General features: G+C 49.1%; 1 protein-coding gene and 1 pseudogene across 1 annotated transcript; one reads left to right on the top strand and one right to left on the bottom strand.

Annotated features, from left to right (window-relative positions):
* Window positions 1–14021: 14021 nt before the first annotated feature.
* Crygn (crystallin, gamma N) lies at window positions 14022–21551 on the bottom strand. Its single transcript, NM_001106573.2, has 4 exons — window positions 21526–21551; window positions 19657–19905; window positions 17096–17241; window positions 14022–14209 (listed from the first exon to the last, which is right to left on the bottom strand). Exons 1-4 carry the CDS (start codon window positions 21544–21546, stop codon window positions 14074–14076), a joined length of 552 nt encoding a protein of 183 aa, NP_001100043.2. The 5' UTR covers window positions 21547–21551; the 3' UTR covers window positions 14022–14073.
* A 20645-nt stretch (window positions 21552–42196) lies between these two features.
* Window positions 42197–42297, top strand: LOC120102594 (U6 spliceosomal RNA; annotated as a pseudogene).
* The last annotated feature ends 16522 nt before the right edge of the window (window positions 42298–58819 follow it).

Raw genomic sequence — 58819 nt, 5'->3', positions numbered from 1 at the left:
CCGAGAAAACAACAACAACAACAACAACGAAGTCCAGTCTCCTTCATATGGCCACTGGTGGCCCCCCTGGGCACAGGGGTCTAGTCTGCACATGCGCAGGACTCTCTGTGGTGACCCACATCCAGCCCTGGAGTGTCAGCTCTTTCTGGTCTCTGACCAGGGTTGTGTTCTGTGGAAGCAAGCCAGCTGGCGAGCCTCCCACTGACCGCCTACCCCAGATTCCCCCTTTATCTCCTGCAGCCTCTTCCCAGGAACTTCCGAGAATGCAGAGCTAACTCTGCAGAAGGCTGCAAAGCTTCCAACACAGAGCTCCCCGTTTTCGGCCAAGAGGTGGTCCTGCTTGCCCTCCCGCTTCTCAAAGCAACCAAAAGCAGACATACAGAACACTCAGAGCAGTCGTTTTCAAGACATCAGGCAATGGGGGAGAGTAATCCCGAGGATGGGGGAAATGAGGTCCAGACCACCGCTGGCCTGAGAGTCTTCCAGACCACAGAGCAGGAAGGGGACGCTGCCCCTGCAGAGTCCAGTGGACTTCCTGAGTGTAGGAAACAGAGTATTTGGGGCAGTGAGGTGGCTGCTGTCGGTAGGACAGAGTGGTAAAGAGAGATCCCCCAAGTGCGTGTTCCGTGCAGGAGGGTCCCTGCTCCAGCAGTCATTATTATTATTACATCCCACACGTTGAAGGGGGCAGTGTGTGCTCAGTGACAGAGGATGTATCCATGGGAGGCTCTGGGGTCAAAGCTCAGACCCCATCCTCCCTCCCTCCCAAAAGATTGAGCCAGAGATAAGAACGATGTCTGAAGTTAAGCAACAGCTCTGGGTGGGATTGACAGCGTTACAGAAGAACACATTCTCAAAAACAGCGCAGTGCAAACCTCAGGGAGTGAAGCAGAAGGAAAAAGATTGGGGTGTGGAGAAGACCATTAAAAATACAGTAAACGCAAAGAAAGCCATTGACCCAGAGCGACTTCAACCAGTGTGAACAGTGTTACTAGGAGCTTTGGGAAAGAGAACAGAGCGGGGAGAACCATTAGAGGATTTGTGGTAGAAAGTTACCGCATTGGATGATAAAAGTTAAACTCCAGAGCTCCAAAGATTTCTTTGAACTTCCAGCACAAGAAGCCAGAAAACCGGGCCAGCAAAGACTGACCGCCACACTTGATGACAAGAGTCTAGTCGCCGGGACTCACACACTAAGAGGGATCTGACTGGCATTCACTCACACACACATACACATAAGTAATAAGAATAAGACTGTGTGGGGGCTGGAGAAATGAATTAGCCGTTAAGAGCGCCGACTGCGGGGCTGGAGAGATGGCTCAGCCGTTCAGAGCGCCGACTGCTCTTGTGGAGGGCCTGGGTTTGGCTCCAGCCTCCATCTGATGGCTCCCAACCGTCTACAGATCTAGTCATATACAGAGGATCTGATGTCCTCTCCTGACCCCCATGGGCACCAGGCATGCACACAGCACACACATGCATGCAAGTATGACACTCGTGAACAAACATGGGTGTATAAATGCATACGTGTGTGAATAATATTAATAGTAATAATATTAGGCCTGCAAGGTGATTCATCAGGTAAAGGCATTTGCTACTAAGCTTGAAGACCTTAGTGCAGTCTCTAGACTCAGGTAGCGTCTCCCACAAGCTGTCCTCTGACCTCTAACACACACTTTGACTTGCATTTACCCAACTCCAAGTAAATAAGTGGTTTTTGGTTTGTTGGTTTGGTTGGTTGATTGGTTGATTGGTTGGTTGGTTGGTTGGTTGGTTTTGCTTTTGCTTTTGCTTTGTTTTTCCATGACAGGGTTCTATGTAGCTCTGGCTGCCCTAGAACTCTCTCTGTAGACCAGGCCAGCCTCTGACTAACAAGATCCATCCGCCTCTGTCTCCCAAGAGCTGGGACCATGTGTCACTGCTTACTTAGCCCAAATAAATAGTGTAAACAATTTTTAAAGAAACGACCCAGTCCAGGTTTGTGATGCACACCTGTCACCCTAGCACTGGAGAGACAGGGTTTAAGCAGCTTGATCTAGATCCTGAGTTCCAGGCCTGCTGAGGTTCCATACTGAGATCCTGTCTCAAAAGAAAGGGAAAAAAAAACAAACAAAAACTCAGAAGAAACAACTCGGAAGTCACTAGTTCACTATCTGGACAGTGGTGATTGTTTCCCAAGTGTGTGCATCTGTCAAAACACATCCACATTCCATCCCAGACACAGTGTCTCCCACTCTTCATACGACCAGGCAGACACAGGATGGCTTCTGGTTAGAAAGACTATGTGCAAGAGACCGTGTGCCAGCATGTAGGACAGAAGCTGTTAGCGTGAGAGTGTCCATGTGTGTTCACACAAAGTGAGAATGTGCTTGCATGTCTGAATGCATGCATGCTCGAGGGCTTCTGTGAGAGTGTGCATAATACATGTGTGCACATGTGCATGTTTGTGCGCATGTGCATGAGAGTATGAAAGCATGTTTGTATGCACACGTGCATCTGAAGATCCGTGTGCGTTTATGTGAGTGGGTGAGCACATGTGTGTAAAGTCCTATGTGTCCGAGTGGGAGGGTCTAGGAAGGAGCCTGAGAACAGCTTCTGCTTTTACTCATTCCAGAAGCCCTCACAGCCCACAGAACAATGCTGTGGCTTGCTCTCTGTGGAGGTTCTGAGCACAGCTTCATGCTGCTAGGTGCTCAGAGTTTTCTCTCTGTGCTCAGTGTCCTCTGCTGAGAGCCAGGGCAGCAGAGGCACCATCGTCACCATGCCTGCCTTTGCAGCAGAAGGCATGACAGGAATCTTGAGTGGTTGCGGCAGAAAGCTGAGCTCAGTGAGCACGAGGCAGAAAGGGGCTTTGCTAACAGGATACTGAGGGCAAGCAAGGAGAGTGTCTGGTGACCCAGAGGACAAGGGAAGGAAACCATCACAGCCCAACATGGGCACTTGGAACCAAATTCAGAGCTTCTGTAAGAGCAGTATGTGCTCTAAATCGCTGAGCTATCTCTCCAGCTCTGGTAACATTCATCTTTGACAGAAGACTTTAAGGATTCTGTGATCCACAGCAGCTTGTTGTGTTTTGTTTTTAATGTGTGTGTGTGTGTGTGTGTGTGTGTGTGTGTGCACACATTTATGCATGCACATGTTTATGCATGATAGGGGCAAGTTTATATGTGTGCATGTTTGTGTGTGCACATGCCAGTGTACACATGCCACAGCACATGTGGCCAGGGCAGAGGGCATCCCAAATGCTGGTCCTCACCTTCTACCTTGTTTGAAGCAGTCTCCTTCAGTGCTACTTAAGCCAGATCTCTTGGCTTTGGGAGATTTTCGGGTTTCTGCCTCCCATCTTGTGAGAGGAAGTTCTAGGATTGCATCTGCAATGAGTCTAGCTTTTGCACAGGTTCTGGGGACTTGAGCTCAAGCCCTCGTGCAGGCCACAGCAAGCACTTTACTCACCCAGTTTTACTGGGACTCAGTTTTGTTGTAATGGTGCACACAGGAAGGGGCAGCAGCTGGCCAAGCAGAAGATCGAAGGATTAGCACACACCACCATTGCTGCAGATCACAGGGTCCCAGAGCATGGGGGGCAGCTTGAGCTCCTTGGGGCAGTGAGTGTGCGTCGGGGCACCTTGTCAATGACCAGAGATTGGAGTTCAATGATGTTTTAACATGCTAGTAGTTTCATGGAGTTCCTATTAGTAACTGAACCAAGAAAGTCATAGATGAAGACGCCCTTCAAACACATCAGGCATGTGGGCGTGTGGCTGTTAGTCTTGGAGTTGAAAGGTTTAGAATCAGCATGGAAGCTACCTTCTGAGCGTGGTGTGAGGGAGTTTATAGACTCCGTTAAGGGAGGTGGGAAGGCAGAGCCACTGTGGGTGGCACCAGGCCCTGGCTGGGGTCCTGGGCTAAGTAAAGAAGAGAAAGGAACTTAAATACCAGCATTCATGTCTGCTGTACTCACGTCATTTCTTCCAAGAAGATGGGCTCTAGAGCGAGGCTAGCTTAAGGGCCTAAGGAAGGATCTCACCTCGTCTCTGCCACATAGGCAATGTAGAGGTCACTCGGGTCACTAGCCACCTCTGGTCTGTGTTGTGGGAGCTTGGGGAGCCTCTGACTATCCAGACAATGTAAGGGTCATCTGGGGGAGCTCCTGACTGTGGGGTCGTTTAGGTGGTGCCAGCCACCTCTGGTCCTGGTTCTAGAAGCTCAATAAGGCCTGGTCCAACAGATAATGCAGGTCGCCAGGCCATTAATCACCTCCAAACCCCAGCTCTCTGGATGGAAAGAATGGGTTTTACATCCATTCCTTTGTGAAGACAGTCCTTTTGGTTTTCTTGGACATCTATGCACACAGGGACCCTCATGCTGTGCTCCTAACAACCCTCTGCTTCATTTTTGGAACAAGATCTCCTGGTGAACCTAACACTTAGCACTTTGGTAAGACTGGCTGGTCAGCAAGCTTTGGGGAACCCCCTGTCTCCACCTCCCCAGTGCTGAGAATACAGGCATGCACCATCACACCCGGCTGGTGAGACCAGTGGTTCTGCTCTCGCACAGGACTTGAGTTCAGTTCCCAACATCCACACTGGGTGGCTCACAGCTATCTACAACCACAGCTCCAATGAGACTGAGGGCTCTGGGATCCATAGGCATTTTCACTCGATGAGCATAAACTCACACATGAATGAATACACACACGCGTGCACACACACACACACACACACGCACGCACGCACACACAAGCACACACACGCATGCATGCATGCATGCACATGCACACACACATGCGTAATTAAAAACAAGTCTTTATAAAGCCAGGCAATGGTGGCAGAGGCAGGCAGATCCTGGAACGGAGTGAGTTCCAGGACAGCCTCAGTTGAGTTTGGTGTAATTATGCTTCCATGTGCACCGGGGGTTGTACTACACCAGGAAACTGTTGTCTAAATTATACTGTGTTTAAATCTGTTGGGAACAAACTGCCAGCCGTCAGACTCCTTAGCAGGTTTGAAAGATACAGAAGACAGAGCCGATGTGCCGTCATCCTCCGAACATCACTTTCTTCACTGGAGGAACATGGCCACGGCGCTCGTGACCATCAGCCTGGATCCAGATGCTCCCAGGAGAAGCTTCTCTCTGGCCCGCATCCCAGGAATCACTGTGTGTGGAGAAACCTCATGCTTTTATTATTCAGACTCAGAGAGCCATGGAGCCCATGTTACTTACTGCATTGGCTGATTTCCCCGCAAAGAACTCGACTCTGTGATGAACTGCTCACCTAGCCTTTTCCTGCTACTCTTTTGAGCTTCTCTGCTCCAGAGATCTCTTTAAAGACTATTTTATTTTACACTGTTTTTTAGATAGGGATTCAGCATTGCATTCCAAGCTGACCTCAAACTCATGATCTTCCTGCCTCGGTCTCCCGAGTCCTTGAATTATTGATGTCCGTCAAGCCAGACTCTTACTCTTGTTTTGTTTTGAGACAGATTTTTATCTCTGTAGTCCTGGCTGTCCTGGAACTCACTCTGTAGAGCAGGCTGGCCTTGAACTCAGAACTTGCCTCTGTCGTCCAAGTGCTAGCATTAAAGGCGTGCGCCACCACACTTAGCTTCCATACAACGGTGTTGATAATATTATTTCCCTTCCCTCAACTCAATTTTATAGAGGAATAATGAGTCACATTGTATTTCACCACCACCACTAAGTGTCTGCTTCTGTATAGGAAAGGGCCCAGAGGCAAGGCAAAGCAGCCTTCTTCAACTGCGAGATTCTCCACTCTGGAAGCTGGGACTTCGGTGGGATGGATAGGAAGGGTCTTCCTGGCACTCACTAAAACTACTTTAGGCCTAAACCTGTGTCCCATCCAATCTTAAACCTGTTCACCACCCAGGGAGTGTAGCCATGTTGTCTCACAGATTAGAACACTTAGCCACAGCTGACGTAGAGTCACCAACCCACAATTCAATTGTTGAGCCACACTTTTAACAAAGGGCTGCACACCTGCAGGCTGCACACCTGCAGGCTACATACCTGGTTCTACCCCATACCAGCCAAACACTGCACTTCTGTCAGCTGGCTCCAGGGGAAATTCCACACCACATACTAGGAAAGGAGCTGCACACTTGCAGGTTGTGACCCTGATCACAACACACACACACACACACACACACACACACACACACACACACACACACACACACACAGAGGTCAGAAGGAAAAGTTGCAGCTGGTCTCCACAGGATTGTTTTCTCTTTTCTTTTCTTTTTTTTTTTTTTTTTCGGAGCTGGGGACCGAACCTTGCGCTTGCTAGCCAAGCGCTCTACCACTGAGCTAAATCCCCAACCCCCACAGAATTGTTTTATACCACAGACTCCATAGCTGGTTCGAAGGCAGCAGGGAAGCCAACAGCCTTTTTGTAAAAACATTCATTGTACAGGACAGGCTTAGCAAGGATAGAAAGTCACTCTTTCTGTTTCCCTACTGACACCAGACCATGACGTGTTGCCTGAACAGGGCTTGAGAAGGTTGGGTTAGGCTGAGGTAGCCCTGCCTTGCTCTGCAGTGACCTTACTGTATGGATCCTACTCAATGGGTCTTTCCTTGAGGTTCCCCAGCAGTCAGGGCACCCCTCCCCACACTGCAATAAACGGGGATCACAGGACCAACAAAAGGTGACCAATGGGATAAGAACTATGTGAGGCGGGGTTGGGGATTTAGCTCAGTGGTAGAGCGCTTGCCTAGCAAATGCAAGGCCCTGGCTTCGGTCCCCAGCTCCGAAAAAAAGAAAAAGGGAAAAAAAAAAAAAGAACTAAGTGAGGCACAGTTGGAACAAGTAAGGCCCAGTATGTCGCCAGGGTCAGGAAGGGTCAGTACCTTGAGTACATGCCAATGGCTCTGAGACTCTGAGTATCTCAGCAAGAAGAGAGAAACTTTTATTCTGTGCAAAATCCATGGAGTATCCAATCCACCACAGACACTGGCAGAGGAAGCATTCACACTGCTGTATACATTCAAACTCCTGTGCCATTCGCACTGCTGTGTCCACATTCACACTGCTGTGTCCACATTCACACTGCTATGTACACATTCATGCTGCCATGTACAATTCACACTGCTGTTACACATTCACACTGCTGTTACACATTCACACTGCTGTTACACATTCACACTGCTGTTACACATTCACACTACTATGCACATTCACACTGCCGTGCACACATTCACACTGCCATGCACACATTCACACTGCTATGTACACATTCACACTGCTGTGTGTACATTCGCACTGCTGTGTCCACATTCACACTGCTGTGTCCACATTCACACTGCTGTGTACACATTCATGCTGCCATGTACAATTCACACTGCTGTTACACATTCACACTGCTGTTACACATTCACACTGCTGTTACACATTCACACTGCTGTTACACATTCACACTGCTGTTACACATTCACACTGCTGTTACACATTCACACTGCTGTTACACATTCACACTGCTGTTACACATTCACACTGCCATGCACACATTCACACTGCTGTTACACATTCACACTGCCGTGCACACATTCACACTGCTGTTACACATTCACACTGCTGTGCACACATTCACACTGCTGTTACACATTCACACTACTGTTACACATTCACACTGCTGTGCACACATTCACACTGCTGTTACACATTCACACTGCCATGCACACATTCACACTGCTGTTACACATTCACACTGCTATGTACACATTCACACTGCTGTTACACATTCACACTGCTGTGCACACATTCACACTGCTGTTACACATTCACACTGCTGTGCACACATTCACACTGCCATGCACACATTCACACTGCCGTGCACACATTCACACTGCTGTTACACATTCACACTGCTGTGCACACATTCACACTGCTGCGCGCACACTTACACTGCCATGTGCACACTCATTCTGCTCTGCACATCCACACTGGTGTGTGCACATTCACACTGCCGTGCCCACATTCACACTGCCATGTACAATTCACACTGCTGTGTACACATTGTCGCCACCTCACCCCAGCACTGTATGTTCTCCAGCTGGTATGATTTGAATGTAAAATGTCCCCTAATAGTGTCCTGTGCTTGTACACTTGGTCTCCAGCTGGTGACACTGTTTTGGGAAGATTATAGGATCTTTTGGACATATAGGACATATAGCCCAGCTCTCAGATATCGGTCTCTGGAGCAAGCCTTGAAGAATATGAATCTCTGATCCTGGCTGGGGCTCCCAGCTGCCTTCCCCATCAACAGACACTACGTAAAAAGCCACCACAGTCTGGCTACCATGGTGGCCAATACCCTCTAAAGCCATGAGCCCAGATAGACCTTCTAAAAATATTCTGATGCTGGGGTCCAGCTTCGACACAGAATCGGAGTTCTCAACTGGAAGCAGGGATATCTGGAAGGCGTGTAATAAATAAACACAGACTACTCTTTGGGAACAAACTGACAGGCAATTTCAAGGCTTAAAGTCTCTCTCTCTGTCTGTCTGTCAGCTCGAGGCTGCACACACTCTGCATTCTCTTGCTCACTCTGCCTTTTTTATTGTGCTTTTCTTTTCTCAAACTCCCACACTCATGCACACCTCTGTTCATTACCCTTTCATTCTACACACACTCTTCATACACACCTCGCACATATTTCACACACACCACATGCACTCTCCTTTTACTCACACACACAATCTTCATACACACCTCACAGTCTCTCTTCACTCACTCTTCACATGCTCTTCTCATGCTCTCTCTCTCTCTCTCTCTCTCTCTCTCTCTCTCTCTCTCTCTCTCTCACACACACACACACACACACACACACACTCATGGACACCTCACTCTCTCTCTACTCGCTCTCCATTTGTTCCTTACACGCTCACACATGCTCACACATGCTCAAACATGCTCTCTCACTCGCTCCCTCATTGACTCCCTCATTCGCTCTCTAGCCTTACTCTTGCCCCAGTCTTTTATTGATAATCCAAAAGCTGGTAGAAAAAAGACATTGTATAATCATTGCCAAATCAAATTCAAAAGAATAACCACATCCCACAAAGAACTAAGAATTACAACTGTTCCCCAAAGTTTCAAGCTTCCCCTATTCCCAGGCCTGTGGCCAAAATAATAATCGCAAACTTATCATTATTTAAACTTTAACTTTTGACTTATACTGCAGAGCTCAGAGCTCCAAGGTCAGCTACTTACATTTTCCTGTGAAGCTCTAATGATAAATGACATCAGCAAAGCTACCAGGCAGTGGCCAGAAAGAATCGTTAACCCTTAACTCAGTGGTTCTGCTAGATTTCTGTTCCTTGCACACAATGACTCTCATAAGAGTCCCAGTGCTTTGACTTAGTTTTACTAGTATATAATTTTATATATTCTATACTTCCTTATCCAGGAACTAGTCTCCTAACTTCAATAGCTTTTTCCTTTCTTGAGGTCCCAATATTGGCTCTAATTCATTTTCTAATAATTTCTTTCAAGCTTCTTTGCAAGTCAAGCATTAATCTGGAACTACCATTGTGCAGTTATTACATTGTTTCCAAGATGAGAACACATAGCACGCACCTGGGCCGTTAGGGCTGTGCTGCGCTCTGTCCCTGTGCCTCGATTTCCAATTGTTTAAGAATCATTACATCAAGGAACATCTAGTTTCACAGAATCCACCAGAGCAGAAGGAGAAAGAAGTAGGAAGGTCAGACATAATAGAATAATTATGCACACCAAGGCCAACCGAAAGGCAGTCACGCACAAATGAAATCTATACAGCCGTTGTCCAGGGCTAAGGTTAGGAGAAATGGGAACCACCAGTTTTTACAAAGAGCTGCTGTGGGCTTCTGAGATGTCTCCATCCCAGCCTACTGCTGGCTGTCCCTGTCATCGTATGTCCCCAGCATTCTAACAGTGAGAATAACACACTAAAGGCTCTGTGGTGGTTTATTTGTTAGTTATTATTATCATTATTGTTGGTTTTGTTTTGGGATACAGCATTTTTCGGTGTGTAGCTCTGGCTGTCCTAGAATTCACTCTGTAGACCAGGCTTTGAACTCACAGAGCTTCCCCTGCCTCTGCCTCTGTCTCTGCCTGAGTGCTAGGATTAAAGGCCTTCGCTACCACATTCTGCAGTGGTTTATTTTTGGTGGGGCTCACAGTGGTGGGGCTCGAGTTCAGAGCCTCACACGTGGAAGGCAAGCGCTCTGCCTCTAGCTACACCCTCAGCCATGAAGCTGGATAGTAAAAATTGCCTTGTCACGCAGGTTATGGTTGAAAACGTTACTGAAGTTTCTAGAGGAAAAGGACACTTAGGGTCTAGCTCTGCTCTGAAGGTTGACTGGAAACCTTCAAGGAGTGGCCAAGTAGGACACAGCTGGAGATGGGGCAGAGGGAAGTCAGGGAAGGGAGAGGACAGAGACCTAGCATCGTCCTTGTATGGGCTGAGGAGTAGGGAGAGGCATCAGTTTGGGCTTCAAAGGGGAAGTTTTTCCCTGTGGTCCAACTAGGCCTGATAAACAGTGCCTGCAGATCCCTGATCAGCAAGGGGTCTGAGGGATGGCTCTAAAAAGCCCCAGGTTTCCAAACTGCAGAGCGGAGACAGAAATAGGAGAAGCGTGCAGCACACTGAAGGCTCTCTCATTCTCAGACCATCGACCCCCTGGATGGACTTCAGATAAACTGCACACCGCCCACAAGCTCTGCCCTGGGAAGCTTGGTTTTCCTCTGACCAAAAGCAGATTTTACTGACAGATTAGCCAGCAGGGACCTGGGGTGACAGAGAGGTCAACCAGGAGTGCAAAGCTATGTGGAGCACTGAATCACCCTAATGAGGCACCTCAGTTCCTGGGAGCTGGAGAGAGGCAAATTCAAGATGAGGCCCTGCAACAGCTTCCACAGGCAGTGCAGTGCGTCCCATCTGGCTCCCAGGAGGAAGCCCTTTCCCTACAAGGGCTATTATCCCCCTGTGCGCCTGTAGACACTGAGGCACAGGACATTGAAGTGGAAATGTCTAGCTCTTTAGAAAGTTAGTTACGCCAAATGACGTTTTGCTGGGGCACACAGGTGAAAGGGTGTCTTGCTAAGGCAAACACGCGAGAGACTGTTTTCCTGAAGCAGACCCCAGTGAAAGGATGTGTGATGGAGGAGTACAAACATGGTCCCACAGACAGTGGGAGACGAGCACTGAGCTGGGTTTGGTTTGCTCCACCTCACTAGTCTTCCACGAAAGACAGGCATGTATCGGTTCACCTTACATTGTGTCGCTGAGCTCAACCTGTGCTAACACTGCCACGGAGAGCAACTCGCCCAGGAACTGCTTGTGCAGTTCCTGCAGCTGCTCTCGGCTGATTGAACCACGACTGCCCGGTGTCTGCTTGCTCAAAGGACTAGACTGTAGCTGCTGGTTCGTGCCTGGTGTCTGCCTGCCGAGAGGACTGCTCTGCAGATGCTGAGTTGTATTTGGTGTCTGCAGTGGGACTCAAGTGCTGTCCAAGAACTATTGCTGAATAGGTCTTCTCCCCTCATCTTAATGATGTTTCTACTACCTCTGCTGGGTGGTGGGCTAGAGGAGAGGTTAAACCCTTAATAAAAGTAGGTTGCAGGGGTTGGGGATTTAGCTCAGCGGTAGAGCGCTTGCCTAGCAAGTGCAAGGCCCTGGGTTCGGTCCCCAGCTCCAAAAAAAAACAAAAAACAAAACAAAAAAAAAAAACCAAAACAGTAGGTTGTAAAAAATGTATACCTGCAGGGCATGTCTGAGTGAGAGCCCAGCACTTCTCCCTGCCTCCCTCAAGTACATGGCCACTGACACACACACACACACACACACACACACACACACACACACACACACCATAAAACACATCATTTCCCTTTGGGCACACGCAAACTGCTGTGCTGCAGTCGTCCTCTCTCTTAGGTCATTTGGCTTTTTCAGTTGTGTTCGGCATTTGCTTTTTTTGGAAAGGGTCTCACTTCAAGCTGGCCTGGAACTTGCTATGTAGATCAAGTTGGCCTTGAACTTGACATGATCTACCTGCCTCTGCTTAGGGTTGCGAGCCTGCATTTTCAGAGTTGGCTTGTGCTTTTATGTACGTAGGGTGCATGTAACAGATAGGATTGCGTTTATGTTGTAGAGTAAGCACAAGGCCTTTGGTTTTCTCCCAAGTTCAAGTCAAATATCCAATATATTCAAATGTGCAGTTCAGTCTGAATCCTGCTCACTGCGTAATGAATGCTAAGCAAGTTACTTAACTGTCTGAGTCTAACCACCTCCTTTGTCCAGGGGTGATAAGAAGCACTGGTGTACTATATATATCTAGTCATATATATATATATATATATATATATATGTATGTATGTATGTGTGTGTGTATCACATGCAGGTGTTACTGTATATATCAAGCAATATATACTGTATATATTCATAATTCTATGAATTATATCTGCTTGCTGCAAAGCTCGGTATAAATCAGCACTCGATAAACACCCAAAATAATGTTACTCACAATAAGCAAAAGGGTATGAGACCCTTAGCCAGGGCCAGCGGGGTTCTGCCCTCCTCTGACTTGCTGGGAGGGCTGGGGGTAGGTGGTTGTGGAGGGGAAGGGAGGACAGGGCCCGACCTCCTCCAAGAAGGCCTTACTGGCAGATGTACTCACTGTGGAGGCAAGCTGGCTGCAACTCGCCCACAGAGAGGTTTGCTACTATTCCAGAGAAGTGGAACACTGGCTCAGGGTTGACTATAAACAAACTCCCTTCCCGAGGGAAGCAGTGGAGAAGGCATTTGTCTTGTTACTTGCTTTCTAGTGGTTTCTTTGGGTGCTTGGCCTGAACCTCCTGAGGATGGGGGCCCACTTGGGGGAGGTCTCAGTTCACTGAGCTTTAGTGCCCTTCGGCGGGATGGAGTTAGAGTCAGCAGGCCCTGGGGACTCCTAGGGTAGAAGATGTACCTGTGTTCTCTACCCAGAGACAGCTTAATGACGTTCCACCTAGAACAACCCTCTACTGTCCTGGGGTGACTCGGGGCCCCCAACATTTCTTAGAATCGCTCATCTTTGCCCCCTGTCCGGCTCCTGGTGATAGCACCCCCTGCATGGACCGAGTGAGCTTTAATGGTATTCTTCCTCTCATTCCTTTCAGTGTAGGGAGGGTAGAGATGGGAATGAGGCAGGAGAGGTGGGAACTGGTCAGGGAGGGCCTGGGCCTGCAGAGAGGGGCAGGGAAATACCCGGGTCTCCATCTCATCTGGAATACCCCCCTCAAGGAGACTTTCCTCTCTCACTGGGGAACTAGGTTGAACAGCATGGGCATTCGAGGAAATGGACCCTCTTATCAGAAACCCCACTGCAGGAGTCACCTCCTTGGGCAGGCTCCTCTCCTCTTCCATTCCTGGGAACAGGTTCTCCAGATTTACGCCCAGCCCCAAGGCAGAACTGATGTCTTGGAGAGGACCTGACCACAGGGAAGCTCTGTATATTGGCACCTGGAGCCATGCGAAGGCGGAGGCTGAGTGACATCCTGCAGAGACAGTCGTTGTCTAGTGCCTCTGGACCCTGACAGCTTCTTCCAGGTCTCCATTCCTCGTGGGGCCTGACTCCGCCCTCCTTTTCCCTGTCCCTCCTCTTTCCCCGCCCCCACAGCCCAGCCCTCTTTTCTCCGGCCCCGCCCTCCTCTTCTCCCTGCCCCCACCTCTTCCCCGCAACCCCCGGCCCTGTCCTTCCTCTTCTCCCCCACCCTGCCCTTCACGGTTTTTCATCTCCCCCGCAACCCCAGCATCTCTCCCCTCCTCTCGGGCGTGGCCCCGAGGCTTGAGAAAACACGCTGCCTGCGGTCCGCTCGCGGGCGCCCTCGTGTGGCCCTGGACCCCGAGGCGGCGGCCGCTCTGGCTTAGCTTTGGGAGCGGAGGGAGTTGGCTTCCTTGCACAGCCAGGCTTCCCCGGCCCGGTTGGGGTCCCCAACCGGTGAGGGGTCTAGAAAGCACTCCGATGCCCGCCAGCACTCCGCTTTCTGGATCTTTATTGCCTCCGTGTGTCGCACATACCCAGTTGGGACTAGAAAAAGTTGAGCACCCGGCGGAGCGACTGCACGCGTGCGCTGTGGGCCTCCCAGTCTGAGAAGCTGCGGAAGTCGCCTCTCTCCACCACGTACATGCGACCGCGGTAGTTGGGCTCCTCGTAGAGGACCCACCTGGAGGCCAGAGGAAGGGCGGGTCACCGGGCGGGAACCACACCAGTCGCCTCCCCTGCCCCGCCCCTCCGTCCTAGGTCCTCACTGCCTTGAGTGACTGCCTGATTCTGGCTTGGTCCTGGGGTTCGACAAGATGGGGACTGCACAGTAATTGACCATCCTATGACAAGGGCGAGAGCGACTCAGGGATGCACTCTGCCCAGTCACCCACCAAACGGCCGTTTGCATAGAGTACTCAGTTCTTGATCGGACGCCTGATACAAACTGGGGAGCATTCCCACTCAGCCAACAGCCCTGGCATCCATCGCTTGTGCTTCCGTGCAAGTGGGCTGTGCTGCCTGCGTTGTACGGAGGACCTGGAGCCAGGTGGACAGGAGGTCTGGCAAGGGCACCTCCTGTTGGGGATGTGGGGGAAGGTGTGCACCAGGCCTTGATGGGGAAGATTAGGTAGGTGGGTGGTCTCTTCCTGGGAACAAGCTAAGGAAGAGATTCTCAACAAATATAGGGATGTAAATGTGGAACCGGGAAAAGTCGTTAGTGGACCCTCTCGCTTGGGTGTCGTTTGGAGACTGGCCTAAAGGAGCTATAGAAAGTTGGGGGAGGGAGCCTCCAGGCCTACTTGCACCAGAGAAATGGAACCACCGTGGTCAAGGGCTGTCTCTGCACTTTAGTCTTTAGCTTGGGCTCTCCCCTCCCCCTCCTTAACCACAGTAGAACACAGCCTTCCTCTGGGGCACAGCGGTCTTAGGAAGCAGGACTCCCTCAGGCGTGCTCAGCATGCTCAGATGTCTGAGATTCTTGAGATCCAGGTCACAGAGCTACTCTGACCTCCCTCCCACAATGTGCCTTGGCAGTTCTTGCTCTCTGGTCTCAGAGCACTCAAGTTCTCTTTCCAGGGAATGTACGGAGCCTTTATGCTTGCAGATGAACTCAGAGAAGAGAGACCAGTAAAGGCCACATAGCCCACTTCCCTAGCTCTCCACTCCAAGTCATCATAGGCTCCTCCCTTCCTCATCCTGACCCCTCACCTGGTAAATGGCACAGTCAGACAGTAGGAGGATCGGGGATTGGAAACTAAGGAGTGGGGGTGTCAGGCTGGAGAGGGGAGCAGATCACTTGAGCTTCCTTCCAACCACAGCCTTCTACCACTAAGCGGGAGTGTCCAAGAGAGTGAGCCAGTCCCACCCTGTTCTGTAATGTCCCGAGCCACCTTGGAGCTCTCATGGACATTCCAAAAGGAAGAGGGACCTGGCTGGCATGACAGCTAGTCCTCTGGCTCCTCGCTTACCTAGCTGCCACTCCTAGAGGAAAGCACCAGAGAAAGGGGTGTGTGGAGAGGCGACTCAGCAGATCAGAGCACAGCTGCTCTTCCAGAGGACCCAGGTTCGATTCCCAGCACCCACACTGCAGCTGGCAACTGTCTGTAACTCCAGGTCCAGGAAACTCAATGGCCCCTCTGACCTCTGTGGTCACTACGCACGCATGTGATGCAAAGGCAGGCAGGCAGGCAAAGCAGATGTATGAAAATGATAATCATTTTCAAAACTTAGAAAGGGGGAGCGCTCAGTCTGTTGGGGTGTTGGGGAATGTCTGCTGTTGCTGACATGCCTCCTAGGATACAGGTCTGAGGGACCGCTCACTCCTGAGCTGGCATGGAGCCCACAAGGAACGCTCTTGGCACGGGGAGGTGGTTAAGGAGCCCTCCTTTACTGCCTGCCAGGTAGATCCCAGAAAGGGCTCCAGGGACCCAGGACCTCACCATCTGTGAAGCCACTTCTGGACAAGTTTTATATCATGTAATAGTTAAGGTCATCAAAGATAAAAACACTCTGGATCCAACACAGAGGCCCACCGTCTTAGCCTCTACTACTGACCACTGAGCCCGGCTCCTCCCAGGAAAGTGGAGGTTAAAGGTCATTTGCTCCTCAGTGTGCACTCCCACCTTCCTTCCCTCAGGCTCCTCCGGGTTGGGAGGAGGATTATATCTTAGGTCTTACGATATCTGGCATACAGAAGTGTGCCTCTGGCCTCATGAGACACAATTTAGCCTGTGACTTTCTCAAGGCAAATTGTTTTGGACTCCTACCCCATGACTCTCAAATACCTTCTGCTTTGGGGGTGGGGTTGGGAGGTCAGGTAAGAGGGTAACTAGAGCTCTGTCTTGAGCACACTTTGTCTCCCTCTGTCCTTCCCTTGATGCCCTCCCGGAAGGGTCCTGATCCTAAACCTCAGAAATATAGAGGTACACTTCCTCAGGAGCCAAATCCCTACACCAACCCCGTGGGGCTCTTCTGCTGGGGGAGAGGTTGAAGGGTCCCCAGCTCTAGAGTGGAAGGGGCTCCCCTAGGCTGCAATCCTATCAGGGCCTCTGTTGTGGGAAGAAAGGCTCTCCAGTTAACTGCAATCTCAGACTGTGCTTCTGCAAAACCGTGATGGCATCTCCAGAATGGGCGGGGCTGATGGGAAGAGAGTATGCAACCCCATCTGTGTGTGCACGGGCAGATTGCTCAGGCGAGGGCAGGAGGAAACCCAGGTGGGGTGCACCTGCGTGTTTACAATGACCAGGTGCCAGGAAGCTGCCCTGCAAGGCAAGCACTGGGTCTGACAGCTGTTTTGGAACAGAGAAGACAGGCAAAATTCCCAGACATTCTGTTCATCCTATGAGAGCCCCTTGAAGCCCATCTCTCCAAAAGTTGGTGTGGACTGTAAGCCATCAGGCAGAGAGGTCCAGGGTCGTCTGGACTGGGAACGTGGACCCTCTCTGAGTAGGTGAAGCTGCTGTTTAAGTTTATTCCACAGGAAGCAGGGTTCTCTTGAGTCACCCCCAGGGTCTGATACCCACCCACCCACCCTACCAAGCCTGTCTGGCAACCCGGCTGTACTCACGCTCCATCCCCATACACCTTGATGGCGTTGACACAGCTCTTGGCCCAGCCCCGGCTCTGTAGGAAGGGGCAATCCTCCACGAACTCCAGACACTGGCCTGTGAAGTTGCAGCCCTCGAAGATGTCTATGCGGAAATGCTCTCCATGCTCCATGATGGGGGGAGGAGAGAAAGGAATACTCCAAGTCTCTCCTCCCCATGCAAGGGTGGAAAGGAATATGGAATACTCCCGGCCCTGGGCTGGACTAGGGAGAAACAGTGAGTTCTCCCCATCCCAACACGCACACACATGCACACACATACACACACACGCACACACATGCACACGCACACACACACTCACTCACACACATGCACACTCACACACGCGCGCGCACACACACTCACACACACATGCACATACACACACATGCACACATGCACACGCACATACACTCACACACACTCACACACACGCACACACATGCACACACATACACACACGCACACACACGCACACACACTCACACACACGCACTCACATGCACACACATGCACACTCACACACGCACACACACTCACGCACGCACACTGGTTTTCTTCCATGAGATGTGATGGGAGAAAGGGTTCTATTACTCTAGTAACCTTCTAAGCCACTGAACTGCTCAAATCTCCACCTTGTACAACTAAGGACCAGGGAGGGCAAGGCTGCCTAGAGACCAGCACACTGACCAGAGCTGGGGGTCACTGGCTCTGCTCAGACATTCCACTTAGGGAGCTCACGTCCCAGCTTTGACTTCTCCACCCTCGGTTCTAGACCACAGGCAGGCCTCCAAATGATAATATTTTAGAACTGTAATAGAACCCTTTATGAAAACACTAAGCCAAGACATCTAAAACAATGATTCTCATTTGTTGAGGTCCCTACTGGCTTCAACACCATATTTCACTAGGACCAATACATACACACTTCCCTGTGTGATCCAGAGGACAGAGGGGGGCCCTCCCCACTGGCCAGGTGCCTGTGAAGCCTGGGATGGCTCTGACAAGAACAGTCTTCAGAAGATGTCTTATATATTTTTCATACAAACAGCGTTATGCAGGATCAGAGCCAACCATCCCACTGCCTCTCTCCAATGCCTACATCCTGGCAGAGACACCAGGAAAGCATTCTTTCAATTAAACATGCCAAAGCCCAGCTGATTCTGTAACTGATATAGGAAAGAAAGGGGGCCCCATACAGAGTGGCGCCTATTCAGACTCCTCAGATGTTAGCTAAAGCCCTAGTTAGGCATCCAGGATACTCTGACAGACAGATACGCTGATGAGAGCTGCCCACACTGGTCTCTGACCACCTATATCCCACCTGGAGGTCAACCCTTGGAGCAGGTCTCATACCTGTGACCCAAGGAGCCCTCTTTCCTCAAATCCCACCCTAAAGGCCACAGCTGTGACATACAGCCATCTGTGCAACTCAAGAGCCTGTTCCCCTGTGCACTTCTGCAAGGAAGCCTGCTGCCTGGGTACATGTTCACACTCAAAGCAGCACCAGCGTGTGTGTGTGTGTGTGTGTGTGTGTGTGTGTGTGTGTGTGTGTTTATGTACATGGGAGTACATCCAGGCACACGAGAGCATGTGCATTCGTGGAGGTCTGAGGGCAATGCTGGGTGAATTCCTCAATTAATCTCCACCTTACTAAAATGTTTTTGTCATTGCATTGTGTGTGTATGTGAACATGAACACGTGCACATACCATCACATGTACGTGTGTGTGTGTGTGTGTGTGTGTGTGTGTGTGTGTGTGTGTAGATCAGACAGTATTGCAGAGGCTGTGCTCTCTTCCACCTTTACATGTGTTTTGGGAACTGAGCCCAGGCTTATACACCTTATCTCCACGTTGTTTGTTTGTTTGTTTATAGAGTCTCTCATTGAACCTGAAGCTTCTCAATTTGGCTAGAGTAATTGGTCAGCAGACCCCAGAGATTCCTTTGTATGCAGTGCTGGGTTTACAGGTGAGCCGTCACACAAGCTGTGTGTGAGGTGCTGGGGTTACAGGTGAGCCTTCACACCTGCTGTGTGAGGTGCTGGGGTTACAGGTGAGCCTTCACACCTGCTGTGTGAGGTGCTGGGGTTACAGCTGAGCCGTCACACTTGCTGTGTGTGGTGCTGGGGATCTGAACTCAGATTCTGGTGCTCATGCAGCAGACATCTTATGGAGCTTAACTCCCCAGCCAACTTTTACTATCTTTTTTTTTGGTTCTTTTTTTTTCGGAGCTGCCCAGCCAACTTTTGATGAAGGCATCCCTATTCGGTGACAATCCAAACACATTTCCAACCTTTGAAATTTAGTTGCATGCTTGGCTCAGAAGTCTAAGGATTCTTTGGCAGCCCCCAAGGCTCTTGTGCTGTTTCTGACCTATCTTTGTCTTCCTGGCATCTCATACTTATCCCAGGGTAAACCTGGACAGGAGTCTCATGATTTTAAAGATTTATCACTGGGCAATGCCCATATTTCTAATTAAGCACCCAGGGTGACCTTCCACTCCTTGAGCCTGGTTCCCAACCCCCAGGCGGCGTAACTCACCATGCCTACAGGCCGACAGGAGCCCATGTGGTCATTGTGGCCATTCCAGCGGAAGAATTCAGGGTAGTCACCATGCTCCAGGATGAACTGCTGGCCTCGGAAGTCAGGGTGATCAAAGCAGACCCAGGCTCCACTTTCCACACGGATGGAGTTGACTCGGTTCATAAAACCTCGGTCCTGGAAGTTGTCACAGTCCCCAAACACCTCCAGCTTCCGCCCTGTGAAGTGCTTGCCCTCGTAGAGAGTGATCTGGAAAGGGCAGCTGAGAGGTCAGGGGCAGGGGATTCTCCACCTCTGGACCTCAACATCCTCAGTGGCACCCAGACTTGTATTTCTTCCATTACAGTAGATGCCAGACACTATTTGCTGATGGGGCAGGGAGTGAATGGTCAGCCGCCAGCTGGCTGATGTCAGGCTCCACTGGGCTCACAGTGGAATAGTCACATTACCCAGCTCTTTGGGGACAGGGGTATTCAGAGAGGCCGGAGTGGGGTGTTCAGGAGAGGGCCAAATGTCACGTCTACCCCATCCACCCACCCTTTATTTTGAGATAAGGTTTTTTGTTGGTCTTTGTTTTTGTTTTGATTTGTTTGGTTTGGCTCGGGTTGTTTTTGGAAATAGAGTTTCTCTGTGTAGAACTTGTTCTGGAAACCAACCAGATTGGCCCCAAACTTAGAGCTCTACCTGCCTCTGCCACTGCCTCCCGAGTGCTAGGATTAAAAGCCTGCATCACCACTGCTGGGTTTTGAGAGGGGATCTTATCCCAGATTGGCCTTGAATCTATCACTAGCTAGGAATGGCCTTGAACCTTTGATCCTTCTGCCTCCATTTCTGCTGTGCCTGGTTTATTCCGTGTTGGGGATAAACCCCACGGCTTTATGCATTTAGGTAAGCATCCAGTAACTGAGCTGTGTCCTCAGATATTTTGCTGCTTCTTGGACACTCCTTTGAGTAATAGGCAGGTGTCCAAATTTTATGAACCCCCATGGCAGTAATACTGGAAGGTGGTCATTGTCCCAAACTAAACAGGTGAGTCAGTCAGAACCTGCAAATTCCCTTCCCATCATCAGAATTCCAACCCCTCAATCACTCTCAGAAGGACTCTGTGTGTAGGAATATCGTCATAGCACCCGGGAACGGTGGCCATTTCAGTCTCGTTATTTCTACCTATTCCAAAGAATTGTCCTTCCCTGCCCCTGGCATGGGTGACGTGAGGTTTCTTCCCTTCCTGCTCTGCCGTGCTAGTGCTGTTTGTTTCGGGAGCACAGCACACTCCAGTCCATGCAGACAAATTACACCCACCACTAAGGCACTCGCTAGGAGCCTCTGAAGGCCAAAGGGTTTTTGGATACTACAGAAGGGAAGTGACAGCCATTCTGGTGGGTGCCCTCCCTGCGTAAGGCAAGCCTGCTAAGGGCCTCCAGAACATTCTGGAAGATCTCAGCATCCAAAGGATTCGGAGGTTCCCTGCACTTTACACACACTTCAGAGAACCAGCTTCAAGTCAAGTAGAGAAAGATCTTGCAGTATGGAGTCAAAGACCACATTCAGACCACCCACCCACCCTGTAGTGAGAAGAGTGAAGCGACTGCAGGAGATGCTGGACCACATCGGCTACCAGAGAGAGATTCACCACTCTAAGCCAGAAACGCCAGACCTGACCAAGCTCCTGACTTGGGAATCCCTTAAGAAAGGGTTGGGGGAGAGGACGACCTTCCTTAGACACGCCCTCAGCCAACAAAGGGAGGTCGCCCCATTTCATTAAGAAATGAAGCAAGTTTTGTTTGACGTTGTCACACCAGAAGAGCATCTGGGACCAGTTTGTGCCCTCCCCACCAGCGGGGGTCCCCGAGGTTGCGGAGCACTCACCTTTCCGGAGCGTTGCGCCATGGTGTGTCGCTGACCGCCTTGGGAACCGGTATATATATATATACTCTGTGGCGCCTGCTGGCTCAGCGCCGCCAGGGACAATAGATTTGCTTGGCCCGGCACCCGCGCGTTAGTGCTGTCGGGCGTGCTAAGCCGGCGCCGTCAACCACCCGCTGCCCCTGTGTTACACACTAGTGACCTAGTCCTCAATGCCTCTTGATCCAATTCCTCCTGCCCAGCCCCTTGAAGCCTCAAGAGTAAGTACCACAAACTGCTGAGGGGACAGACTCTGAGATTAAAGGAGAGAGTCGCTCCAGGGGCCTGAACTCTGTTCTGCAGGGAAAGGCTTGTGGGCCCTTTTACCAGCAGGACACACCTCCTAGGACAGATGGGGTCCCAGGGAATCTAGGACAGAGAAGGACTCTTGGGTCTTTGCTATGGGAATTACTCAAGGCAAACAGTGAACTCCTTGACACTTTCTTCCAAGGATCCGCACTAGGAACAGCCTATTGTCTTCTGCAGTACCCATACTCCAAAGCGCACCAAACCGTGTTTGTCCTTATGAATTCGGGCATAAAACTAAAACAGCATTCTGCCTAGAAAAGGGTGCGTGTGTGTGCGTGTGCGTGTGCGTGTGCGTGTGCGTGTGTGTCTCCGGAAGACAGACTCTAGGGTCAGTCCTTGCCCAACACTTTGTTAGAGAAAATAGGGTCTTTTACTGCTGACCCAGCAGCTTCCAGACTTTGGGGTCCAGGAGTCGCCTTACAAACCATACAAACACATATCCCAGTCAGACAGGGATGTTGTTGTAAAAATATAAAAATAAAAAAAGTATTGTTGTCTTTTACCCCGCTTGGTCCACACCGCGGTGCCCCAAGATATCTGCTAGATATCTTGGCGGAAACACAGCCCAGCCGCACACTTTCCTACACTCAAACCCTCACATAAAAGAACACACAACACAATAATCTTAGATCCAATTGATAAGATATAATTGCCCACTTAAACATACAAAGCTTGGTACCATCCATCCCTTAGGAACATTAATAACAACCTGTAAATACACAGAGCAGAATCTTAACATCACCTGCCATGACTTCTCAGCCCATCTCTCCCTCTCCTCTCTCCTCCTCTCTCTTCTCTTCCGTCAAACTTCTCTCCTGCCCATCCTTCCTTCTCCTCCAATGACAGGCCTCCTTCTATCCTGTACCTGCCCCTCACCTGTATTTTACAAATTCAATGGGGTGGTGGTTCTGGTGAAGTCACCTGATTCCTGAGTATTCGACTAGGCAGCTGTCCTTGGGGCAGTGGAATTAGCATCAAAATACAGATAACTCCAGGGCAAACCACAACACAGGGTAGCTGATTGACTGCACCTAAGGCTGAGATTCAGCTACTATGTTGTCCCCATGGCTTCTGACATCAGAGTCCAGTTCCCTGGCCTGCCAGTGTGTACTGAAGGCCAGAGTCTTTCTGGGATCCTACAGGCCCCCAGCTCCCTAGCCTGAAAGTTTTATAGCACGCATTCACCCAGGTGGTAAAGTTCCCAATTTTCTTCTCCTTATACATGAACCTGGTGTTTGTAATTGGCAGTCAGATGACAGCTGAGGTAGACCATTTCCTGTGACACCAGGGATTGGAGTGCTGTCTTCAACGTTTAGAAATGGGCCTGATCAGTGAGACAAGGATACTGGCTGAGGCAGGCTGGCAAAAGGCTTATTTAGCCCATTAAAGGTATTTGCAGCTGGAACTATAGCTAGCTCAGTGGCAGAGCACTTGTCCCAGATGCACAAGGCCCTGGGTTCAGTCCCCAGGACCGCCAATCCCCACGTACAAGAAGTGAGGGATAGAAAGAAAGCCTCTTAGTTACAACAGAGAAAATTCTTCTTTTAAACCATGTAATTTATTAATATTTTATGTGCATGGGTATTTTGCCTGCATGAATGTCTATTCGAGGGTGTAGGATCCCTAGAGCTAGAGTTACAGACAGCTGTCAGCTGCCTTGTGGGTGTCTGACTGAATCTCTAGACTTCAATTTTTTAGTTTTTTAGTGCTTTTTTGGAGTCTAATTATGGTGTCTGTCTTCTTTAGGGTTTCACTGCTGTGAACAGACAGCATGGCCAGGGCAACTCTTACAAGGACAACATTGAATTGGGGCTGGCTTACAGGTTCAGAGGTTCAGTCCATTATCATCAAGGCGGGAGCATGGCAGCATCCAGGCAGGCATGGTGCAGGAGGAGCTGAAAGTTTTTACATCTTCATCTGAAAGCTGCTAGAAAAACAATGGCTTCCAAGCAGCTAGGATGAGGGTCTTAAAGCCCACACCCAGTGACACACCCACTCCAACAAGGCCACACCCACTCCAACAAGGCCACACCCACTCCAACAAGGCCACACCTCCTAATAGTGCCACTCCCTGGGCCGAGCATATATAAACCATCACAGTGGCCCTGGTTGGCCTGGAATTCACTCTATAGATCAGGCTGGCCCTGTAACTGAGTCTTACCTGCCTCTGCCTCCCAAGTGCTGGGATTAAAGGGATGCACCATTCCCCTGCTGGACATTAATTTTAGAGCAATTCTAAGGTCCCAGTCATCTAGTGGAGAATACAGAGAGCTGCCTAGTGCTTGCCTGATCTGCCACCACACCTCTGCCACAGTGACAAATGCTACATATGACTGTCACCCAGGCCTAACGTTTATATCCAGGCTTATCTTTAGCATTATATTGTTTAAGACAAGTCTGTCAAAAGAAGACCTCAGAGCACGGCATCATCCCAGGCATGTGGATCTCACCGCAGTCAGGCAAAGGTGGTGATGATGGTGATTGTGATGGCTTGGACTTTTGAGACAGAGTCTCTCTGATGTAGCCCTGGCTGTTCTCGAGCTGTATGTAGATCAGGCTGGCCTCAAACTTGTAGTGCTGTTTCTTGAGTGCTGGGATTAAAAGCATATCCCATCATGCTGGCCAGGGGAAGATTCTTTCTCAACATTTTAAAAACTTATCCAGGTGCAGTGGTGCACACCTTTAATCCCAGCACTCAGGAGGCAGAGGCAGGTGCATCTCTGAGTCTGAGGCCAGCCTGGTCTACAGAGTGAGTTCCAGGACAGCCAGGGCTACACAGAGAAACCCTGTCTGGAAAAACTTGTTTTTTAACTTACTTTTCTGTGCATGGTGTTTTGCTTGCACGACTGTCTGCCTGTGTATCCCATGCTTGGTGCCTGTAGAACCTAGAAGATGGTGTCAGACGCCCTGGACCTGGAGCTTCAGCTGTGTGGGAACTGAGCATGGGTCCTCTGGAAGAGCAGTCAGTGCTCTTAAACCCTGAACCATCTCTCCAGCTACATCAGGAAAGGAGGATTCTCGACTTCACTGCAGAAAAGGATTTCAGGATGAGCCAATATGAGGCAGAGGGAGAGAGTTTGATCACAGGGTTAATATAAGTGAGGTGCTGGGGAGAGAGAGCACACAGCTCAGCGTAAGTGTGGCAAGGCTCGTACTGGAGCGTCTCAGCAGCAACTGCTAAGGTTCTTAAAGGAACTGCGTGTTAGTGGAGAGTAGCATCCGGTGTGTGCGTGTGTACATGCACACATGTGATCACACGAATGTGCTTGAGCATACGTATATTCACCACATGCATGTAGGAGCATGAGAAGGTCAGAGGAGGATGTTGGATTTCTCTGGAACTGGAGTTGTGGGCAGTTGTGAGACACCGTGTGAGTTCGGGAACTGAACCCAGGTCCTCTGTAAGAGCAGTAAGCACTCTAAACTACCGAGCCAACTCTCCAGCCTCGTGTATACAGGTTCTTGTAGGCCTTGAAACACTGTTGAAAGAATTTTTTTCTTTTGTTTGTTTTTTGTTTGTTCGTTTTGGAGACTCTGTAGACCAGGTGGCCTCAAACTTAGAGATCTGCCTGCCTCTGCCTCCTGAGTGCTGGGATTAAAGATGTGTGTCCCCACTGCAGGCATCTGTTTTTAATTTTAAAAGAGGATTTTAATTATATAAATATTTGTGCATGGGTTTGTGCAGATGTGTGTGCAGTGCCCAAGGAGACCAGAAGAGGGCGTCAGATCCTCTGGAGCTAGAGTTAAGTTGTTTGCGAGCCTCTGATATGGCTGCTGGAAACCCAACTCTGCTCACGCTATCTTAGTGGGTCTGCTCAGTCACTGTTGAAAGGTTTCTAAGGCGGCCTCCTGACCACCTCCTTTTCACCTTTACAATAGGTGAGATTCCGTAGGGTTGTGTGGGGCTCGGCCACTCTGGAGGCGGGATGTGGGAAGTTGACCTCATGGGGAAAGTTACCCCATGCCTTAGCCCGGCAGGTGTCAGGCTGTAGGGAAGCCATGGGGCATCGACCGCGGCGGTGGGGAAACACAGTCTGAGGCTCAGGACAACCGGAGCTGGTTCAGGGTCCCCTCGGGGTCCCCAGGCCTACATCAAGCCCCGGGACCAAGGGGAAAAGAGGGTGCTCCAGCTGGGCCTGCAGGAAAAGTTCTTGGCTCAGCGGCGGGCGGCAGTCATCGGCTTGGTGGCGATCATGGTTGAGAGTGTAGAGAGGCCTTCTGTGAGAGATTAGACAGCACTATATAAGCGAAGGCCTTCTCCTACTGATGAAAAGAGGCAGTTCATGGTATTAAGATATTTATTGTCATGGCGGAAAGTGGATGAGTAAAACCGTACCCCACTTCTCAGGATGGGCCTGAGAGTAAATATCTTCTGTAGGGAGGAGTGTCTGGGGAGAAGAGTTTACTGGCTAAGCCTCCAGGCCTTTAGGACCTCATTGTAATGGAGATCTGGCTTAAGCCTCTGTGACCATAGGTCTCGTCCTCTACACGTGGAGGGCCTTGGAGCATTGCCCTTATGTGACTGAAGGCCACAAATCTATGGGGAGCTTCAGTTAGTGACAGGGGCCTGGTGTCCAGGAACCAGGCAAAGTGCCTACTGTCCCTTCAGGGTCACCGGGGTTTCGAATCTTAGCTCAACCGGGAACAATCCTACCTTTCGAGGTCCCACAAGATTCTAGGGAAGCTTTGATTACAGTTGCAATCTGATAAGGGGAAGCCATGGATCAGAAAGGTTGGCTGAGGTGTGAAGACACGCCTTTTACTGTAAATGGCTGCTCTTGTAAGGTTTCTAGAAAGTTGCCGGTTTATAGCTGGGGAGAAGAAAGATACTAATTGTGAATCTTTAGGTATTAATTAAGATTCTTTAGGCCTTGGTATACAGGCAGGTTCACTGCTGTCTTAGATCTCTCTCTCTCTCTCTCTCTCTCTCTCTCTCTCTCTCTCTCTCTCTCTTTCTCTCTCTGAAAGGGATGTTGTCTCTGTCAGCAGCCTTCAGGAAACATTAAAGGTGCTAGAATTCTTGCCTCTCAGCTGGTGGGAGGTTTCCGCCAGACTGCAGTCCTGACGGCCCCAGACCCTTCCTATGGCCACACAATTGTCCCTCTCTCTCCTGCCTCATGCTGTTGTGAATTAAAGACACATTTAAACAAACCCAGCAGGGACCTGAGGACCACTGGATTCTGGTCCTTGGGTGATTCAGTGATCATTTTGAGAACACTGGATCTGGATGTGTATCCAGGCTGGCCTCAGGCTCTCATCTTCTAGTCATGCCTCCTGCAGGGCTATGAGTGGAGTAAGAAGATCAGCACTTGAGGGCTGAGGCAGGAAAATGAGAGTTCAAAGCCAGCCTGGGCTATATATAGTAAGCACACAGCCACATAGCAAAATTGTCTTAGCAAAGGACACAAAGTCGGGACGGAGAACTCTGTACAGACCTTGTTAAGATGACTCCTCTCTTCAGCCTCCATACAGGGTGTGGAAAAGTTCACTCTGTTTCTAAAGGTCTCCCTAACAAGAGCTCCATGTCAGTAAAACATGTTTAATGTTTCTCTGAGTTTGTGCATGCTCCTCTGGTGCCCTCAAAAGCCGGAAAGAGGAAGGATATGGAAGTCCCTGGCGCCAGAGTTACAGGTGGTTGTGAGGCACCATCTGGGTGTTGGGAATCGAACCCAGGTCCTCTGGAAGCTCTTAACCACTGAGCCATCTCCGTAGCCCTCCTATTATCTTCTTGTGTGAACTCCTTCTCATAAAAGCCAACCCAAGAACACGGGTTGAGTAACAGCACCCACCGCTGTAATATTACTGTCAATAGGTTCCATCCGCTCACCACTGCTACAGGACAGGCCCTGGGACTATTCATAATTCTCCCATGTTCACAGTTTGCTTTTTCCACAACTCAGAGAGAAAGGCTGTCGTAGCTAAGTTACCTTTCAGACTGGCTTCCCCCCCCCCAGCACCCCCACCCCAGGCCGGGTCTCATAGCTTAGATTGGCATCAAACAAGCTAGGAAGCAGAGGATGACCTTGAACTCCTGATCTTCCTGCCTCTACCACCAGAGTGCTGTGATCACAGGTCTAGGGCAGCATACCAGACTAGGGGGGCTTCTTTCACTAAGCAACATGCTTAGTAGGGCTGGAGGGATTGCTCAGTGGTTAAGAGCACAGACTGTTCTTAGCGCTCACATCAGACAGCTCACAACTGCCCGTAACTTCAGCTCCGGGTGATCAGATACCCCTTTGACTCCGCCCATAAGTAATAATTAATATTTGAAAAATAAAATGGCATGAAAGAGAGCATAGGGTCTTTTGGCTAAGCAGTGCGTTTTCTTTTTAGCATTGAACAACCTTTCATTATCTACCTGTGACATTGCTTCTGGGTGCAGTTTGTGCTACTGTAATACAAATACAAAACCTGAGTGCAGCTAATTTATTAATATAAAGAGCAGGGATATGTGTCCTGGAGTTCCGGAGGCTCCTAGCAGGCGCAAGGCAGGAGGGCAGCCTGGGTCTGGGTTGCTTGGTGTGCAAACCTGCAACTGAGCAGCAACCAGGTGACTCCTTTGAGTTAACTGAGGTTGGGCAGGAATGAAGAGTGCAAAACACAAGCTTGCTCAGCACGGGCTGAAGGCCTTCTGGTCTGGGGATCTGCCCCACGATCCCGAGGGCCCAGCTTGGGCATTTCCACCCAGAGCCATCAGGGAGGGCATGCATGAATGAATGAATAAACATGGGCTGGCACTTGCAAGCCCTGTAGCCAGGATCTCGCTCTAGAAAGCCAGCCTGTTTGAGCTAGCTAGAAGAGGTGCTCAGCTCAATCAGCCACGTGTCCCCCAATTCCTGCTCCACCCTATTCTGCCGCAGGGGGATGAGTTTGAGTCTTTCTCCCAAGTGAGGGATCAGACATCTGCAGAAGTGGACCTGTCAGGGGAGGAGTGTCTGGACTGCGGTCTTGGAGGTCAGGTTTTGGAAAATGACAGGTGCTGAAGCCTGCCCCCTCCTGGTGATATCAGTAACTGCGTCCTAAGGAAATTTTTAAGCATCCTGTGGGAGACTAACTACCGCAGTCTCTATTAGACCATCTATCCCTCCTTTTCTCTATTCCTCCCCCCTTTCTCTCTCTCTTTTTGACCTGGAACTCACTATGTAGAACAGACCTGGTCCGCCTACACAGTGGCTCTCAACCTTCCTGATGTTGCCAGCCTTTAATACAGTTCCTCATGTTGTGGTGACCCCCAACCAATACTTACTTTTGTATCTATTTCATAACTACAATTTTGCTACTGTTATAAATCGCAATGTAAATATCTTTTTTCCTATAGTCTTTGGGAACCCCTCAGTCGACTCCCAGAAAGGTTGCCACCGCAGGTTAAGAACCATTGAGTGTGTGATTTTGGAGGGGCGATGGTCCTTGTGGGTCACTATTTATTTCTGTGTCTCTAAGGAATACAATTAGACATCTCGGGCTTTAATGTGCACTTACGGCACAGATTTTCGAAGTGAGCCTGAGTTGTCAGATAAGGAAGTGTAAATAGATGCAGCGGAGAGAACTGAAGAGATAAGAAGGGCACGATGGGCAAAGCTTGTGTCCTAACCAGCAACAAGCTGCAGTGCTGAGCTAGAATTAGCCACAGAGTCAGAGGCTGAAGTTTTGCATTCGAGTCCTCCCTCCCCTGCTTGCTTGCTGTGTGACCTTGTTCTCCACACTGTAAGGTGGAGCTAACAGTCCACACCTCCCAGGATTGTTGAGCAAATCAGTAAGTCCTGGTTGATGCCCAGTCACAGAGAACACCGTGGGAGCCTGAGGTGGTGCCACCTGCCTTTAATGCAGCACGTGGGAGGCAGAGGCACTCCACAGGCTCCGGGTTCACAGAAAGACCTGGTCTCAAAAACTAAGAACAATGAAGGAAGACACTTGATGTCAACTGCTGGTCTTTACACAAGAACACATGGGTAAACACAGATGCACACACACACACACACACATACACATTTACTCACTATGCTGGGCAATTTTTACTGGCATCCACACCAAGACTGAAATTGTACCATTCAACATGAAGTTCACATTAACCCTTCCTACAGTTCTCCGTCCCACATTTTCATTTTTAATTTTTGCCTTTTGTGACAGAGCTTCTCTGTGTAACAGTCCTGGTTGTCTTGGAACTTAATCTGTAGAGCGAGCTGACCAGAGATCTGCCTGCTTCTGCCTTCTGAGTGCTGGGATTAAAGACATATCTAGCTTCTTTCTTTATCTCTCTCTCTCCTTCTCTTTCTTTCTTTCTTTCTTGATTTTTTTAAACGATTAATTCATTTATTATATATAAGTACACTGTAGCTGTCCTCAGACACCAGAAGAGGGCATCAGATCTCTTTACAGATGGTTGTGAGCCACCATGTGGTTGCTGAGAATTGAGCTCAGGACCTCTGGAAGAGCAGTCAGTGCTCTTAACTGCTGAGCCATCTCTCCAGCCCCCTCTTTCTTGATTTTTTAAAATAAGGTTTCTTTGTGTAGCTCTGACTATCCTGGAACTCTCTCTGTAAACTCAAGAGATCTACCTCCCACAAAGGTGCTGGGATTAAAGGCATAAACCACAACCACTTGATTGTGGCTGGTTTATTTCACAGAGGACACTGTCTTCCAGATTAAGAGATATCTACAATTTCTCTTTTTTGAAGACTGATTAGTATTACACATGGATAGATACCACATTCTTCTCACATGTCATGAGAAAGCCAAGGCAGGAGTCGGAGGCAGAAAGCCATAGAGGAATGCTACTTTCTGGCTTGCTTACCTTTAATTGTCTTTCTTACAGTCCAAGGAATAGTAACACCCAGAGTGGGCTGGGCTGTACCATACAAAAAATTATTCCATAGACATGCCTACAGGATGCATCAAGTTGACTGAGATGAACGTTGCAAGTGGCTCCCAGGTCTGATGTCCTGTGATGTGAGTCCTGTGTGAATATGAGAGGACATCTCGGGAAGCTCTGGGAAACTGTGGAGCATCAAACAAGAGTAACAGCGAAACCAGATTTTAATACCACTCCCATTTAGCACCCCCGACTGTCACTAAATGCACCAGAGAAAGGAGTGCACAAGAGGGAGCCCAGATGGAGGAAGTGGGATTTGAGAGACAGGAGCTCAGACAGTGATAAAATATGCTGGCCACAACTGGCTGGTGGCAGTCACTCTAAAAAAAGAATAGTGTGCTCTTATAAAAGGGAAAATTAAAACTATGGAGCTTAATAAATAGTGGGGGGAGCTCTTTTTTTAGTGTCTGGTGCTTGGGAGTGTGAAACTCAGGGTTTCGTGTGCGCTAGGCAATGCTCCCCTCTGAGCGACATGCCCCAGCCTCTCAATAACTGTATTTTTAAATGTGTAGTTAACCATGAACGATAGAAATTTGAGGGTTACCACAGCATGGACTGGATTCCAAATGTTCAGAGAGGGAAGGGAGACTTTATAGATGCCTTCGTCAGCCAAATAAAATGCTAGAAAGAGGAAACAGTAAAAGCAAGCAAGCAAACAGCAACAGACCCTAGGGCCAGTGAATGGTGCCACAGGAGAGGAATCAGCCCCCAAGCCTGGCCACCTGTGGTAGATCAAATGAGCCCAGCCCCACAGGCTCATTTGCTGAACACTTGGTTCCTAGGTGTTAGAACTGCTTGGGAAGGATTAGGAGGCGTGTTCTTGGTGGAGGATGTACGCCACAAGGGGTATGCTTTGAGGTTTCAAAAGCCAATACCATTCCCACTTAACTCTCTCTACCTCATGGTTGTGGAACAATATGTAAGTTCTTAGTTACTGCTCCAGTGCTTGCTTGCCTGCCTGTCTGCCGCCACGTTCCGTGCCATGATGGTCACGGACCCTAGCTAACGTCCTGATACTCTGATCCCCAAACAAACACTTACTTTTCTAAGTTTCCTTGGTCATGGTGTCTTATCACAGCCATAGCAAAGGTAACTAAGGCAGCAAGCACTTCAATCTCTGGGACCTAAATGGTGGAAGGAGAGAACTGACTCCTTGTCTCCTGACTTCCACAGGAGCACATGCATAACCCATGAAAATACAAAAGTGAAGATGTAATAAAAGTCACTGTGTAGACCAGGTTGGCCTCAGACTCATAGAGATGATGTGATCTGCCTCTGCCTTCCAGGTGTGGAGATTAAAGGAATGCATCATTATGGCTGACAGAAAAAGTTGACAAATTTTGAAAGGCTTTTGGCTACTGGACAGGGATGGGGGGTGCAGTGGGGTTGCACAGCCAGAGACTGGAGTCTGCAAACTGTGTCTTGGACTCTAAGGATCCCAGGACAGCTCCCACATCTGCCTTCTTTCTCTCTCCTCTTCTGCCCTGTCCCCTCCCTCCTCTCTTCCTTCTCCCACTCTACCTGCCTCAGCACCAGACAGGGAGGCTGCGGCATGGTGAGAATTCATTGTTTGCCTCCTCCATGCCTTCCTTCCCAAAAGGGGAGGCTTTGACCTTCCTCTTGCTAGCTGACAGATTTATGTCACCAAGAAATTCCCCTGGTCACTCAGGGGCAGGGTTGGTGTTGGACACCTCTGTGCCACACCGTTTTTGTCCTTGCAGGGTCTCCAATGCCACTGACGCCTGGAAAGGGATCTGGGGCCATCCTGACATGTCATAACCCCTGTCCTACTGTGAGCATCAAGTAAGCGCCTTGCCTCAGCCCCTGAGCCTCAGCTGCCTGGGAAGGGCATAAGAACTCTCTCATCCCTGGGTCTGTACCGAGGTTACATAGAAGGCAGAAGGAGGAAGCCCCAGCAGTGATTATGTGCGCTCAGTGTGTGTGTGCAGGGCTGGGGCACCACAGGTGCAGGTGCCATTCAATCTGCCCGATCCTAGAAGCAGCGGATTTCCACAGTGTTATCCAGGAAGGCAAGCCTCAGTTCCACCCGCCCATGCTCAGCACTTAGCTGCGGTGCCAGGATGGAGAAGTAGCAAACTGTCAGACCTGGGGAAGTTGCCAAGACAGGGAGGGGAACCAGTGTGAGTGATACAGGCCTGCATCATCTGCCTAGCTCACCATGGGGAGCAGGCCCAGAAAATCATGATGGTCCCTGCTCTGAGGGTGAAGTTTTGGCCCCTACTGTTACAAAGTCATAGAGGCCCAAATAAAAGAACTAATAATTCTAATAAAAGCTGTCTGCAGATTCCTGAAAAGTAACATAGGTGTCTGTTGTCATCAAGCTGTACACATACAGGCTAAGTGGGAGACTAACATTTATTCTCCCCTGTGTGACCTTCAAAGGGTGAAGTTCAAACCCAACTGAAAAGGAGATGCTGGCTTGTTCACGTTTCCCCACAGTTCCTCAGGCAGAGGAGACTTGGAAGCATCGAATGCAAGAGGGTTTCCACTTAGCAAGGCAGCAGCAATCTCTTTGGTGTTTGTATGTGGAAGCTGAAGCCTCTTAGAGCACCCCATGAATTTATCACAAAGATGCTTTAGGCCCACAAGTGAGTTACTGGGATGTCAAGGATTCCATGCAGGGTCATCCCTAGGGCAAGTATAGTCAGCATGACAGTATCACCTTGGTGGCCCAATGTTGGATGACCTACCTTCTGGTCAATGGATGGGCTGGCTGGCTAGGGCATCCCTTTTATTTTTTCAAAAATTTTATTTATTTATTTCATGTATACGAGTACACTGTGACTGTCTTCAGACACACTAGAGGAGGGCATCAGATCCCATTACAGATGGTTGTGAGCCACCATGTGGTTTCTAGGAATTGAACTTAGGAACTCTGGAAGAGTAGTCAGTGTTCTTAACCACTGAGCCATCTCTCCGGCCCTGGCATCCTTCTTGAACGAGTCACAGGACCTGTAGGAGGTAAAGTAGCCATGTTCCCTGGGGCCTCTAGTCAATGCTCACCAACTGGGCTTTGTGTGGGTGAGGACCAGAGAATGCCCATGAGACCCTGTGTGGTGGTTTGAATATGCTTGGCCCATGGGAAGTGGCACTATTAGAAGGTGTGGCCATGTTAGAGAAAGTGCGTCATTGTGGGGGTGGGCTTCGAGATCTATGCTTAAGCTCTTCCAGTGCAGAAGAGACCCTCCTCCTGGCTGCTGTGGAAATCAGTCTCCTACTGCTGCCTGTGGATCAAGAGGTAGAACTTGGCTCTTCCAGCACCATGTCTGTCTGGATGCTGCCATGCTTCCCACCATGATGAGGATGATGAGCTGAACCTCTGTAAGCCAGCCTCAATTAAATGTCCTTGGTCACAGTGTCTCTTCACAGCAGTAAAACCTTTACAAAGACACCCAAGTTCAGCTCAGGGCACCCCACCCAGTGGGACCCAGTTCAGCAAATGGGGAGTGAGGAGCTTGGAAGTTGCTCAGTGTAAGGGGAAATTTGGCAGTGTGTGGAGGTGGGATCCTGCTTTGTGAGGCACAGGCATTGTACCTGGACCTAGGCTGAACTGACTCTGGAGTCCAAGTTCAGCATAGCCAGGTCCCAGGGCAAACCAGGGCTGTGGGGCTCTGGCAGGTAGTATGGGGCTTGCAGAGGTGTCCTTGGGGCATGCTGACACTGGGCAGGAGAAGGGAAGGAGATTAGTTATGCGCAGCTGTGCCTGACAGCATACGTCTGTGGTCTTGGCATTTGGGAAAGGCCATGCTAGGCTGTGACAAGTGGAGGACATATGCTAAGTAGGCTGGTGGGAGGTGAAAGGGATACTGCTCTGAACCCTTCTGCCAGGGTGATGTGAGCTCATAGGAAGAAGCAAGAACAGAGAGAGAGCTGTTAAGGTTTGTTCTGGTAGGTTACTTAACCTACTCTTAAACCAAAACAACAGGGGCTGGGGATTTAGCTCAGTGGTAGAGCACTTGCCTAGCAAGCACAAGGCCCTGGGTTCAGTCCCCAGCTCCGAAAAAAAGAAAAGAAAAGAAAAGAAAAAAAAACCAAAACAACAACAACAACAACAACAAAAAAACCCCAAAAAACATTTTATAGTTGGAATCTTAAATTGGTAGAGAGCTTTAGACTTTGACACAGAATTGAGGTTATATTTTATTACATTGATACAGAATTTTGTATATTGTTACGGGTTTAAGGTTTTTTTTTCCATTGGTATAAATCTTTGTGTGTTGATACAAAATTTAAGATTAATTTTGTTACAACATAATATATGTATGTTTCAACTCTTGTATAGGTGTTATGCCTCTGCAATTCATTTAATAATAGAAAGGTCTGGTCCCAGTCCTTTTAATAGCTGCTATTGCAAGTTGTTTAAAATAATTAAGTAATACAAGTTAATCAAACTCATTGGCCATGTTACACACGAGGATGGATACATCCTGGGTTAAATAAATAATAGGTAGCTGGAGACAGGCAATATTTGTTCAAATACCCTATAAATAGATGATCTTTAAAAACCTCCCTCACAGAATATGGCATTTAAATGTAATTTTATTAATTTAAGATCTTTTTTGACATGTCAACTCCTGGCACTACTCCATTCACCTCGGGAAAGGAAGATGAGCTTCAGAGACCTCCATGTGGAGTTGCCTCAATTGTGGCGTGCTAACCACCTGGCAAAGAAAACGCCCCAACTTTATATGAGGACTAAATGCTGCCCAGAAAGAACAGACACAGGGAAGTAGACTGCCAAGACAGGGCACACAAGTCATTCATAATTCCTGCTTCACATAAGGTCTGTCAGATGTCCAGAAGGCTGAAGACGGATGCTCCAACATTGTAGAGAATACTGAGGACTGTCCAGGCAGTCAGCTGTCTGTCATTTCAATAATTTTTGGAAACTGTGTTTCTGTGCTTCCTACATACTAAGGTAGTATTTATTCCTTCTCCAGTCTCTGATGGGGTTGAAGACTAGATAGTTATATTCTTGCAATTAAACTTAAGTTGTTTAGCATTTAGGTAAATGTTTTAGGTCTAAGAAAAATATTTTCAAGTTAATAACGCAAATTAGAATAGAAATTGATTTTAATGCAGAACTCTGAACTCACCAAGATAGGATAATGAAATACTTTCTCCTGAGTTGTGGGATACAAACTAGACTTTTAAATGTAACTCTTATCTAATCATTTTTGTATTTGTTTCATAATTGTTTTACTGAATGTTGTTTATTATTATAAGAGAAAGAGCCTTTTTATTTAGATAGAAAATGGGAATTGTTGAGGTTTTGTCAGTTGCCATGCATTCTAATGCTAAGTACTGACCTCCGGGTCTGGTTGCCCTCAGGGATGAGGAAATCCTTGCAAACACCAAGTGCTGCTATGTAACCTTGTTCTTTAATGTAAAACTATCGGCCACTGCAGCATTCAGGGTAGAAACTGAACCTCTGGCTGGGCCATCTCATCTTTAGCATGCCAGTAAAAGAACCAAGTCATAGTAAAGCCGGAGAAGCAGACATATTTGACGCCTCCTAAGGAGACAAGGACCTACTGACTCCCCAAGTCCATCTTTGGGTACAGATGTGAGGTTTAACAGGCAGAAATGGAGGGTTACATGGTATGTGTAACTAAGAAGTCCTGATTTAGGTGTGGTCTGCCAATCACTGGCCCACCATTGTCTTCCCCCGTCTCTCATGCAAGGTGGCCCCAAAGGTTGTTGGAACTGTGTTGTATCTCTCATTGGGAAGCAAGTTCCTTTTCTGGCTGCACTCAGGTCTTAGCCTCTCCCTTTCCCCTGGATGGATTTCTGGAGACTAATTTTTTTTTTTTTTTTTTTTTTTTGTTAGCTTGCCTTTTGAGACAGGACATCATTGACTAGCCTGGAACGTGAAATCATAGACCAGGCTAGTCTTGAACTCACCGATCTGCTTTGCCTCTGCTTCCCAAGTGCTGGCATGGAAAGGCGTGTGCCTCCGCTAGCTAAAAACTTTAATTTTTTGAGGTTCATTGTTCCAAGTTTGGAAGCTGAAGGAAAGGGCACAAAATGTGTTTATCTACTCTCTTTCCAGGGAGGTGCTCCAACACTTTCTGTGGTGTTTACAGATGACACATGTGCAGGAGTTCATTGAGGTGGAGAGAGAAGTTGGGGTACTGTGCCTTTCTCCAACCGTAGAAGTGGCAGAGTGCACACCACCTTGCCTGCCTGGAAGCAGCAGATGGACAGGAGTCTATAGATGCCACATGTCAGGAATAAACAAAGGAAACCCTTTTGAAATTTAAGGAGAACAAAATGTTCTCATAAAAATTGAGGACTTGGGTTGGGGATTTAGCTCAGCGGTAGAGCGCTTGCCTAGCAAGCACAAGGCCCTGGGTTCGGTCCCCAGCTCAAAAAAAAAAAAAAAAAAAAAAGAAAGAAAGAAAGAAAAAAAGGAAAAATTGAGGACTTCCTTTTAGCTTCTGCAGGGGGGATATTTTAATCCAGCTCAAGAGACAGCTGAGACCACCTGGGCTCAGATGAGGCCACATTTCACAGATGGGGAAGCAAAAGGGGGCAGATTGCATGACTCACCACAGCTGGCCGCAGCTGGTCGCAGCTGGTCACAGCTGGTCGCAGCTGGTCACAGCTGGTCGCAGCTGGCCCAGGCTGCTCCTGCCTTCCTGGCTTCACACCAGGTGCTCCAGAGAGGCCAGGACAGCTCTGAGCACCACTTGTGCACTCTTTGCACCACAGTTATGGAGAAAGAGAAGGTTGTGACAGGTGGGCTCCTTCAGTCTAAGCGATGGGGACATCAGCATGGAAAGGCAGGCTTTCAGCTGTTCTGGCCTCTGCCCAGGCTGCTGCTTATTTTAGGATGGAGTTCTGGATGCTTGCTTTGCCACCATGAGAAGGCTGCTGACTTACCTGGCTACCAGTCCATAGGCAGTAGGGATGAAAAGACAGATCCCATGTAGCCTGGCACCTTGGTGCAGAACCGCTTCCTGCTGAGAATAGGTTGGCCTTGCCCAGGCTTTGGGGCAGCAGGAAGAGCTGTGTGAAAGCCTCCAGTTACTGAGATCACACTATTTGGAATCTATATGGTCTGTTGTGAGAGTACATACCATAAAAATCAGAGGTCCCTGGAGCCAATGAGATGGCTCAGTGGGTCTAAAAGTGCTTACCACCAAGCCTGATCCCAGAAGCCTCACAGTGGAGAGTATATCTGACTCTGGAAAGTTGTCCTCCAACCTCCCATTCATAAAGTAAATAAAATGTAATAAAAAATTACAGTAGGGCTGGAGAGAAGACTCAGTGGTTAAGAGCACTGGCTGCTCTTCCAGAGGACCTGTGTTCAATTCCCAGCACCCACATGGTGGCTCACAACCATCATTAATGAGATCCGGTGCCCTCTTCTGGTGTGTCTGAAGACAGCTACAGTGTACTTATATAAGTAAAAATTAATAATTTTTTTAATTACACTAAATACATACAGTAGGATCAGTGGTATGTGCTGATGTCCTCCTAGCTAGTTAGGAGGCTGAATCAGAGCTTAGCTCCAGGCCAGCCTTTTGATAAACCAATCAAACCTGTGGGAGCTCACATGGGGCTTTCAGCCTCATCTCCTGACGATGACAGCTTCCCTGACCATTGACTGGGACACATCCTACTGCACGGTAATAGCAGTTGGGGACCAAGCTCTGAAGGCCCAGCTGGTGACACAGGACATTGAGCAGCAGGTCTCTTGACGAATGAATCATGGGGGACTTGCATTTCCTATACCATGGCAGCAGGGTCCGGTGTTCCCCATGCCACAGGTCAAACCCAGCCTTTGTAAGCTTGTGTGGAGAGGCTGCTTGTGACAAAGTCTGAGGCCACCCACCACGCTAGTGGCCACTAGGAAAGCAGAAAGCTTTGTAAAGTGTGAGACTGAGTTCTGACGAGCCCTCGGGTAGCCATCAACAGTCACTTACAAACTATGAATGTGTTTGTCAAAGTCTCTGCAAACATCCAAGCTTGCAGGCTTTTAAAAGTTATTTAATTTTATGTGCAGTGGTGTGAAGTGTCAGTCCCTTTGATCTGGGGGGATTGGAACTGGAGTTACAATTATAAGCAACCGTGAGGGTGCTAGGTATTGAACCCAGGTCCTTCGGAAGAGTAGGCAGTGCTCTTAACCTCTGAGCCATCTCTCCAGTCCCACTTGCAGCCTTAATACAATCCCCAGCAAAGTTTTATGGAGAAAGCAGAGCCCAAAGTTGTTGCCTAGGTGCAGAATTGAGGTACTCAGTTAGTCCTGACTCTAAACTGAGGATGTCGGGCTCAGCTGTTTAAACATGATCCAGTTACAACTATGGGCTAAGTGAGTTTCCTGCCAGCTGCCCACTGACCTGTCAGTAAGGAGCCCTGGGCTTCTTTCAGCCTGGTTCACACAAGAGCTAACTCAGCTATGCTGCTAGCCTTTCGGTTGTCAAAAGTGGGAGGCGGCTGGGAGGAGTGCAAGAACGCCATTTTCTTTTCTTTTCTTTTTTTTTTTTTTTTGGTTCTTTTTTTCGGAGCTGGGGACCGAACCCAGGGCCTTGCGCTTCCTAGGTAAGCGCTCTACCACTGAGCTAAATCCCCAGCCCCAAGAACGCCATTTTACTTCATTCTAAACTTTCCCCTTGGGGATGGAAGGGAGCTAGCTCTCTGAGGAACTTTCTGAGCAATGCATTGGAAAGCATTCGGTCTCAAAGGTCCACAGCAGCCTGAGCCTCTGGAAAGAGTTTGGGTTGAGGCACTTTATTTCTCAGGCTCACAGGCACTACAGATGGAGATTTTTTTTTCGGGGGGAGGAGTACCCCTCTTCAATTAGAAGCAGCATACGCTGGGCTCCCTACATAATTCTAGATCATCAGTGTTGCATTTTGAGTCTGCATTGCCCATGGCAGTGGGCACCAAGAGTGAGGAAACCTTCCCACCTGCGATAGGAGAGGGACTGACAACTCAAGGCCTGGCATTGCCATGCTGTGGACAGACAGCGGGGCATCCGACTGCCGCAGTGGGTGGAGCTCCCACAGCATGGAGGAGGCAGGCCTCAGAGACGTGTGTACACATCCCACAGGTGGGTGGCCATTGATCAGGACTGGCCACAGTACCCAAGGGGACAGCTGGCAAGAAGGTAAGCTTCCTACAACTCTGACACAAAGAGCCAAAGGGCTTCTGTAAAGGTGTGAGACAGAGGGGAGGGGGCTGGAGAGATGGCTCAGAAGTTAAGAGCATATATTGCTTTTGTGAAGGAACAAGTGAGATTCCTAGCACTCAGACTCGGCAGCTCACGACCTCCTGTAACTGTATCTCCAATGCTTCTGGCCTCTATGGCTACCACACACGTGCACATACCTAGATACATAATTAAAATTAAACTAAAAAAACATGAAATATGACCACTGGGTCTCTTCCCCTTCCGTTTCAGGGCTGGGCCTGAACCTAGGCTTCCTGCACAGGGAGCTCTGTACCATGCCACAGTTTTGTTTTGCTTTGACCTGAGACAGGGTTTCTCTGTTTAACCCTGGCTGTCTTGGAACCCACTCTATAGATAGACTAGGCTGGCCTTGAACTCAGGGATCTGCCTATCTCTGCTTCTTGAGTGCAGTGCTGGGACTAAAAGTGTATGAGGACACATCCCTTTCATCTCTCGATTTTTAATAAGCAGTTACGAATCTGGTAAAGGCATTCAGCATATGCAAGTGTCATTTCATGGCAGAAACAAGTGAATGGAGTTATACATACACCAGCTTGCTTTCACTAGCTACTGAAATCAACTTGGTATTAATCTGAGTAGGAGTGTTAAGAATTAAGATGTTGTAAATTCTCAGGGTAAGCAGAGGAACTTGAAGCGGTTCAGTACACAGACAGACACTTCATCTGTTTCCCAGCTCCAAGTGTGACATACGGGGAGGGACAGGGGGCCCTGCAGTGCAGCAGCGAGGCAGATCTTCAAGGGCTCAGGGCCCTGATGACAATCAGCTCCAAGATCTGCTGCTTGGGATGAAGCACCAGGGCTTGAGCACACTAAAGGTGCCTCGGGTCAGTGTGGAAGCCTCTAGACGAGACGAAGAGACGACACTGAAGGCCAAGCGAAGGACAGACAGGTATGGGCCTGAGTCTCCTGGTTCTAGAACAGACTGCACCAGTGATAAATGAGCTTAGGGCTTGGAGGCATCAGCAAAACCACACTTGGCCTTCATGGCGCTCAGTCTAGATTTAGCATAAATACTGGTGCAGGATTTTAAGTGATGGAGGAAGTCTGTTTTACCCACTGGAGGGTGTGCAGATCTGGATGGGATGTAACGGAGAAGAGGGAACACAGGTGTGCTGTATGGAAGCAGGGAACAGAGGCTGGAAAACATGCTAGTCAAGCACTCGCGGACAAGCTGAAATCCTCGAGGCAGACCACATGTTGGAGTGCTGGGTATGGTGACAGAAGCCTGCTGTACCAGAACTCAGGAGACTGGTACAATGACTGAGTTTGAAACCAGCCTGGGTTGCATGGTAAGATACCCCCCCAAAAAAAGGAAACAACAAACCACACTAGAAACACACATGAGAAAATTCAAGTGCATAAAGCTGGAGCCCAGGGATAACGTGGGGACAGAAAACTCACCAGGCAGAAGAGTTCATACACTCATTTTTAAAATTCTTTTCTTCTCCCTCCACCTCAGATCTGATCCTTGAAGGCATCCCAGTAAAAGCTATGAATGCATAAATGAAGGCAGAAGAAAGGCCCAGTGAGAAGCTTAACAGAACAAGCAAGACTAATGCCCCAAGCCACTGGAAGACACCAGGAAACCCTAAGACTCAAACACAGCAGCCGGATATGTGCACCGTGGCCGGAAAGACAGCAGAAAACAAACAGGAGAGGTGGCTGGGGGCTGGCTATGAGGCTATTAAGATCTTTTAGGGAAGCCTATGTAGAGCTAGTGAAGAAATGCTAGGCAAGTGCTCTACCGCTGAGCTAAATCCCCAACCCCCATAAACCTACTTTTACATTTGTGTTTCCTGTAGCTCAGTAAGTCTAAGATTGCTTTCATGTGCCAAGATAAACATTACCTTTTCTGACACATTATCTACAGCTCCCCAAGTAGCTAGCGTGGCTGGCAGCTCAGGAAGCCTGTCTCGGCTCCCCAGTAAGGCCTTTTTAAAAATACTGGGACTCTGATCTTCGGTCCTCATGTTTGCACACTTTTCCCACTGAGTCATCTTCCCAGTACCTGCAAGTGTTTACTGGCCGAAATGGTAGATGGGAGAGGAAGGAACCCATCACCTCTCACCCTCTCACTCCTTGGGCAGTGCCCGCAGGCACGATATGCACGGTAGCATTTGCTTGGTATCAGAAATGGCTCTGCGAAATTTTAACTGGGAAGGGGCTCCATTTACAAAGCAAGCTCACAGGAAAGGCTCAGGAAAAATAGTGGAAAAGGGTGCAGAAAGATCATAGGAGGGCTTGCTTCGGCAGCACACACACTAAAATTGGAATGATAGAGATCAGCATGGCCCCTGCATAAGGATGGCATGCAAATTCATGAAGCTTCCATATTTTTAGGTCGGTAATGGGGGGAGGATGAGGAAGGGAACACACATCTAGAAGGGGGGCAGAGAGGTTAGGGGAATGTTGGCCTGGAAACCGGGAAAGGGAATAACATTTGAAATGTAAATAAGAAATACTCAATTTAATAAAGATGGAAGAAAAAAATAAAAGTAAAAGCAATCCCAAATCAAAAAAAAAAAAACATAGAGGAGCTGGAGGATGGGGAGCTGTGAGATACAAGGGGGACAGAGTGCTAAGATACTGTCTAGTAGGGGCTGGGGATTTAGCTCAGTGGTAGAGCGCTTACCTAGGAAGCGCAAGGCCCTGGGTTCCGTCCCCAGCTCCGAAAAAAAGAACCAAAAAAAAAAAAAAAAGATACTGTCTAGTAGGAGGACAGGAGCGCTGTGAGATAATGTCTGAGGACAGGAGTGCTGTGAGATACTGTCTATGAGGACAGCAGTGCTGTGAGATACTGTCAGGACAGGAGTGCTGTGAGATACTGTCCTAGAGGAGGACAAAAGCGCTGTGAGATACTGTCTATGAGGACAGGAGTGCTGTGAGATACTGTCTATGAGGACAGGAGTGCTGTGAGAAACTGTCTATGAGGACAGGAGTGCTGTGAGATACTGTCTATGAGGAGGACAGGAGCGCTGTGAGATACTGTCTATGAGGACAGGAGCGCTGTGAGATACTGTCTATGAGGACAGGAGTGCTGTTAGATACTGTTTATGAGGACAGGAGCGCCGTGAGATACTGTCTATGAGGAGGACAGGAGTGCTGTGAGATACTGTCTATGAGGACAGGAGTGCTTTGATATACTGTCTATGAGGACAGGAGCGCTGTGAGATACTGTCTATGAGGAAGACAGGAGTGCTGTGAGATACTGTCTATGAGGACAGGAGCGCTGTGAGATACTGTCTATGAGGACAGGAGCGCTGTGAGATACTGTCTATGAGGACAGGAGTGGTGTGAGATACTGTCTATGAGGACAGGAGCGCTGTGAGATACTGTCTATGAAGACAGGAGTGTTGTGAGATACTGTGTATGAGGACAGGAGTGCTGTGAGATACTGTCTATGAGGACAGGAGCGCTGTGAGATACTGTCTATGAGGAGGACAAGAGTGCTGTGAGATACTGTCTATGAGGACAGGAGCGCTGTGAGATACTGTCTATGGGGAGGACAAGAGTGCTGTGAGGTACTGTCTATGAGGACAGGAGCGCTGTGAGATACTATCTATGAGGAGGACAGGAGAGCTGTGAGATACTGTCTATGAGGAGTACAGCAGCGCTGTCAGATACTGTCTATAAAGACAGGAGCGCTGTGAGATACTGTCTACTAGGACAGGAGTGTTGTGAGATACTGTCTACTAGGAGGACAGGAATGCTGTGAGATATTGTCTATGAGGACAGGAGTGCTGTGAGATACTGTCTACTAGGAGGACAGGAGTGCTGTGAGATACTGTCTTCTAGGACAGGAGCGCTGTGAGATACTCTCTATGAGGACAGGAGTGCTGTGAGATACTGTCTATGAGGAGGACAGGAGTGCTGTGAGATACTGTCTATGAGGAGGACAGGAGTGCTTTGAGATCATGTCTATGAAGACAGGAGCTATGTGAGATACGGTCTATGAGGAGGACATGAGCGCTGTGAGATACTGTCTATGAGGAGTACAGGAGCGCTGTGAGATACTGTCTCTGAGGACAGGAGTGCTGTGAGATACTGTCTATGAGGAGGACAGGAGCGCTGTGAGATCTGCCTGAGGACAGGAGTGCTGCGAGATACTGTTTATGAGAAGGACAGGAGCGCTGTGACATACTGTCTATGAGGACAGGAGCGCTCTGAGATACTGTCTATGAGGACAAGAGTGCTGTGAGATACTGTGTATGAGGACAGGAGCGCTGTGAGATACTGTCTACGAGGAGGACAGGAGTGCTGTGAGATACTGTGTATGAGGAGGAGAGGAGCGCTGTGAGATACTGTCTATGAGGACAGGAGTGCTGTGAGATACAGTCTATGAGGAGAGGAGTGCTGTGAGATACTGTCTATGAGGAGGACAGGAGTGCTGTGAGATACCGTCTATGATGAGGACAGGAGCGCTGTGAGATACTGTCTATGAGGAGGACAGGAGCGCTGTGAGATACTGTCTATGAGGACAGGAGTGCTGTGAGATACTTTTTATGAGGAGGACAGGACTGCTGTGAGATACTGTCTATGAGGACAGGAGCGCTGTGAGATCCTGTGTATGAGGAGGACAGGAGCGCTGTGAGATACTGTCTATGAGGACAGGAGTGCTGTGAGATACTGTCTATGAGGAGGACAGGAGCACTGTGAGATTCTGTCTATGAGGAGTACAGGAGTGCTGCGAGATACTGTCTATGAGGACAGGAGCGCTGTGAGATATTGTCTATGAGGACAGGGCGCTGTGAGATACAGTCTATGAGGACAGGAGCGCCTTGAAATAATGTCTATGAGGACAGGAGCGCTGTGAGATACTGTCTATGAGGACAGGAGCGCGGTGAGATACTGTCTATTGGGACAGGAGTGCTGTGAGATATTGTCTATGAAGAGGACAGGAGTGCTGTGAGATATTGCCTCTGAGGAGGACAAGAGCGCTGTGGGATACTGTCTATGAGTACAGGAGCGCTGTGAGATACTGTCGATGAGGACAGGAGTGCTGTGAGATACTGTCTATAAGGAGAGGAGTGCTGTGAGAAACTGTCTATGAGGAGGACAGGAGTGCTGTGAGATACTGTCTATGAGGACAGGAGCGCTGTGAGATACTGTCTATGAGGACAGGAGCGCTGTGAGATACTGTCTATATGGACAGGAGCGCTGTGAGATACTGTCAAGACAGGAGCGCTGTGAGATACTGCCTGAGGACAGGAGTGTTGTGAGATACTGTTTATGAGGAGGACAGGAGCGCTGTGACATACAGTCTATGAGGACAGGAGCGCTCTGAGATACTGTCTATGAGGACAGTAGTGATGTGAGATACTGTGTATGAGGACAGGAGCTCTGTGAGATACTGTCTATGAGGAGGACTGGAGTGCTGTGAGATACTGTGTATGAGCAGGACAGGAGCGCTGTGAGATACTGTCTATGAGGAGGACAGCAGCGCAGTGAGATACTGTCTATGAGGACAGGAGTGCTGTGAGATACTGTCTATGAGGAGGACAGGAGTGTTGTGAGATACTGTCTATGATGAGGACAGGAGCGCTGTGAGATACTGTCTATGAGGAGGACAGGAGCGCTGTGAGATACTGTCTATGAGGACAGGAGTGCTGTGAGATACTGTTTATGAGGAGGACAGGAGCGCTGTGAGATACTGTCTATGAGGACAGGAGCGCTGTGAGATACTGTGTATGAGGTGGACAGGAGCGCTGTGAGATACTGTCTATGAGGACAGCAGTGCTGTGAGATACTGTCTATGAGGACAGGAGCGCTGTGAGGTACTGTCTATGAGGAGGACAGGAGCGCTGTGAGATACTGTCTATGAGGAAAGGAGCGCTGTGAGATACTGTCTATGAGGAGGACAGGAGCGCTGTGAGATACTGTCTATGAGGAGAACAGGAGCGCTGTGACATACTGTCTATGAGGACAGGAGCTCTGTGAGATACTGTCTATGAGGACAGGAGCGCTGTGAGATACTGTCTATGAGGACAGGAGGGCTGTGAGACACTGTCTATGAGGACAGGAGCACTGTGAGATACTGTCTATGAGGACAGGAGCTCTGTGAGATACTGTCTATGAGGAGGACAGGAGCGCTGTGAGATACTGTCTATGAGGACAGGAGTGCTGTGAGATACTGTCTATGAGGACAGGAGTGCTGTGAGATACTGTCTATGAGGAGGACAGGAGTGCTGTGAGATATTGCCTATGAGGAGGACAGGAGCGCTGTGGGATACTGTCTATGAGGACAGGAGCGCTGTGAGATACTGTCTATGAGGACAGGAGTTCTGTGAGATACTGTCTATGAGGAGGACAGGAGTGCTGTGAGATATTGCCTATGAGGAGGACAGGAGCGCTGTGGGATACTGTCTATGAGGACAGGACGGCTGTGAGATACTGTCTATGAGGACAGGAGCGCTGTGAGATACTGTCTATAGGAAGACAGGAGCGCTGTGAGATACTGTCTATGAGGACTGGAGTGCTGTGAGATACTGTCTATGAGGACAGGAGCGCTGTGAGATACTGTCGACGAGGAGGACAGGAGTGCTGTGAGATACTGTCTATGAGGACAGGAGCGCTGTGAGATACTGTCTATGAGGAGGACAGGAGCGCTGTGAGATACTGTCTATGAGGAGAACCGGAGCGCTGTGAGATACTGTCTATGAGGAAAGGAGCACTGTGAGATACTGTCTATGAGGACAGGAGCGATGTGAGATACTGTCTATGAGGACAGGAGCACTGTGAGATACTGTCTATGAGGACAGGAGCGCTGTGAGATACTGTCAATGAGGACAGGAGTGCTGTGAGATACTGTGTAGGAGGAGGACTGGAGTGCTGTGAGATACTGTCTATAAGGAAACGAGTGCTGTGAGATACTGTCTATGAGGACAGGAGTGCTATGATATACTGTCTATGAGGACAGGAGCGCTGTGAGATACTGTCTGAGGAGAGGAGTGCTGTGAGAGACTGTCTATGAGGTGGACAGGAGCGCTGTGAGCTACTGTCTTTGAGGACAGGAGCGCTGTGAGATACTGTCAGGATAGGAGTGCTGTAAGATACTGTTTATGAGGACAGGAGCGCTGTAAGATACTGTCTATGAGGACAGGAGCGCTGTGAGATACTGTCTGAGGACAGGAGTGCTGTGAGATACTGTCTATGAGGAGGACAGGAGCGCTGTGAGATACTGTTTATGAGGACAGGAGCGCTGTGAGATACTGTCAGGACAGGACCGCTGTGAGATACTGTCTGAGAACAGGAGTGCTGTGAGATACTGTTTATGAGGAGGACAGGAGCGCTGTAAGATACTGTCTATGAGGCAGGAGCGTTGTGAGATACTGTCTATGAGGACAGGAGTGCTGTGAGATACTGTCTATGAGGACAGGAGCGCTGTGAGATCATGTCTATGAGGAGGACAGGACTGCTGTGAGATACTGTCTATGAGGACAGGAGTGCTGTGAGATACTGTCTATGAGGACAGGAGCGCTGTGAGATACTTTCTATGAGGAGGTCAGGAGTGCTGTGTGATACTGTCTATGAGGAGGACAGGAGCGCTGTGAGATACTGTCTATGAGGAGGACAGGAGCGCTGTGAGATACTGTCTATGAGGACTGGAGCACTGTGAGATACTGTCTATTAGGAGGACAGGAGCGCTGTGAGATACTGTCTATGAGGACTGGAGCGCTGTGAGATACTCTTTATTAGGACAGGAGCCCTGTGAGATACTGTCTATGAGGACAGGAGTGCCGTGAGATACTATGAGGAGGACAGGAGTGCTGTGAGATACTGTCTATGAGGACAGGAGCGCTGTGAGATACTGTCTATGAGGACGGGAGCGCTGTGAGATACTGTCTATGAGGAGGACAGGAGTTCTGTGAGATACTGTCTATGAGGACAGGAGCGCTGTGAGATAATGTCTATGAGGACAGGAGCGCTGTGAGATACTGTATATGAGGACAGTAGTGGTGTGAGATACTGTCTATGAGGACAGGAGCGCTGTGAGATACTGTGTATGAAGAGGACAGGAGTGCTGTGGGATACTTTCTATGAGGACAGGAGTGCTGTGAGATACTGTCTATGAGGACAGGAGCGCTGTGAGATACTGTATATGAGGAGGACAGGAGTGCTGTGAGATACTGTCTATGAGGACAGGAGCGCTGTGAGATACTGTCTATGAGGACAGGAGCGCTGTGAGATACTGTCTATGAGGACAGGAGTGGTGTGAGATACTGTCTATGAGGACAGGAGCGCTGTGAGATACTGTCTATGAAGACAGGAGTGTTGTGAGATACTGTGTATGAAGAGAGGAGTGCTGTGAGATACTGTCTATGAGGACAGGAGCGCTGTGAGTTACTGTCTATGATGAGGACAGGAGTGCTGTGAGATCATGTCTATGAGGACAGGAGTGTTGTGAGATACTGTCTATGAGGACAGGAGCGCTGTGAGGTACTGTGTATGAGGAGGACAGGAGTGCTGTGAGATCATGTCTATGAGGACAGGAGTGCTGTGAGATACTGTCTATGAGGACAGGAGCACTGTGAGTTACTGTCTATGAGGAGGACCGGAGTGCTGTGAGATACTGTCTATGAGGACAGGGGCGCTTTGAGATACTGTCTATGATGAGGACAGGAGTGCTGTGAGATCATGTCTATGAGGACAGGAGCGCTGTGAGATACTGTCTATGAGGACAGGAGTGCTGTGAGATACTGTCTATGAGGAGGACAGGAGTGATGTGAGATATTGTCTATGAGGACAGGAGCGCTGTGAGATACTATCTATGAGGAGGACAGGAGCGCTGTGAGATACTGTCTATGAGGAGGACAAGAGCACTGTGAGATACTGTCTATGAGGACTGGAGCGCTGTGCGATACTGTCTATTAGGACAGGAGCCCTGTGAGATACTGTCTATGAGGACAGGAGTGCTGTGAGATACTGTCTATGAGGACAGGAGTGCTGTGAGAAACTGTTTATGAGGACAGGATCGCCGTGAGATACTGTCTATGAGGAGGACAGGAGTGCTGTGAGATACTGTCTATGAGGACAGGAGTGCTGTGATATACTGTCTATGAGGACAGGAGCGCTGTGAGATACTGTCTATGAGGAAGACAGGAGTGCTGTGAGATACTGTCTATGAGGACAGGAGTGCTGTGAGATACTGTCTATGAGGACAGGAGCGCTGTGAGATACTGTCTATGAGGGCAGGAGTGGTGTGAGATACTGTCTATGAGGACAGGCGCGCTGTGAGATACTGTCTATGAAGACAGGAGTGTTGTGAGATACTGTGTATGAGGAAAGGAGTACTGTGAGATACTGTCTATGAGGACAGGAGCGCTGTGAGATACTGTCTATGAGGAGGACAAGAGTGCTGTGAGATACTGTCTATGAGGACAGGAGCGCTGTGAGATACTGTCTATGAGGAGGACAGGAGTGCTTTGAGATACTGTCTATGAGGACAGGAGCGCTGTGAAATACTGTCTATGAGGACAGGAGCGCTGTGAGATACTCTCTATGAGGACAGGAGTGGTGTGAGATACTGTCTATGAGGACAGGAGCGCTGTGAGATACTGTGTATGAGGAGGACAGGAGTGCTGTGAGATACTTTCTATGAGGACAGGAGTGCTGTGAGATACTGTCTGTGAGGACAGGAGCGCTGTGAGATACTGAATATGAGGAGGACAGGGTGCTGTGAGATACTGTCTATGAGGACAGGAGCGCTGTGAGATACTGTCTATGAGGACAGGAGCGCTGTGAGATACTGTCTATGAGGACAGGAGTGGTGTGAGATACTGTCTATGGGGACAGGAGCGCTGTGAGATACTGTCTATGAAGACAGGAGTGTTGTGAGATACTGTGTATGAGGACAGGAGTGCTGTGAGATACTGTCTATGAGGACAGGAGCGCTGTGAGATATTGTCTATGAGGAGTACAAGATTGTTGTGAGATACTGTCTATGAGGACGGGAGCGCTGTGAGATACTGTCTATGAGGAGGACAGGAGTGCTGTGAGATACTGTCTATGAGGACAGGAGCGCTGTGAGATACTGTCTATGAGGAGGACAGGAGTGCTGTGAGATACTGTCTATGAGGACAGGAGCGCTGTGAGATACTGTCTATGAGGACAGGAGCGCTGTGAGATACTGTCTATGAGGACAGGAGTGCTGTTAGATACTGTTTATGAGGACAGGAGCGCCGTGAGATACTGTCTATGAGGAGGACAGGAGTGCTGTGGGATACTGTCTATGAGGACAGGAGTGCTTTGATATACTGTCTATGAGGACAGGAGCGCTGTGAGATACTGTCTATGAGGAAGACAGGAGTGCTGTGAGATACTGTCTATGAGGACAGGAGCGCTGTGAGATACTGTCTATGAGGACAGGAGCGCTGTGAGATACTGTCTATGAGGACAGGAGTGGTGTGAGATACTGTCTATGAGGACAGGAGCGCTGTGAGATACTGTCTATGAAGACAGGAGTGTTGTGAGATACTGTGTATGAGGCCAGGAGTGCTGTGAGATACTGTCTATGAGGAGGAAAGGAATGCTGTGAGATATTGCCTATGAGGAGGACAGGAGCGCTGTGGGATACTGTCTAAGAGTACAGGAGCGCTGTGAGATACTGTCTATGAGGAGGACAGGAGTGCTGTGAGATACTGTCTATGAGGACAGGAGCGCTGTGAGATACTATCTATGAGGAGGACAGGAGAGCTGTGAGATACTGTCTATGAGTAGTACAGGAGCGCTGTCAGACACTGTCTATAAAGACAGGAGCGCTGTGAGATACTGTCTACTAGGACAGGAGTGTTGTGAGATACTGTCTACTAGGAGGACAGGAATGCTGTGAGATATTGTCTATGAGGACAGGAGTGCTGTGAGATACTGTCTACTAGGAGGACAGGAGTGCTGTGAGATACTGTCTTCTAGGACAGGAGCGCTGTGAGATACTCTCTATGAGGACAGGAGTGCTGTGAGATACTGTCTATGAGGAGGACAGGAGTGCGGTGAGATACTGTCTATGAGGAGGACAGGAGTGCTCTGAGATCATGTCTATGAAGACAGGAGCTATGTGAGATACGGTCTATGAGGAGGACATGAGCGCTGTGAGATACTGTCTATGAGGAGTACAGGAGCGCTGTGAGATACTGTCTCTGAGGACAGGAGTGCTGTGAGATACTGTCTATGAGGAGGACAGGAGTGCTTGAGATACTGTCTATGAGGACAGGAGCGCTGTGAGATACTGTCTATGAGGACAGGAGCGCTGTGAGATACTGTCTATGAGGAGGACAGGAGTGCAGTGAGATACAGTCTATAAGGACAGGAGTGCTGTGAGATACTGTGTATGAGGAGGACAGGAGTGCTGTGAGATACTGTCTATGAGGACAGGAGTGCTGTGAGATACTGTCTATGAGGACAGGAGCACTGTGAGTTACCGTCTATGAGGAGGACAGGAGTGCGGTGAGATACTGTGTATGAGGACAGGAGTGCTGTGAGATACTGTCTATGAGGACAGGAGCGCTGTGAGATACTGTCTTTGAGGAGGACAGGAGCGCTGTGAGATACTGTCTATGAGGAGGACAGGAGTGCTGTGAGATACTGTCTTTGATGACAGGAGCGCTGTGAGATACTATCTATGAGGAGGACAGGAGCACTGTGAGATACTGTCTATGAGGAGGACAGGAGCGCTGTGAGATACTGTCTATAAGGACAGCAGCCCTGTGAGATACTGTCTATGAAGACAGGAGCGCTGTGAGATACTGTCTACTAGGACAGGAGTGCTGTGAGATACTGTCTACTAGGAGGACAGGAATGCTGTGAGATACTGTCTATGAGGACAGGAGTGCTGTGAGATACTGTCTACTAGGAGAACAGGAGTGCTGTGAGATACTGTCTACTAGGACAGGAGCGCTGTGAGATACTGTCTATGAGGACAGGAGTGCTGTGAGATACTGTCTATGAGGAGGACAGGAGCGCTGTGAGATACTGCCTGAGGACAGGAGTGCTGCGAGATACTGTTTATGAGAAGGACAGGAGCGCTGTGACATACTGTCTATGAGGACAGGAGCGCTCTGAGATACTGTCTATGAGGACAAGAGTGCTGTGAGATACTGTGTATGAGGACAGGAGCGCTGTGAGATACTGTCTATGAGGAGGACAGGAGTGCTGTGAGATACTGTGTATGAGGAGGAGAGGAGCGCTGTGAGATACTGTCTATGAGGACAGGAGTGCTGTGAGATACAGTCTTTGAGGAGAGGAGTGCTGTGAGATACTGTCTATGAGGAGGACAGGAGTGCTGTGAGATACCGTCTATGATGAGGACAGGAGCGCTATGAGATACTGTCTATGAGGAGGACAGGAGCGCTGTGAGATACTGTCTATGAGGACAGGAGTGCTGTGAGATACTTTTTATGAGGAGGACAGGACTGCTGTGAGATACTGTCTATGAGGACAGGAGCGCTGTGAGATCCTGTGTATGAGGAGGAAAGGAGCGCTGTGAGATACTGTCTATGAGGACAGGAGTGCTGTGAGATACTGTCTATGAGGAGGACAGGAGCACTGTGAGATTCTGTCTATGAGGAGTACAGGAGTGCTGCGAGATACTGTCTATGAGGACATGAGCGCTGTGAGATACTGTCTATGAGGACAGGGCGCTGTGAGATACAGTCTATGAGGACAGGAGCGCCTTGAAATAATGTCTATGAGGACAGGAGCGCTGTGAGATACTGTCTATGAGGACAGGAGCGCGGTGAGATACTGTCTATTGGGACAGGAGTGCTGTGAGATATTGTCTATGAAGAGGACAGGAGTGCTGTGAGATATTGCCTCTGAGGAGGACAGGAGCGCTGTGGGATACTGTCTATGAGTACAGGAGCGCTGTGAGATACTGTCGATGAGGACAGGAGTGCTGTGAGATACTGTCTATAAGGAGAGGAGTGCTGTGAGAAACTGTCTATCAGGAGGAAAGGAGTGCTGTGAGATACTGTCTATGAGGACAGGAGTGCTGTGATATACTGTCTATGAGGACAGGAGCGCTGTGAGATGCTGTCTATGAAGAAGACAGGAGTGCTGTGAGATACTGTCTATGAGGACAGGAGTGCTGTGAGATACTGTCTATGAGGACAGGAGCGCTGTGAGATACTGTCTATGAGGGCAGGAGTGGTGTGAGATACTGTCTATGAGGACAGGAGCGCTGTGAGATACTGTCTATGAAGACAGGAGTGTTGTGAGATACTGTGTATGAGGAAAGGAGTACTGTGAGATACTGTCTATGAGGACAGGAGCGCTGTGAGATACTGTCTATGAGGAGGACAAGAGTGCTGTGAGATACTGTCTATGAGGACAGGAGCGCTGTGAGATACTGTCTATGAGGAGGACAGGAGTGCTTTGAGATACTGTCTATGAGGACAGGAGCGCTGTGAGATACTGTCTATGAGGACAGGAGCGCTGTGAGATACTCTCTATGAGGACAGGAGTGGTGTGAGATACTGTCTATGAGGACAGGAGCGCTGTGAGATACTGTGTATGAGGAGGACAGGAGTGCTGTGAGATACTTTCTATGAGGACAGGAGTGCTGTGAGATACTGTCTGTGAGGACAGGAGCGCTGTGAGATACTGTATATGAGGAGGACAGGGTGCTGTGAGATACTGTCTATGAGGACAGGAGCGCTGTGAGATACGGTCTATGAGGAAAGGAGCGCTGTGAGATACTGTCTATGAGGACAGGAGTGGTGTGAGATACTGTCTATGAGGACAGGAGTGCTGTGAGATACTGTCTATGAAGACAGGAGTGTTGTGAGATACTGTGTATGAGGACAGGAGTGCTGTGAGATACTGTCTATGAGGACAGGAGCGCTGTGAGATATTGTCTATGAGGAGGACAAGAGTGTTGTGAGATACTGTCTATGAGGACGGGAGCGCTGTGAGATACTGTCTATGAGGAGGACAGGAGTGCTGTGAGATACTGTCTATGAGGACAGGAGCGCTGTGAGATACTGTCTATGAGGAGGACAGGAGTGCTGTGAGATACTGTCTATGAGGACAGGAGCGCTGTGAGATACTGTCTATGAGGACAGGAGCGCTGTGAGATACTGTCTATGAGGACAGGAGTGCTGTTAGATACTGTTTATGAGGACAGGAGCGCCGTGAGATACTGTCTATGAGGAGGACAGGAGTGCTGTGAGATACTGTCTATGAGGACAGCAGTGCTTTGATATACTGTCTATGAGGACAGGAGCGCTGTGAGATACTGTCTATGATGAAGACAGGAGTGCTGTGAGATACTGTCTATGAGGACAGGAGCGCTGTGAGATACTGTCTATGAGGACAGGAGCGCTGTGAGATACTGTCTATGAGGAGGACAAGAGTGCTGTGAGATACTGTCTATGAGGACAGGAGCGCTGTAAGATACTGTGTATGAGGAGGACAGGAGTGCTGTGAGATACTGTCTCTGAGGACAGGAGTGCTGTGAGATACTGTCTATGAGGAGGACAGGAGTGCTTGAGATACTGTCTATGAGGACAGGAGCGCTGTGAGATACTGTCTATGAGGACAGGAGCGCTGTGAGATACTGTCTATGAGGAGGACAGGAGTGCAGTGAGATACAGTCTATAAGGACAGGAGTGCTGTGAGATACTGTGTATGAGGAGGACAGGAGTGCTGTGAGATACTGTCTATGAGGACAGGAGTGCTGTGAGATACTGTCTATGAGGACAGGAGCACTGTGAGTTACCGTCTATGAGGAGGACAGGAGTGCGGTGAGATACTGTGTATGAGGACAGGAGTGCTGTGAGATACTGTCTATGAGGACAGGAGCGCTGTGAGATACTGTCTTTGAGGAGGACAGGAGCGCTGTGAGATACTGTCTATGAGGAGGACAGGAGTGCTGTGAGATACTGTCTTTGATGACAGGAGCGCTGTGAGATACTATCTATGAGGAGGACAGGAGCACTGTGAGATACTGTCTATGAGGAGGACAGGAGCGCTGTGAGATACTGTCTATAAGGACAGCAGCCCTGTGAGATACTGTCTATGAAGACAGGAGCGCTGTGAGATACTGTCTACTAGGACAGGAGTGCTGTGAGATACTGTCTACTAGGAGGACAGGAATGCTGTGAGATACTGTCTATGAGGACAGGAGTGCTGTGAGATACTGTCTACTAGGAGAACAGGAGTGCTGTGAGATACTGTCTACTAGGACAGGAGCGCTGTGAGATACTGTCTATGAGGACAGGAGTGCTGTGAGATACTGTCTATGAGGAGGACAGGAGCGCTGTGAGATACTGCCTGAGGACAGGAGTGCTGCGAGATACTGTTTATGAGAAGGACAGGAGCGCTGTGACATACTGTCTATGAGGACAGGAGCGCTCTGAGATACTGTCTATGAGGACAAGAGTGCTGTGAGATACTGTGTATGAGGACAGGAGCGCTGTGAGATACTGTCTATGAGGAGGACAGGAGTGCTGTGAGATACTGTGTATGAGGAGGAGAGGAGCGCTGTGAGATACTGTCTATGAGGACAGGAGTGCTGTGAGATACAGTCTTTGAGGAGAGGAGTGCTGTGAGATACTGTCTATGAGGAGGACAGGAGTGCTGTGAGATACCGTCTATGATGAGGACAGGAGCGCTATGAGATACTGTCTATGAGGAGGACAGGAGCGCTGTGAGATACTGTCTATGAGGACAGGAGTGCTGTGAGATACTTTTTATGAGGAGGACAGGACTGCTGTGAGATACTGTCTATGAGGACAGGAGCGCTGTGAGATCCTGTGTATGAGGAGGAAAGGAGCGCTGTGAGATACTGTCTATGAGGACAGGAGTGCTGTGAGATACTGTCTATGAGGAGGACAGGAGCACTGTGAGATTCTGTCTATGAGGAGTACAGGAGTGCTGCGAGATACTGTCTATGAGGACATGAGCGCTGTGAGATACTGTCTATGAGGACAGGGCGCTGTGAGATACAGTCTATGAGGACAGGAGCGCCTTGAAATAATGTCTATGAGGACAGGAGCGCTGTGAGATACTGTCTATGAGGACAGGAGCGCGGTGAGATACTGTCTATTGGGACAGGAGTGCTGTGAGATATTGTCTATGAAGAGGACAGGAGTGCTGTGAGATATTGCCTCTGAGGAGGACAGGAGCGCTGTGGGATACTGTCTATGAGTACAGGAGCGCTGTGAGATACTGTCGATGAGGACAGGAGTGCTGTGAGATACTGTCTATAAGGAGAGGAGTGCTGTGAGAAACTGTCTATCAGGAGGAAAGGAGTGCTGTGAGATACTGTCTATGAGGACAGGAGTGCTGTGATATACTGTCTATGAGGACAGGAGCGCTGTGAGATGCTGTCTATGAAGAAGACAGGAGTGCTGTGAGATACTGTCTATGAGGACAGGAGTGCTGTGAGATACTGTCTATGAGGACAGGAGCGCTGTGAGATACTGTCTATGAGGGCAGGAGTGGTGTGAGATACTGTCTATGAGGACAGGAGCGCTGTGAGATACTGTCTATGAAGACAGGAGTGTTGTGAGATACTGTGTATGAGGAAAGGAGTACTGTGAGATACTGTCTATGAGGACAGGAGCGCTGTGAGATACTGTCTATGAGGAGGACAAGAGTGCTGTGAGATACTGTCTATGAGGACAGGAGCGCTGTGAGATACTGTCTATGAGGAGGACAGGAGTGCTTTGAGATACTGTCTATGAGGACAGGAGCGCTGTGAGATACTGTCTATGAGGACAGGAGCGCTGTGAGATACTCTCTATGAGGACAGGAGTGGTGTGAGATACTGTCTATGAGGACAGGAGCGCTGTGAGATACTGTGTATGAGGAGGACAGGAGTGCTGTGAGATACTTTCTATGAGGACAGGAGTGCTGTGAGATACTGTCTGTGAGGACAGGAGCGCTGTGAGATACTGTATATGAGGAGGACAGGGTGCTGTGAGATACTGTCTATGAGGACAGGAGCGCTGTGAGATACGGTCTATGAGGAAAGGAGCGCTGTGAGATACTGTCTATGAGGACAGGAGTGGTGTGAGATACTGTCTATGAGGACAGGAGTGCTGTGAGATACTGTCTATGAAGACAGGAGTGTTGTGAGATACTGTGTATGAGGACAGGAGTGCTGTGAGATACTGTCTATGAGGACAGGAGCGCTGTGAGATATTGTCTATGAGGAGGACAAGAGTGTTGTGAGATACTGTCTATGAGGACGGGAGCGCTGTGAGATACTGTCTATGAGGAGGACAGGAGTGCTGTGAGATACTGTCTATGAGGACAGGAGCGCTGTGAGATACTGTCTATGAGGAGGACAGGAGTGCTGTGAGATACTGTCTATGAGGACAGGAGCGCTGTGAGATACTGTCTATGAGGACAGGAGCGCTGTGAGATACTGTCTATGAGGACAGGAGTGCTGTTAGATACTGTTTATGAGGACAGGAGCGCCGTGAGATACTGTCTATGAGGAGGACAGGAGTGCTGTGAGATACTGTCTATGAGGACAGCAGTGCTTTGATATACTGTCTATGAGGACAGGAGCGCTGTGAGATACTGTCTATGATGAAGACAGGAGTGCTGTGAGATACTGTCTATGAGGACAGGAGCGCTGTGAGATACTGTCTATGAGGACAGGAGCGCTGTGAGATACTGTCTATGAGGAGGACAAGAGTGCTGTGAGATACTGTCTATGAGGACAGGAGCGCTGTAAGATACTGTCTATGAGGAGGACAGGAGTGCTGTGAGATAATGTCTATGAGGACAGGAGCGCTGTGAGATGCTATCTATGAGGAGGACAGGAGAGCTGTGAGATACTGTCTATGAGGAGTACAGCAGCGCTGTCAGATACGGTCTATAAAGACAGGAGCGCTGTGAGATACTGTCTACTAGGACAGGAGTGTTGTGAGATACTGTCTACTAGGAGGACAGGAATGCTGTGAGATATTGCTATGAGGACAGGAGTGCTGTGAGATACTGTCTACTAGGAGGACAGGAGTGCTGTGAGATACTGTCTTCTAGGACAGGAGCGCTGTGAGATACTCTCTATGAGGACAGGAGTGCTGTGAGATACTGTCTATGAGGAGGACAGGAGTGCTGTGAGATACTGTCTATGAGGAGGACAGGAGTGCTGTGAGATCGTGTCTATGAAGACAGGAGCTATGAGAGATACGGTCTATGAGGAGGACATGAGCGCTGTGAGATACTGTCTATGAGGAGTACAGGAGCGCTGTGAGATACTGTCTCTGAGGACAGGAGTGCTGTGAGATACTGTCTATGAGGAGGACAGGAATGCTGTGAGATACTGTCTATGAGGACAGGAGCGCTGTGAGATATTGTCTATGAGGACAGGAGCGCTGTGAGATACTGTCTATGAGGAGGACAGGAGTGCAGTGAGATACAGTCTATAAGGACAGGAGTGCTGTGAGATACTGTGTATGAGGAGGACAGGAGTGCTGTGAGATACTGTCTATGAGGACAGGAGTGCTGTGAGATACTGTCTATGAGGACAGGAGCACTGTGAGTTACCGTCTATGAGGAGGACAGGAGAGCGGTGAGATACTGTGTATGAGGACAGGAGTGCTGTGAGATACTGTCTATGAGGACAGGAGCGCTGTGAGATACTGTCTTTGAGGAGGACAGGAGTGCTGTGAGATACTGTCTATGAGGACAGGAGCGCTGTGAGATACTGTATATGAGGACAGGAGCGCTGTGAGATACTGTCTATGAGGAGGACAGGAGCACTGTGAGATACTGTCTATGAGGAGGACAGGAGCGCTTTGAGATACTGTCTATAAGGACAGCAGCCCTGTGAGATACTGTCTATGAAGACAGGAGCGCTGTGAGATACTGTCTACTAGGACAGGAGTGCTGTGAGATACTGTCTACTAGGA

Source organism: Rattus norvegicus, chromosome 4 (genome assembly GCF_021556685.1).
Source record: "Rattus norvegicus strain SHRSP/BbbUtx chromosome 4, alternate assembly SHRSP_T2T, whole genome shotgun sequence".
Classification (NCBI taxonomy): Eukaryota; Metazoa; Chordata; class Mammalia; order Rodentia; family Muridae; genus Rattus; species Rattus norvegicus.
Note: the sequence above shows the minus strand (reverse complement) of the source record. Positions and strands in the feature narration are given on the sequence as shown.

Bases quoted from the DNA above. Each gene is read 5' to 3' on its own strand.
- Crygn (NM_001106573.2), bottom strand. From the start codon at position 21,546: ATGGCGCAACGCTCCGGAAAG. The intron at 19,906-21,525 runs GTGAGTGCTCCG...TGCCCTTTCCAG, and splicing joins TGGCGCAACGCTCCGGAAAG to ATCACTCTCTACGAGGGCAA. The intron at 17,242-19,656 runs GTGAGTTACGCC...CCCATCATGGAG, and splicing joins CCTGTCGGCCTGTAGGCATG to CATGGAGAGCATTTCCGCAT.